At 32.3% G+C, this 57,299-nt stretch overlaps 1 non-coding gene across 1 annotated transcript; it reads right to left on the reverse strand.

The window, feature by feature from the left end:
• Window positions 1-43,519: 43,519 nt before the first annotated feature.
• On the reverse strand, window positions 43,520-43,591 carry Trnam-cau. Its single transcript has one exon. It is a non-coding gene; the product is annotated as a tRNA-Met (tRNA).
• Between the last annotated feature and the right edge of the window lie 13,708 nt (window positions 43,592-57,299).

Raw genomic sequence — 57,299 nt, forward strand, 5'->3', positions numbered from 1 at the left:
AAGGGTAAAAGAATTCTATGGGTAGATCATCGTCTTCTCTCGACATTCCATGGACGGTTAATCGTCTCGAGTGTAACGCCATTAGCTTCTACTTTTATTCAATTAACATCAGATATATCTAAATGAGAATACTTGAGAATGAAATTATAACTCTAGCTGTGTATCAACAACGTTCTTCGAATTTGACATTTTTCTTTGCTACTGAATAATTACGACTATATCTATACAAACAATTTGACAAAATGGACAAAAATCTATCAGTTCTGTCAAACTTTCAGAAAAATCAGTTTATCGATAATGTGACCATTGAAATGTCTCGTTATGACTCGTATATATACTTTATCGGTATCATAAATAAAGACGCAAGAAATAATACAAAAAGCATCGGTGAGACACTCGTCCTCGTCGTAGTAGTCGTTGTTCCATCGAATAGGTAGATCGGCGAGCGACAATAAGGAAACGAGATGAAGATAATAAGAGAAAGGATGACAACGCGAGGCGTACGATGATTCAAGATGCACAACGCGTCCTGTTAAAGACGACGACTACGACGACGACGACGACGAGCCTCACCCGACGTGGGCGTACCAAGAGCGGAACATACGTACGACTACGTATTTGCAAAACGAAGCCCGAAAGAATCAAAAAGAAAAGGAGAAAAGGAGAAAGAAAGATCGGCCGTAACGGCCGATCGATAAAGAACACGATGTCAGCATTGTTACGTTTCCAAGCAAACGCGTTGACGTCACGGAACGCCGGTACCGTTACTCGCGACACGAATCAAACTGCACTTATGTTCGACTCATGAAAGAGGGAGAGAGGGAGAGCTACGCGAACGAGCAAAAGGTGGGAAGGATTGAATGCTCGACCCCGATTACGAATTCTCTGTGTTCGGTCAATTGACCCTCGTATTCCTTTTTCTCTTACATTTTTCATTCTTATTATATTTTCCAAGATATTTCGATACGATTTTAACTCAGGTAAATTATAGTAAATCTTAGATAACGTTTAGGGAAGCACGAAGGGGGTAGTTTCTATTTGCTACGAATAAATTTTATCAAACTTTGTGACAACTTTAAACAATTTTATTTCTATATAATCATTTTCGAATATCCCAATAATTTATTCTAATATTTTTTGATGTTCTTTCCAATAAAAATTCACGTTGACTACTTCTGTATTATATAAATTATTTTGAAAAAAAAAAGAAGAAAAAAAGAAGAAAAAGGTAAGATTCGTCTGATCGGTGACTCGCATACAAAGTTGCGACAAGGACGCGACGATAGGTCGATAAACGAAGGGTATAATTCAGGATAAGAGCGTGGACATGCAGGGAACGTGACTATCCGAGGCACGTGCAAGGAAGTTGTAATATGGCGGGGGAAGCTCGCTGACGCATAATATTCGGAAATTATACGTGCCTCGAGGGCTCGGTCAGTGAGGCAAGGCTGGTCCAGGCTATTCGCTTGGGACCGGACGTAGCACGCGAAAGAACGTGAGAGAAAGAGAAAGAAAAAGAAAGAAAGAAAGAGAGCGAGAGAAAGAGAGAGAGAGAGACGACTCGAAGTCTTTCAGTGTGGGTGAACAGCAAAAGAGCAACGGTATTTACTCGGCGTATCTCCATCAAATTCCTTGATTATTTTATTTATAGAACGGCCATAAAGTAGCGGAGTTTCTGCGGGACTCGCGACGCTTCTTCGATATCAATAAATTTATGTTAATAGATATCTTTCTTTCTCTTTCTATCTCTCTCGAATCTCGGTGCGATTAAATTTGCGATAATGCGAGAAGCCTGGTCCCCATCTCGCGTGTCTAAATTACTCGATAATGGGTTTTGCTTAATCCGAGCTGGCAGATTAGTTGCGGTGATAAGTTACTTACTTCTCCTCCCTTTCCCTTTTCTTTCACTCTTCTCTCTCTCTCTCTCTCTATCTTTCATTTCTCGCTAAAGTTTGCAATGTTTTTTTTCCAATCGAGAAAAATCTGCGACAATATTCTCGATGAATTTAAGAATAGGCCTGGTCATCTCGAAGAATTTCAGGGGGGTGATGATTTTCGAAAGATACTAAAGCGAGTCACGAGTGACAAGTAGCAAGATTTCGTAGTCGAGTTTATTTATTTGTCTTGGTCTCTTCCTCTCTCTTTCTCGTTCACCCTCTTAGGAGTAGTTCGTGAAAAGGTCTCGGACGAGGTACGAGACTCCTTCGTCTTCGTCTTACCAACGACGTTTAAATTATTCGATAATAGCTCTAAGCTAATCCCCCCCGCGGCAGATTAGTCTGGCTATCCGTTAGTCGTGCACGGCGGATAAGAGTATTAGTCCCTGTCACCGTTCCTCGACAGCATATGTAACGGACAGTCTCTTCTTCTTCTTCTTCTTCTTCTCTCTTTTCCTCTATCTATCTATCTACTTATCTCTTTCTCTATTTTGCCAGAAAGATATTTGCGTCTTGCTCGCGATTCGCAAAAAGCGGCGGTCGCGTGCTTCGTTCAACGTAGGGCCGAAAATTTCACTCTCACTTTTATAAAATATATTTATAACTATCTTACACGCTATTCACATTCGTACTTTTTAACACAATATACTATTATAACAAAAGCGCGAGCTGTCGAAGATATGTAATTATTAAACTACCCTATAGAATTTCAGTATATCATTAAGGTATGACAAATTCAATTATACCCATAAGCTTTATCGAAACGATCTTAGATCGAATAATTGTTATTTGAAATCATTCAAACGCGTAGAAATATATACATTGGTGGTAAAGGTATCGGAGTAAGATACACGTAATAGGTCGGGCGAAAATTACAATAGATAGAGAATATATTTGTAGGAACTCGAACGTGTTCATTTTTCTCTTTTTACGTATTTTAACGAAACAACGAGTACCGATTCGATCTCAGGTTTACATAATCGCATTGAACGAGTCACGGCGACGCGAGTTCGCGTATAACGGCGACATGTATCTCCATAAAGTCTCGGGCTACTAAATAAGTAACAGAGAGAGAGAGAGAGAGGGAATAAAATAGGGAAAAATAGAAATAAAGAGGGTGGCGAGGGTGAGAAGACATAAGTAAGTAAGACCGAGATAAGTCGTATGGCACTTTTCTATACTTTTCTAACGAAATCCGTAAATTGGCCTCGAAATAGTATCGTGTCGCTGACGCGAAAAAGAGATAGAAAGAAAGAGTTGGACTACATCTTGCGTAAATCTCGTGCGCGGGTCAGGGACCAGGATTCCTTCTCCTCGAAGCACAGAAGAAGAACAAGAATGAGACGAAGAAAAAGAAGGAAGGATGTAACGAGACAGGACTAACCCTCCAACGAATCCGAACGAACGTTAACCTCCCTTTTACGAGCTTCTTTCAGTTTTACCAAAGTAAAGTCTAAGAAATTAAGCTGTCCGTTAACTCTATCCGCGAATATAACGACGAAACGAGGAAAGGAAATAAACGTATATAGGATATATACACGTTCGTCGCATTTTGCTTCACGTTCCATGCATATTCTATCGTGATTCTTTGTCTTTTTCTATCTTTCTATCTCTTTCTCTTTGTTTTGCTACAAGAAGACACGTTGTTATATTATATATCACGGCCGTTGTCGTATGTCTCGACGGATAACGCGAACGAAAACTATTAGGTGTTCAGAAAATGAGGAAATTATTAAAAAACAAAAGTGTCATTTATAATCGAAAGAATAATTCGAGCTAATGGACGAGAAATTTGTATTTTTTTGTATATCAATTATAGATTTTATTCTCATAAATATATCTGATAAGATAATTCTATCCATTAAACGGTAACGCGCAATAATATTTCGTTGAATTTCTATACGATCAATCGTTGATGACGAATAAAATTTGTTTAGCCACCCTGTATAGAGAAAAGCGCGCGTGCCGCGATCCTGACATTCTCGAATCGGAGCAAAGCTTTTCTAGCAACACGGTAAATACCGTTCGTTCGAGACTCTAATGTAAGTTTGTTGTCGTCGTCTAACGTAGCTATATAATATGGGGGAGTCTCAACACGTCGGTGATATCGTTCGCGAGATTTATCAAAGCTATTCTCGAGCGTGCCGTGCCGGCTGATCGAATTAGAAAAGATACCTCCTTCTACCTTCCTCGTTCGTGCCGAAATTTCTCGGGAAATTCGTAAATTAGCCTCGAAATAGTACGGTACGGGCACGAGCTAGTGAACTAGCTAGCTAGCTAGCTAGCTAACTCATGAGACTCTTTACGGTCTCTTATGTAAAACTAATATCGTGCTGGTATTCTGGAAAGGTACGCAACTAACGTGTGTTACGAGTGTGTAGAAAGACTTAAACGTAGCCATTCGAAAGACCGTATCAAATTCCAAACAAGTTCAACTGGCTCTTGTTTTTTTCATTTCGTCCAAACGAAAAGTACAAAATCAGGAGAATAAGAAGTATAAAGAGTCGAATAATTTTTAATTTGTCGCGAGATAAATACGCGAAACGATAAGTTTTATTTCGTTTATAGGATATACTCGTTTGTCTTACTAGAAAGAGTTACTCTCTCTCTCTCTCTTTCTTTCTTTTAATCTCTTTGGTTTGTTCGTATTAGTCTCGCTGTTGGCGCAATGATTATCCTTCTCAGTCGCGTTAACACCACCTTCGCGAAAAGCAAAAAGAACCGCACGGACTCGAGAACGGTCTCAGCACGACAGATTTAACGTATCTGCCGAACTAATTGGCCTCGCAGCTTGTTTCTCTCTCTCTCTTTCTCTTTCTCTTTTTCTTTTTTTTTTTTTAAACAACCCCTATGGAATTTCGCGAGAGACTTCGTCTTTCCTTCGAACGATAACGCACGCACACCTCGTAGATCGTTTTTCTCGACACTCGGGCGCGTCTATCTTCTCCCTTTCTGTCTTTCTTTATATTTCTTTTTTTGTTTTTCCCCTTTTTCATTCTCCTTCCACTTCGAAACTCCCACGTCGAGGAACATGAGGCGAACTCTCGAAGTGGTACGAAGCGCGATATGTCGAAGAGGGATGCACGGGGAACACTTGGATGATAGAATTCGACGTGGATTCCAGTGTCGGACGGAAATAGAGCGGCCGCATCGAGAATACTCGCGTGCCTCACGCTCACTGCGATACCAAAGTCCATACCTTCTTCTCTCATCCTCTCGTGATCGTTTTATACACCACTCATTCTCATTTTTTTGTTCATATTCGTTTAGTTTTTCATTGAAATTCTCCAACTCAGAGATAGAATATTTATACTTTGCCTATATGCACGATGTCCAGGTGATCTACATCGTTTCAATTACATTTTATTCAACACTATATACAATGATTCATTTTATTTTACATATTTGTTTCTAATAAACACTTTGTTCTTACTCTTCAAAGAAATTTCCAAGACCAACCACATTATTTCTCTCTGTTTTACCTTAGTAAAACGTGAAATCATTTACATAACTGTCTGTCTTCGATCTTTCGTTCCTCGTCAGTCTCATCGTCGTGATTACGTGTGAAACGACCCTAGATTATTATCTTCTTCAGACCGAGGCTACATTCATTCCGCGTATCGATGTTAAACGGAAGGAATATCATTGTCTTTCATATAAATCATGATTTATTTCGTTCTTTTACAACATGGTATATATATTATCTTTCCTTTAGATCTATTCGAATCAAAATTATTCATTTTTTTCTTCTTCTTTTTCTTCTTCTTCTTTGTTAATTCATTTGAGTATACTCGAATCGGTTCGATATCAAGATCGATGATTACATAATTGACAATAATACTTTTTTACGATAGATATTCCTGTTTGAGATTTTACACTAGAGTACATCGTCTCGCCGATGAATTTTCTCGATAATATTGCATTCCTCTAGCGATCATCTCGTTTTCTTGGAATTGATAATTGAAAAAGCATCGAGATGTACGAAGGATTTATTCGATGCCGATCTTTCCGGTCTATCGATCTTATACGAAGCTATCACTGTCGAAAGAAATCCTACTAATGGACGTAAATGAGATTGAAAATCAGCGTAGAAGCGATTTATGAAAGTCCCGTTGCCCGATAATCCCCCCCCTCCCCACCGTTAACGTTTAAAACTTCAAACGCGAATTGTGTTCTCTCAACATTTGTAACTCGAGTTTAGGCTTGGCCGATTCCGAAATTGTACTGCTCGAGTTTAGATATAGATAATGTGTAATTTGAAAAAGAAAATAGCAAAAGAAAAAAAAGAAGAAAATGCGAAATAATGTTTTACCGGTATACGCGATGCAATAATATATTATGGCTAACCAAACGAAAGTGAAATCACCATTAAACTTGCCTTGAATCGCCTATGCTCAAAGAATAATCGACAAACTTTCTTAACTTTCCTCTAATTCGTTTACCATTCTACGTCGTACAACGTCTCGTCCGTGGCATACTTAAGAATTAGGTATTACATATATATTCTACGTTATACGTGTGAGTTACGAGCAACGTTTCTTCTCATTTCTTTTTTCTCCCCCTACTATCTGCTCGAGATTGGTATTATCCTGTAATAATAAAACAGAATTTTGAGATACGTATGTTAGATACCCCACTAATTATTCAAATAATAGGATGTTCATTATCTATTTCAATTATAATATTAATAATTCGGTTATTGGTACGTAAATTTCAAACTAAAAATAAATTACCATCGTCCTAAAAAATATTCTATTTACGCTAGAGCATAGATTTATTTTTTTGTTTTGTTTTTTTTTCTCTATTTCGTAAAACTACAAAACGCAATAGCTCAGAAAAAACATTTGTAGCCACCAGTAGCTTACCAAAAATTATCCGCTAGTCTAACGTTTCCTATAATTTTTTGCCTACCTGCAATAATTTAACCTGCTGTTACTTTGAGTACGGAATGTTGACAACTGCACGATCCAGTGATCTGGATCAAATCTACCGGTTCAGACGATCACGCGATATTTCCATTCAACTGGTTGGCTCAGGTCATCGACCTGGAGTTAAATAACGCTACGATATTAATTGCTTTCCAATTTCATTGAACTTTATATATTTTCGATTTCTTCCTTTATCTATACTTACCTTTTTTTTTGTTTACGTTCGTTTTATTCATCTTTAATATCTCCCATCTTCTGCTCTCTCTCATACGCGTGAAAAGTCGTTACTTTCGAACGACTACACTTCGACGACGTATCGTATTTTTATTTTTTATTTTTTATTTTTTATTTTTCATTTTTCTTTTTCTTCTTCTTCTGCTTCTGCAAGACGTCACGCGATGCATTACGCGTCGAAACTAATCCGTGTTACCAGACTATCCGGCCGCAAAGATCCATGACGACATTCGCAAATGCAATTTCCTGTTGAAGGTTTTACGATAGGAAGACGATCACTTCGGTATCCCCATAACGTGCCTTAATATTTTTCAAACTAAGCGATATATACTATATATACGAATAACGTAGGTATATGGCAACTTTCTTTCGTTACACGTAATAATAATCTTTTCAAAAAAATCCGCGGGTGTATCTTTGAGAACCGTTAAATCGAATATACCTGTACGAGTTACGAGCTTTTTCTAAAGGACACGATAGTACTTTCTCGTTATTAGATTTGTGCCATCTTCTTTCATAGTCGATTAGTTCCTACCATTAAAGATAAAAGATTCTTATATTTTCCTTAATTTTCATTTTAAACGATCGTTCATAAATGTAAACTTAGGATAAAGAATTTGTACATTCGTTTACGTGATTTATTCATACTCGTTGACAATTGTTTCTTCAATTTTGCAATCAAATCAAAAAGAGACCAACAATCGTACTTCGTAAGTTCATTTTGTATTATATTACTTTGAAATTTGTTAGATTTAATGCTAGAGAAAACAACAAAATATGAAGACAGTTAATAACATTCGACGAAGGTGTTAGTCACGAGAAGTAAATAACGCTCGTTCATAATCATAATTAATATAATTAAGAGTACGATTCGTTATAGCAGTTGACGAAGTAGTGGTTAAGTTGACTAGTAGTGAAAGTAATGTGAATCGGATTTCATCGTGGCAACTCGAGGCGGGTTTTAGTAGCCTTCGGCAATTAACGTGCGACGATTAAACAATGTGCGTTAAAGTTCTCCCAATTATAAGTAATTATAAGAGATTCCATCTTAAGCATCTCCCTGTTATTTCTATCTCTCTCTCTCTTTCTCTTTCTATTTCTTTCTATTTCTTTTTCTTTATTGTCCACAATGGGCTGGAGATTCAAGTTGAACAATCGAGTTTCACGAAACGTCTCTTTTTACCTTCTATCGTCGGATGCTTTCTACGTAGAACTTAAAGTACCTACAAGACGCACCGGGAGGTAATTGTTTTCAAGCCAAACGATTAAACTAAACGAGCCGCCGCACGACTCATTTTCTCGACAATGAGATGAAAGGTGAACGAGTTCATTCCGTAGAACGATCTCTCATCTTCTTTCAAACCTACGAACTCCGAGCTTTGTTCTTAACAATACTTATCCCATCGTTTAGTTTTTAAATGATAGAACGATCATCATTTAGCGAATAGTTGTATTAGAAATAGAAATAGAGAATTAGAAGAGAAAATGATCGAGGTGGTGCTTTTGAAATTTAGATTTTATTAATCGTCCAAATATTCAAGTTAATTATAATTTGATTCGATGAGTAAATTGATTGCAGTCATTTCTAATTTATTTACCTATTTGTAGATATATTCATTTTGTTATTTTTAATTATTTATTTTATATTATCGGTTTACGTGAAAATCAAATGTTTAGTTTCTAATGATAGAACGATCATCATTTAGCGAATAGTTGTATTAGAAAAAAGATCGAGGTGGTGGTTTTGAAATTAGGATTTTATTAATCGTCCAAATATCCAAGTTAATTATAATTAGATTCGATGAGTAAATTGATGCAGTCATTTCTAATTTATTTACCTATTTGTAGATATATTCATTTTGTTATTTTTAATTATTTATTTAATATTATCGGTTTACGTGAAAATCAAATTTTTCAGTTTCAATTTATTTAATGGTCTTCTCGATGATTAAACTAATTCGAGCGAAATAATTGAAATCTGTTTCACTCGAATGGATTACTTTGAACGCGTCGTCGTGAAAGTTTCCGGACACACTTCCGGACTCCTCGCTCTGCTCTATTATGTTACGAATTTTAAAAGCGAACGAGAAAACGTTTTTTACGATTTTTTATGCGAACAAGGTCTCAAGGCGTGAGGACGATTTAAATAAATCGAACGGGAAAACTCTCTCTCTCTCTCTCTTTTCTCTCTTCTATCTATGGAATAAATCAGAAGAGAAAGGGGTGATCACACGGTTCGTAAATCGAATTAATGATAAAATCGATAACTCGATATTCCAATGGTACTAAGAAAATGTTCATTTTTGACTGTCAATAGTTTTATTTTAAAATCGTACTTATAAAAATCAAGAAGTTAAGTTTATTATTTTATGCTATTAAATAAAGCCTCGTGAAGATTAATTTGAAGATTTGAAAAATTTGTGTAAATTCTTCGAACGATATAATATATCTCGTGTTGCCAATAATTTGACTGGAAATATAACTTTCGCTAATTTTCGAGCGTTTCTTTTAAAACGGGATCAAATAGAATCGATTGGCAAGATAGTTTAAAAATGATTCGATAAATCAACGGGGATAATATAAATTCGTCGAATATTCGCGACCGGTCTCGAAAGTTGTTATTTGTAATGGACCGTTAGCGCCGCCTTGGCTTTAAGCGTTTTCTCGAATCCCCATAGACCCCCCCTCGCCCCCATCGATTGAACTTTCTCCATTGTCGGGAGTCTTTCGATTATCATTGTTACGATCGCACGAGTCGATATTAGTAATCGGTTCTCTTGATTTCCCATTCATCAAATTGTCATCGAAAAGCAAATGATTTAATCGACAAGTTGATTCCGTATCAAATTTAGATTAGGTAATTCAATTAGAAAAAAAGAAAAAAAAAAGAAAAAATAGGAAGCAGTTAATTAAATAATATTAACATTAAATCTAACGACAGTTTATTTATAATACGTACACCAATTTATATAGATACAAATTTTTCATAAAAAATTACCTTTTTCTTTAACTATCGAATGTACTGGGGTGGCTCAAGTATAATAAATAAAATGATTTTTACATTTAGATAATGATATCAAAATATTTATTACCAAAGAAAGAAATCAATAGCAAATAGACGAATGGAGATTTTGAATAGAAAATTGAATCGATAGGTGGTATATACATTTACTGTCAATTATAAAAGATTTATTTCATATTAATGGAGAAGGGATAAAAATAAAAATATTCTAGATAATTATCATAAGATCGTATTTCATAAAAAATAAATCGGAATCGTCGACGGATAAAATCGATCCGAGGAACAATTATCTTTAGCATTGACCATTATATACGCTAATGGCAAAATATATCTAAAAGAATGATTTGTTATTATTTAGTTCGATGCAACGCGTATTTAAGTTACGAAGGAGATATAAGTGCGATTTATAAGTATACGAAAGCTTAGAAAAGAGCTTACGGCCGACTGATCTATGATAATTTAGCGATTTTATCAGATACATATGGCATAAGCCGTAACGGTATGGTGTCGAGTACATTGTAATATAATTATATTTATCGTACCGATTGCTAGACGTATAGACGGCCTTACGTAACGGCCTTTAGAAAAATAGAAAAATAGAAAAAGAGAAAGAGAACAATCTTAGTGTAAGCGAAAATGAAGAATGATGAATCGACTAGGAGTTCGATCTATCGATCTACAGATCAATAGATCGCTGAGTTTATCGATCGACGAGCATCATCTGCTGCTTCTAAACAACACTTCCTATTCGAGTCGGTTTATCAAAGGATTGCTTAAGAGAAAATCAACAAGTAACGATCTTATTTGAAGAGATAGATCGATTTTATAGATCGAATTGCAGGAACGAAATGATAAACTGGTTTATATTTTTTTTTCTTTTTTTTATTTTTTTCCACCGGTCGAGTAGGATAATCATAGTCTTAGATTCAAAGAAAATATTGATTAAGTGTAAAGTACGATTAATTTTGTTTCTTTTTCTTCTTTTTTTCTTTTCTTTTCTTTTCTTTCTTTCATTTTTATTTAATCAAGAATAGAATTATTAGTAATAGAGATAATAATTTGTTTGACTTGTCAGGCAAACGTCAGTGAGAGAATTTTAGTTTGCATTAGTTTATTTGAAACTAAGGTCGAATTTATAATATATTATGCGTTTGTACGAGGGAATGGTTAAAAGACTTTCCACGTATACTTTTACTTTCCAAGGTTTTTCAATAAGCGACTATTAAAACCGCTAGCTTTGACCGAGCATTATTCGTCAATGCGAACGTGTACGCATAAATTTATATTATTACATGTTATATCATTTTATATCATAGAAAAAATATATAATATAATATAAAACATATATATGTTGTGTGTACGTATCGATATGGGGATAACTTTAATGGTGGTAGAAGTTTCTTGATTTTGTAACACCTTGTAGATAATTAAAATTGAAAAATACTAATGTAAAAAAAAAATCAAGAAATTTTTAAGATGATTTAATTATTATTCAAATATATATATCAATGCGTGTATTTTCATTTTCATGTGTATGTATACTTTGATGTTCCTACGCAAAACGACGTGAAATAATCGTAAGATTTCTATCGTATTCACGTGAAATGCATTTCAAGTTAACCCCATCGCATCATCGAGTGTTCTTAATACCACAGAGAAGCACACAGGTTGCGAGGTTATATCAGGAAGCGATTATCTACCGAATGTAGTTGCTTGTGTATGTGTGTTCATAGTAGCTTCCTTTCGCACGGCTCGTGAACGATGTTGCAATAGGAGAACCGTCGATGATTTCTATCTACTTTATTAATCTTCAACAAAATATATATATTATACACATTTCTTCTTAATTATATCAAATATTAAATAATATACGCGTGAATTAATTATTATTATTGTAAAATTTGAATACTGCTACGTTTCCTGTGACATTTATTTCTTTTTTTTTTTTTATTTTTTTTTTTTAATTACCTTTCACCCTTTAAATATGATTTCAATTGTGATTTGGATTTACTTTAGTCAAAGAAATTCGATTTGTATAATTAAAAATGTTAATATTTGAATACTGCTACGTTTCCTGTGACATTTATTTCTTTTTTTGTTTTGTTTTTTTAATTTAATTACCTTTCACCCTTTAAATATGATTTCAATTGTGATTTGGATTTACTTTCATCAAAGAAATTCGATTTGTATGATTAAAAAACTTTGTTATTCAATGTTCCTATAGACTTTTGTTCAAATTCGTCAGTCAAAGTTTGTAGTGTTGCATTTAAGAGGAAGGAGACGACGGTGAATGAGTTAATTAGAAACTTCAAGATCTTTGAACGCGTTGGACGGTGAAAACGGTAGTCGTGCCTTTGCGAGTTAACGCGTTCGAGAAGTCTAAGTTCAGATCGTTAACGAGGAAATAATACGAGGTCATTGGGCGTGGCATATCTATCTATTTATCTTTCTTTCTCTTTCTATTTATCTTTCCTTCTTTTGCTATCTCTCTCTCTCTCTCTCTCTTTCTTTTTCTTTCTCTCTTTTATTCAGGAAGAGCAATACCACAGGTAAAAGGAATTTAAATGGCCCCGATGTTCGGCCTCGTATGATGCATGTCGTTTGTGGAATCCACCTGAACATGCCATAAGAACACAAGATAACACAACGTCTACTCCACCCACAAATCCAATGGAAAACGTGAGAAAGACTTTCCATTCCATTCGGTGAATCTCGCTCGAGTGAACACAAACTCTTACATAAGAACCCTTCCTTTAGGACAACGATTATGCATTTTAATCGAACGTTCGTATCAACGATGCTATGTCATAACAAGAATTAAATATAATACTAAGAAATTATATTATTAGAAATTAATGATTAGATCATTAATTATTTAGTATTTCATTTAACAAAGAAAAGAAATCGTCAGATTATTCGTGTTATACTTGAATTAATAATTTCATTTTTTTTCTAATCACTTTTTATCATTTATATATATATTACTTTTGTTTATAGTTTTTACTAATTATTTTAAGTAGGTATTCGGTTAATGAAACGAATTCATTAATAAATATATATCAGTACTTTTTTCTTTTTTTTCTTTTTTTGTAATAATCATTCCTTTTTGTCAAAATTAATTTTGTAAAAATAAATAATAACAAATTGGAATTTCTAATATAATTTAATTATTATATTACACTTTATATTCGTGACGAAATCTATAATATAATAATATAAATATAAAAATAAAAAGATAAGATAGGCGGATGCTAGGTTGTATCGTACTTACTTCAATGGTTCGCATACTTAAATTCCAAAGCTGTTTCTTTTATTTATTTTTTTTATTTCCAAGCATCTCTCCTATTACTTTCTATTATTTCTCTGAAGGCATAACGCGAGAGGTAAGGCAAGGACGAACGTTGATTCTTCACGAGTACTTCGTCGAACGAACTTCTGCTTATAGGAGGAGGAGGAGGGCTCCGGATCACGTCCATATAAGTATTCCTAGACGAGTGAAAGGCAATAATCTTTATATTTCTCGCAAGAACGTAATAGATCCTTCTCTTGTTACACGGGCTCTGGAAGTTACGCGACTCGTCCGGCTTCACCGAACGAAGCTTTCGACGAATCGCATAGCGTGTCTATTCTCTGTTAGGAAAGCATTTATTTCACGATAACCCATTCGAAAATTAGTAGATGATAGTATTTAAGTATGTTAACAGGAAGTTTAAGATCTTCGTAAATACACGCATACCACCTATCTGTCTATCCTGCTGTACCTGAATTCGTTTTTAGAATTATTATTCGAAAATGATAGATGCATTTCATCTAGAAGATTTATTTTTATATATATACGTTTATTTATTTGATTTATTTTATTATACAAAACTAGATACATTTCAAGATGTTTTATTATTTTAACGTAAGTGATAATTAACACTCTTGTCTACTTTGTCTAATAACATTAATTCTCTGAACAATTATCGACAAACATTTTATTAACTACTTCCGTATATATATATCGTAAAATTTATAATTTATTTATTTATTATTTTATTTTATTATTCGTTTATTATTCGAAAATGATAGATGCATCTCATCTAGAAGATTTATTTTTATATATATACGTTTATTTATTTGATTTATTTTATTATACAAAACTAGATACATTTCAAGATCTTTTATTATTTTAACGTAAGTGATAATTAACACTCTTGTCCACTTTGTCTAATAACATTAATTCTCTGAACAATTATCGACAAACATTTTATTAACTACTTCCGTATATATATATCGTAAAATTTATAATTTATTTATTTATTATTTAATTTTATTATTCGTTTATTATTCGAAAATGATAGATGCATCTCATCTAGAAGATTTATTTTTATATATATATACGTTTTTTTATTTGATTTATTTTATTATACAAAACTAGATACATTTCAAGATCTTTTATTATTTTAACGTAAGTGATAATTAACACTCTTGTTCACTTTGTCTAATAACATTAATTCTCTGAACAATTATCGACAAACATTTTATTAACTACTTCCGTATATATATATCGTAAAATTTATAATGGTTTATTTGAAAAATCTTCGGTCATCCTTTATACACAAGTGATACTCATCATAAATTATCTCTAAAATAAAATCAGAGCAAAAGAAAAAAAGAAATACAGAGAGAAAGAGAGAGAGAGCAGTTTACAAAAGTACCGTTCGATAAAGCAAACGAGAAAGAAAAGGAAAAGAAAAGGATGTTAAAGGGGTGGAGAAGGAGGAGGAGGAGGTGGTGGTGGAGGAAAAGGGGTGTGGGGGGTGTGGAGGGTATCGTTTCTCGCGAGGGCGTGACGTCGATAAAACATTATTTACAACACGTGGATTAGTATCCGTACGACGATACACACGTCATTCTACTCGTTTCTATTCGTTGCTTCTACTAGCGCGTATCTACGTGAACGTAGTTTGCGTTATTCCCGCGGTTACCGGCGTAAATTATCCGGCAACTTACCGAGAATATTTCACGGCGTTGACGGTAAACCTTGCGTTAACGTCCGACTTGCTTGTCCGCGTGAATTTACGAGCAGTGTCAACGCGCGTCTTCTACTTGTGGACCGGACCAGACCGGACCGGACCGGACCGGAGAACATCTTTGCTTTTTCGCGGTCCCTCTTTTACACCTCCCTCCCTCTTTCTCTCTCTCTTATTTTCTTGTTTTTTTTTTCTGTCAATTGTCATGTGATATGAACAATATGAATTGTATGAAATATTTGTACATTCGTAAGGGTTCCTAAAAAGGTTTAAGTTAAGAGATGATGTATTTTCTTCCACGTTTATTGTTTTCTATTCCATCGATCCTCGTTAAGGAAAGAGAAGAAGAATAAGAAGAAGAAGAAAAAATAAAAAGTAAATACGTAAAGTGGCTTCTTGGTCCTTGTACTTAGAGAGTTATGAAGACATACACGAGGTTTAACCCATCCATCATAATGATGCCGCTTGGATAATTAATAGCGTGCGACTTATCTCTCTGTAACTACGATCTTTGTGCAGTTGCATTCCGGTCCACAGTACGGTAACGCCCCAGAGTCTTTGAGTTCGCTTCCGAGTTCTTTGAAAGAGAGGGAGAGAAAGAGAAATATTTAGAAAAAAATCACAGAGAAGCTGCTTTACTACAGACAAGTAGGTAAAGTATTTTTGGTTGGTCGTTAAACCAACGAAGCTTTCTACGAACGAACGAACCAACGAACTTTAAAATTACCAATTATGTGTTCAAATAAATTATTACGAATAATTCATTCGTACGATTGTTCATTCTTATCACAAATTTTCAAATTGTACGATATTTCGTATGACTACATCTTGGAAAATAATGTTTATTTTAATAATTAAATAAAGATCTTGTTTTTTTTTTTATTTAAAAAAAGAAAGATAAACTCTCGAGGAGGGGAGAAAAAATGTGATAAACATTGTAATTAATAGTAGGATAGAAAGTATGTGAAATATATACATAGATAAGGAAATAATACCTATTGTTAACATAATAATCGATCGTGATGGTATAATTTAAATAAGTAGATGTATATAGAACGTTTCTAACGATGGATCGTCATGAACGTCGTCGTTATTACGTTTAGCAAACATAAGTACTTACTTGCATTAGTTAGTTAGAATTAATAAACAATGCGGAATTCCTCAGGTATTTCGATGCTGCTTCCTAGTTGCGTGGGTGCTTCGTAACGCGTATTCACGTGCTAATAATACGTTAATACTAGGATATATGTGTATCGTATAGTTACTTAAAAGGTGTTACTACGGAAGTCGTGTTACTTCGTTTCTAGGATTATCGTAATAAAACCGAACAACTAAAAGTCACGTAAAGTCTACCTAAACCTATCACGTAAGAGAAAAATATTACATTATTATAAAAAAAAGAAAAAAAGATATTAAAAAATATCGAGCGTGTAATGTAAAATACACGCTTCAATGTAATTTTTAATATAAATCGAAAAACGCGATTAAAAGAAATTTCACTTGTAATAAAATGAAGAATTAAATAACGAACGCATTAGACAAGGTTTTTTTTTTCTCGATAGGTTCATTTATCTTTCGTTGGATAGCATCGAAGATTTTTTTTATCGTAAAGGATTTGCTTTCTTTTTCGTAAAAAGAAAAAAAGGTAAAAAGAAAAAAAAGGTAAAGAAAAGAGATCGGGCTTTCCTTTCAGCAAGCAAGCAAGCAAGTGTCGATAGAAGTGACAAGTACGTACTTCCTCTTCCGGAGCATCGACGTTATGCTCAGAAGGACGGAACCGTTGGCCCAATTTCTCTCTCTCGCATTGATGCAAATCGTGCGAAAATAATTTCTCGCGGTGAGAGTCATTTTCTAGATCCTATACCGGATCTTCAATGGTGGAATACGATCGCGACAACGTTGTTCAAGATTCATCTCGTAACTCGAACAAACTATAGCATCTGTTTATAAAGTAAAGAAAAATATTATTCAAGCATAAAAATTGAAAACGATAAGATAAGATAGGAAAATTGGGTCTTCCGTTAGAAAATATCGTAAACTTCGAAAATAAATGTTCTCTGTCTATCATTATGTGCATAATAATGGCTCATAAATTATCAACAAAAGTGCTAAGTTATTTTCATAAATAAGTTTCGTTTCAAAACTTTGTGTCAAGTAAATTAGATTTCTCCTTCCTATTTTTGTTTTTTATTTAAATCAATTTCTATATTAGAAAGTTTTCAATCACCAGAGCAATAACGTAATCTAAATCCAATCAATTATATTCTAAATTCCAAACAACGTCTAGTATATCAATCGATTTATAGGACCACCTCGTATATTAATAATGATATTGTATAAAAAGTAGAAGTAGAAAAAATTCATGGTTGGGATAGACGAATAATCAAAAATAAAATAGAAAAATTTCACAGTATAGATAGATAGATAGATAGATAGATATATTAAAAAGCGTATTATAGAGAGAGATTGCAAAGTCAACAAGAAGAATATTATTCCTAAGCTTAATCGTTTTGAGCGATGAAAGGTTTCCGTTCGTGCTTATTGCAGGCTGCGAGTATTATTCGTAAGATCCTTTTCATATTAACAAAAAAAAAAAACAAAAACAACAAAAACAAAAAATAATGGCGAATAGACGACTCCGTAAAATATTAGTTAAAGAAACAGAACTAACCTAGGAATATAAGATAAAACGATAAAGGATATGATAGACCTTATTCGTAAGATCCTTTTCATATTAATAAAAAACAAAACAAAAACAACAAAAACAAAAAACATAATGGCGAATAGGACTCCGTAAAATATTAGTTAAAGAAACAGAACTAACCTAGGAATATAAGATAAAACGATAAAGGATATGATAGACCTTATTCGTAAGATCCTTTTCATATTAATTAAAAAAAACAAAAACAACAAAACAAAAAACAACAAAATAATGGCGAATAGGAGACTCCGTAAAATATTAGTTAAAGAAACAGAACTAACCTAGGAATATATAAGATAAAACGATAAAGGATATGATAGACCGTTATAAAACGTCATAACATTGATTCGCGCGTACATAGATAGATAGATGGATAGATATGTAGATAGATACTCTTAGGTAACGTCAGGGAACACGATCCATTAAGAAACAACTCGCGTTGTTCATTCCTAAACGTGTAGACTACCGGAAGATTATACTACCTGGCCATCTGGTCGGAAAATAGGAGGACTCTTGCCAGCACGCCCACATTCTCGCAAGAATTAAAGTCAGTACGATCGTCATAACTTGAGCCTAAGTCTTCCTTCTCTCCTCTCTAACACTCTCTCGCACTCATACTACTCTGGTATCACGAAATACTCGAGTCTCAATGTTGCGGGCACGCTTTGGAATGGATTCGATCGTTCTTCTCTCTCTCTCTCTCTCTCTCTCTCTATCTTTCCTTGAGCATGCAAAGAGGATAGTCGTTCATAAAGGAACATTACGTTAGATTATACGGGTGCCAAGAAGAGAATCGCGTTACTCAGCATAATCGTAAAGCAAGTCTCGGACTTGCGACTTACCGCTAGAAAATCGAACTTTATTTTATTCCACGTGATTTTATTTTATTTTATTTTATTTTATTTTATTTCGATGGGAGGAGGAGGCTGCTGCTGCGTAGCATTGCTGCTGCGTAGCATTGCTGCTTTAAAGTTCCTCTTTAACACCCACGCGAAATATTATACATAGGTAGATACTACGTGCACGAGTATATACCGTGTAAAAGCGATTTTCGAGGTGAGGGTGAAGATACTAGACCGGTGAACTCGAGTTACGAAGGACGTGAGATCTTATCCGTGTTATACGCGACTGGAAGAGAACGAATACGAACGATTTCAAGACCCCTTTTTTTTTTTTACGATCGCTCAATTCGCAATCCTTTCCCTCTCTCTCTCTCTCTCTCTCTTTCTTCATTTTTTTCTTTCGTTTACTCGGTATCTGTGTATGTCTGTGTGTGTGTTCGATTGAACAGTGTACGCTTAAAATCTCTTGAACGCTCGTTTTACTTCGGTCCGATGCGTATCGCGAAACTGGTCGTTCAGAATGAGAAAAAGAGAGAGAGAGAGAGAGAGAGATTGAACGAGACTCTGAGTGAGAGTAAAAGAGAGATAAAGAGAGACTCGACAGGATGGAATCGACAGACGCGTTTCTGCTTTGCTGCCGTTCCTGCTACTCCTGTCTCCTTGCTGCTCCTACACGGCAATGATCGTTATTTTACAGAAGTACACGAAGGGAATCCTACATCTACCTCCTCATCCTCATCCCCATCCCCCTTCTTCTTCTTCTTCTTCTTCCTCTTTATTTTTTTCTTGTCTTCGTCTATACGCGTGATACGCTTAACGAGTCGTTGGAGGCAGCAGATAAGCTCGTACATTGCCAATGGTATCCATTTTTTTTTTCTATCCTAACGATTTACTTTGAAAATTCTATGACCAATATTAAATAGATTATTCATTTTTCTATTTATCTTTTTATATATTCTTTTGTTATTAATGTTTAATACTTATTATGCTCGGTTTCTTTCGGTCTACTTTGGTTCGGTTTGTAACATTTTCAATATTTCAAGATTGTTTGTAAAATTGTTTTTTTTTTTTCAAAATCAATACGTTTTAATTGTTTAGTATAGTTAGGGAAATTGAAATAAATATTTCTTTTTTTCTTTTTTTTTTCCTTTTATGATTAGAATACACTTTACGTTAATTTTGTATATGCGAATTGCAAATTTGTCTGAAGATATATTAGAGATATTTTATTTGCCTAGATTATTTTTATATGTTTTATATACGTTTAGTTGATTGACTCCTATCGTGTAAAAAAAAGAGAAAAAAAAAAAAAGCAAATTGTAATATTTTATTACATTATATTAAATTTATTTATTATTTATTATAATTATATTAAATACGAATATTGTTTGATATTACTCTTAGATAGTACGTTGACAACTTAATCGTTTAAATGAATTAACAACTCTCTCGTTAATTATTCACTGTTGCTAAGAAAAAAAACTGTTTGCATAGATATTCTTAAGAATTTTTCTTCACGTTTTATCTATTAACTTTTGAAACGTCTTATATATTTCCGGCATTTAACGAGCAGTCAACAAAAACCTATAGTTTTATGTCTCCGGACGTTAACGTGTTAATTACAAACTAGTTCTATGGTTTAGTTTCAAATCTAAATCCCGAAGAGAAACGAATACTATTCCCATTTCTCTATTCCTATAGTGTTAATAACTAGTCGTATTTGTCTACTTCATCCATTTGTTCTTTTACTTTTTCTTTTATTTTCTTGTTTCTTTTTGTCCGAGGTTAATCACCGCGTAATGATGACAAATGATTGAATTAGTTGGCGCGAACGTTTTCGTTCGTTGTTAAATTAGTTTCTCGATGGAAATTGAGAAGTCAATTTTAAATGTTTAGATAAATCATATTCCTTCGTGTAATATTTGTATTAAGAAATTCGATATAATAGAAAATATCTCATTCGTTTTTATATAACGGTACGATAAAAATAATTATTAAACAACATAATCAACGCGATTTCTTACAATATACGTCATTATAGTTTAAATAAAATAGAATAAAGAAATGAAAGAGGATTCTAAGTGAAAAACATTTTATTTCTTTTTCTTGTTTCCCTTTTTTTGTAATCGCAATCACGTTTTCAGATGAAAAATGAATCGAAGGATATCTGTTAGATGGAAATGTCTAATACACGGATGATAGATGCCGTTAGGTCGGTAACTAGACGACTAAGAGTATTAGATCAATTAATTTTTCTAAACTTTTTCTTATTCTTATACTTCTTCTTATACTTCTTCTTCTTCTTCTGTATTTTATTGCAGCTTTCAAGCGTGAGATTTACGTATCTCTCTTATCAATCTATTACTACCTTCATTTAAAACCCCATACGTTTATTCTTATTTGTTCGAATTAGCATAATTCTTTCTTTTATTTGTTTTCAATATTTTAATAATCGATCAACAGAACACCTGGCTGATATACTCGTTTATTTAATCGCAATTTTGTTAGGATTCCTCAATTCTTAGACAAATCTTTTTGATTTATTTTCTTTTTGTTTCAATTATTCTTTGTAAATGACGAATGTCGAATGATTACATTTTTACGAGTAAGATACAATAGGAAAACGACAATGAACACGAGAAAGGAACTATTGAAGTCGGCCTTCGGCGTCCTTAAGATACATCGTTCTTACCGTTACTCGAACTCACCTCGCATTTTATTATCTCCCCCTTTAACGAGTAGTTACGTGAATCACGCCTCGATAACGATTCGAATTCTGGAATTTCTTCTTCTTCTTCTTCTTCTTTGTATTATTATATGCTTCTCTTGGTAAGAACGTAATAAACAAGAGAGAACAAAGTTTCAAGATAAATATTTATAACGAGATATGAAATTAAATATTGTTCAGGATTCGCGTGATTCTTACGAATTCATCATTTTTAGCTCTTTGTTTTATTTTTACAAATTATTTAAACTCGTATTAATGGACTTGGACTTATAATAATAATAATTAATAACTACTGTACCACTATTATAGAACTGTTATACTTTTATTTATGTATTATTTACTATTTTCTTTTACATTTATTTATTTACTGTGCGTTACTACTAATAATAATTACATAATTTTAATTTTTGTTTTGTTTTATCTATACATTATATTGTACTTTACTGTAATTAATGGTCTTTAGGGAGCCTAGGCTCTAGGGTCAATAAAATATTATTAAATAAATAAATAAATAAATAAATAAATAAATAAAATAATATGAAGAATACGGGATAAAGGAAAATAGGAAATGAAAATAGAGAAAATAGTAAATAGAAAATAGAAAGGAAGGTGTGGTGGTAGTGGTGATGGTGGTGACGAGTGTTGTTGTTGTTTTTTTGAAGGTAGTTTTCTAAAAAAAAAAAATATCTATGTCATCCTTTTGTAAAATCAAATCAAATAAACGAACGAACGAACGAACACACTCGTGGAAAGACGACGAGTGTCTGCTGGTGGTGGTTTTCAGAGACAAAAGAGAAGCCCAGACACAAAGAACGTAATGCGAGAAGAGAATGAAATAGAGAAAATGAAGCTAAAGTATAATCAACCATTGCTGTACCATTTTACATTCGCAAGAATAAACGTCAAATCGTTTAATCACCGTTGGCTATTGTGATTCCTCTTAAAAACATTTTTAAACAAACTAGAGACACTTTCAATTTCGCATTGGTCCTTCTTCTTGACTATTCTTGTCTATTTAAGTACGTAACATTCTTCTTTCTCTTATCCAAAAGGATTTCTTTTTGTAATCGTTGAGAAACATTAAAACTACGAGTCGCGTTTTAATGGGTAAAACGTTGACTGGCCAGTGATTCATCTCGATGATTCGTCAGACTTATGAATCGTTTTATAGGTATTACATATACATACGCGTAGTTATTATAATTCTTATATTTCATAATCTCGGGAGATTGAAATTACGTAAATGAATTACTATTTCAAATATTCACGCAAGTTGGATATCATTTTATTTTTATTAACTTTCTCTTTATTTTTATTTCTTCTTTGTTTCAGATAATACGCGTCGATTATTATTATGCTATTTTATTTTATTTTTAATAACGCGCAATAATGTTTCTCATATATACAGGGTGTCCTACATAACTCTAACAATTTTTTTTTTTAATGTTTTTTAATAAAACTTAGTATTTTTGACTAAACAGTAGATAAAAATTGTAATATAATTTAATGTGAAAAATAATTGATATCAGGTTAACGTGTATACTTGTATACTTTTTATTATATTCATTAAGAAAATATATGAATGAATATATATATTAAATATAATATTTCTCGTTTATGAGATCATGTATTGATAATTTTAATCTACCGTACTAACGTCACTGAATTATCTATCGTATTAAAAAGGTGTGACATTTTCACGTTAAAAATTTCGTACTGTTTGCATAGAACGTTGACTTCATTTTGATAAAGTTGATTGTAATTATCTAATAGTGGATAATAGAGATAAGAAAAATCGTAGCTTTTAATCTCGAATGAGATCATCATAGCTCGATGACTATTATATTCTAAAAACGTAGGAATTATTCGATAAATATTTTATCGATACGCGTAAATCGAATCGAAGTGTACGTGTTCATCGAACATCGAATAAATTTATTTGATTTCACGAGAAACACTTTAAAAAATATAACTTAAACCGATAATTTAATTTTCGTTCCGCTTGGAATACACTGTCAAAGAAAGAAATACGACTGGTTAGTGTTTTCAACATAATTATGATATGAATTATGATACTTATTAAATAATATGATAATTATAATAATATGATATTATTATTTATTATTAAATAATATAATAATATGATATTATTAAATAATAGTATAATAGGATATATGCATGAGTAAATATGTATTTATGTATTGTCTATTTAAATTTCCCCCATGCATATAAAGAAACACTTTGAGTTAGTTATCGTGATCGTATTTCTAAATAAAATATCAATTCGATCTTATTCGATCGAGAGGATCGAATGCAATTTTACGATCGATTAAATACAAATCGTTCAATCGAATTTTATCCATTATCCACGTATATATCATTTCTAATAATATAATAACGATACTTATATAAATTTCTAATTAATATTATAAATATCATTGAGTATCTATAGAAAAATGTAAAAATAAAAGAAAAAAACAAATCATCTAACATATACAGGTAAAACTTTGAAATTATACATTTCATTGTTTAGTTCTTCGTTGTACGAGAGAAATTATGGGAAATTTAAATAATTATCATAAAAAGAAGAAGAAAAGAAAAAAATAAAAAAGACAATGTATTTCAATCTTACCATTAAAGAAGAAACAATTATTATTCGTATAACAATGAATACGTTGCTTAACAATAACTTAAGAATATATCATACATATGTGTGCATATAGAAATATGTTCGTGTATTTGTTTGTCTCTGTGCATATATGGTTCCTCGTAACGAGTATAGGCATTGGCCTTGACACGTTCAGCCTTCGAGAATGGTCGACATGAAACGGTTAAACGATCGACTAGTCGTTACTAGTAAACCGCTAGAAAAGCTGTCAGAGACACGTACACGCACACACATACACATATGTAGAAACGAACGCACGTGTACGCACGTACGTATGCACGCAAGCAAACAAGCACGCATTCTCGTTCGATTAGCACATTCCACGCGTGTCGCCGTAGACATATGCGTAGGTGTGTGCGTGTATATATGTGTAGAGATGCATGTGCAATAATACAAGTACATAAAAGATAAGCTCGTATTGTAACCGTTACAATGTTACTCTTTGAATTGTCAAGTAAATAATCGAACCTTCGTGTGTCACCATACTTTTCTATATGTTCAAAGTAACATTATTTTTTATTGACTCATAGAAAATGTTTCCTATACATTGTTTCTATTTCTATTTTTTTATTTTGTTAATTTCTCTTTCGTGTGGATTTTCGTTGCTGCATTACATTCGTTGCATATGTTTCTCGTAAATTTTTTCTCGCGTTAACATTTGTTATATACATTTTTTTTATAGAAATTTTATTTAATTATTATAATAAACTATATACATACATATATATATATATATATTAGTAATTGTTAAATCGTTGCATATGTAAATTTTTCCCGCATTAACATTTGTTATATACATTTTTGTATAGAAATTTCATTTAATTATTATAATAAACATTAATATTTTTCTATATACATATATATATATATTAATAATTGTTAAAGTAGAACAAATCTTATTGTTAGATAAAAATCTAATTTGTATTTCTTAACTAATAATTGGTATATCCTTTAAGAATTCACATTTGATCTGCATATTATAATAATATAAAACTATAGACATATAAATGCATGGACATAATTTAAAGCTATTTTCATATAATCATTAACTTATTATCTTATATAATATATATATATATATATATATATATAGAAATGTATTATTATACAGGCAGAAATTGGAAATGATAAAAGTCTTCTCGAATAAGATGTCGTCGTCTACTCTAAGATTGCATACTTACGATCATATATATTAATCTCCGATCGTTTGAAGAAACCGCGATGCGGACACTCGTTACCGTTAATTGATGCAATCGGTGCATCGTCTTAAATAAGCCGACACGGCCACCACCGTGTGGTAGCTGCAGTTTCTATGCGAATTACTCGTCAAGATCTATGATATATGGAGTGACGTGTTAGAAATACCAGACAGTGAATATTTCTCTCTCTCTCTCTCTCTCTCTCTCTCTCTCTCTCATGTAACACGTCTTCATCTTCTCTATTTTTATCTCATCTTAAACGTTTTATCCCCGCGTTATTACAAAATTCAAATGAATTTTCAAACGTTGAAAATGAAAACGAATTAGTTTAGGAAAAAAATAGGAAAAGAAAAGAAAAAAAGAAAATGGAGAAAACGTCGAAAGTAAGTAATTTCGATATTAAAAGTCGACGATCCATCGACTTTCAATTTTCTCGAATCGAGTTCAACGCAAAAGTCAGGAATATGCATATGCATATATATATATACCTATTTGTTTATATATATATATGTATATATGTGTATTAATGCATACATATCACGCATATTATTCGTTCAAACTCTCTCGCGAAAGATTGCCGGCATATTTCGCAATAAACTAGTCGTAAATTATTCTATCGGTTTTCTAACTTAAAGTCTTCCATGTTCTATCTCGTAGAAAATAACACGACTCGCTTATCCCACCGACGAGAAATTAGTACGCTCGTGTGTAAGACACGCGTGTTGGGTGAGGGAGAAGAAGAAGGGGGGGAGAGAGAGGGTTGGGAAGGGGGTTTAGGAAGGGAGAAGTATGCGAATGCTGCTACATCATGTTAATTGGTCTCCCCAGAAAACGTGAGATATATTAATGCGCTTTGAATTGTTCCTTCTTGCTGTTCTAGTAGAAATAGAAGAAAATAAAGAGAGAAAGAATGATCTAATATCTAAAGTATTAAATTAGAATCATATTTGTGGAAGAACAAAAATGATCATAGTATTAATTTTCAATTAAGTGAGAAGAGTAGAAAGAATATTTTATATTTTGATATAATTTATAGTTTATATAGATCGTACGAGTTATATTTGAATAATTCACGTGTCGTCGGTATTACAGGTAAACGAATTATTAATTATAAAGAATAATGATCACGGGACGGGATCATTCTGTGCAATGTTTACAACGTATTCATCAATTTTCTCGTGTAAAATAATAAATATATATATATATATATTATTAATTTATTATTTTATTATTATTTATATAATATATATTTATTAAAAATATATATATATATCATTTTTTTTTCTTTATATATTATTTCACAAATATATCCACGTGGAAGAAGAAACGTCAAAAAAAAAAAAAAGAAAAAGAACTCGTTTTATATTTAAAAAAGAAGAAAATAAAAATAGATAAGAGAGAATAGGGGAAAGATGATATTTCGAGAAATAATAATTATTCAGGATTCATTGGTGATCATTGTGTTAAGCTTATGGGAAACACGATCGTACGTTAACTCGTTACACCTTTAGTTAGATAGGTTACGCTTGTTTGTAATGTATGGTTAACGCCAAAAATTAACATTAAGGGTGGTAAGAAGACGGTATATTTTGTTGGGTATGCTGGAATACACGAAAGGGGGAAATGATATACGTTCGTTAGGAAAATCTTACTAATATATGCACGCAGTATGGGTAAACGTGTGCTGTCTACTTGCGTTTTAACCGCATACGTTATACGGGCAATGCATTTCTCCTTGCATCGGAATCGCATACCTCGAATCCTCCTCTATTCGTCTCTTCATTTGTGTGTATGAATGCTGCTCGGTGGTATTTTATCCACACAATCCACGTGGTTATACACTTATCATCTATTTTTCATCTATTTCATATTTTCTTTCTATTTCTTTTTTCTCCTCCTATTTATTAATCTTTTTCTCGTTTCTCGTATGCAGATCGTAACAACGACAACAACAATAATAAAAAAAAGAACAAGTAATTATAAATTAATTCCGTGTTAATTGTATTAGTATATACACGAGCAAATGGAAAATTGCAGCAGATAATGTATGCAATTCGTATTATAACTCGTTGGAAACGTGGATAAAAACCGATTAAAAGGTTATTAGAGGAAAATGTAAATCGTGAAAGACGGTTCTATCGATCCGTGTTCCTATTGATCGTAACACCGATTAAATTACGTCGCGAACGTATGAGAAAAAAAATAAAAAATAAAGAAAGAATAATTAAAAAAGCAAAAAAAAAATATGTAATAATAAGAAAGACATTTCGATCGGGTAATATTAGTTGAACGCGTAACTAATCTAAATATAAACATGTAAATATGGTTAGTTAACAGAAAGAGTTTCGTAAGAAGCAGAGATAACCGATCGGCACCTGCGATTCACATTCAAATGAATTTCCAGCACACAATTATGCGCTCTGCACTCTCTCTCTCTCTCTCTCTCTCTCTCTTGTCGAATGAATCGATCCGTAAAACGATAATCTCTGTTTCTCTTTATCTTAAATCTATATCTTTATCTCAATCTCTCAATAATATCTTTTTCCATTAAACTCAGAAGCCAGATCGCGTTTGCCACGTTCACAATTAGAGAGTAGAAACGCTTACGTCAGCATGCCTATCCACATTGACGTTTCCTAAATGACACGTGGACGTCTTAATAATTATTATTATTATTTTAATGAAATTGTCGAACGATCTTCTTATAAATAATTTTTTTTATTTTTCATTTTTTCTATGTAGTAGTCGTGCAAATATGCCTGATAATAATTATATTTAATTAATATTTATTTTATTATATTAATTATATTTTAATTATATTTTAATTATATTTAATTAATAATTATTATTATTTTAATAAAATTGTCGAACGATCTTCTTATAAATAATTTTTTTCATTTTCATTTTTTCTATGTAGTAGTCGTGCAAATATTGCCTGATAATAATTATATTTAATTAATATTTATTTTATTATATATTAATTATATTTTAATTATATTTAATTAATAATTATTATTATTTTAATGAAATTGTCGAACGATCTTCTTATAAATAATTTTTTTCATTTTTTCTATGTAGTAGTCGTGCAAATATTGCCTGATAATAATTATATTTAATTAATATTTATTTTATTATATATTAATTATATTTTAATTATATTTAATTAATATTTATTATTATTTTAACGAAATTGTCGAACGATCTTCTTATAAATAATTTTTTTTATTTTTCATTTTTTCTATGTAGTAGTCGTGCAAATATTGCCTGATCAAATTCATTTTCTTATGTTTTATTTTTTGTAATATAATTATATAATTTTTGCATTTAATATTATTATCACCTATACGAAAAGTGAGGGAACAGTTAGTTAGATTATTTTTCTTATCGATTGTTAATTTATTTTGTAGATATTTTAAAAGATGAATTTTTTTTGTATGCATACAGGTTGACGATATTATTTGTAATTCTAGGAATTTGAATTTAACCTAGATAATTGGCGAAACCAATTTCGTATTGGCGTTATTTATATAAAGAGAGTGGGGAAAAAAAAAGGAAAAAAAAAGAGGAATATTTATTTTTAACGATACGATCATAGATCTTTTTTTCTCATTTTTGTTGTTCCCATTGAATTTTCACCTGTTTCGCGAACGTAATAATGCAATATCACGGTTATACTTTGATTTAACGAGCCGTACGTCGATTTATTCGTTGCGCTCGAACGATTCAACAAAGAAAAATCACCGAACGATCACCGTACGTCGTTATTTTATTTTATTTTTTTATTTTTTTCTTCGTAACACACGAATCATTCGCATAAACTTGTCGTATAATTGGATCCGTCGTAAATAAAATGAAACATAAGAGTTTGCTACGTTTAATTTTAAATATTTGCAATTTTATTTTTCAAACTCGGAAAAATCGTAACGCAACAAATTGTGAACAAAAGTATCGTCGTAAAAAAAAAGAAAAAAATGTAAGGTAAAATAATAAAAAAAAAAAAAAGAAGCCAACGCGAATCGTCAGAGAAACACCTACGCCTCCCACGACGAACATTCAACTTACTCAATCATGGAAACACTTTGTCAATAAATTTATTCCCGCTGTATTAGCTTTAGAGTTGTACTCTCGCAAGAGCGCGAACGAATGAATGTATACATACGTAAGTTTACGTGGGCGTAACACTTTCACTCTAGAATCAGAAATGTCAAGGAATCCTCTCTCGTAATTGATCGAACGTTCTACGTAGATAGTTGAATCGTCCCTGCCAAGAATTTCCATTGTTCTATTTTTTTCCAAGGAAAAAAGAAAAAAACACTTACGTGAGATCTTTCAGCAATCAATCAATCGATCGATGAATATTTCCTTCAAACGATGAATTATCGCAATTCTTTTTCCTTTATTTTTCGATTATGTAACACTTTCGTGGAATTTTTCACGAAGGAAAATCAAACACACGTCGTGTTTGTCTTTTCGAATTAATCAGAAATTTAAATTTAAAATAAAAAAAAAGAAAAGAAAAGGAAATAGGAATTATTTAAGAAAACAGATACGTCGGTTGAATCGTATTTTTTTTCCCACGTAACGAATTCGCATGGATCATGGGAAAACGCCATACGAATTCAAACCACCTTTGTGTCCACGTATACCTGCATGGAAAAAGAAAGGAAAACGAGAGAGAGAGTCGTTGTTTTATGTTTGTTCTCCCCCCCTTGCATTTTCCATTTTCAAACGGATCATTGCATTTCCCTCTAATTCTTTCGTTTTTCTTTTTCTTCAAACGCGAGTTCTTTTTCGTTTTGAATTTATCTCGACGAGGAACAAAATTTTGTTCGAAAAAACTTTTCGTATCAATTTTTGTAAAGTATTATCGAATAAAAAATAAGAAAATTCAGGAAACCGTAGTTTTATATTTCACGGTGTCTTATTGTCGAACTTTCATTCTATCGTAATAATAAAAATTGATTTATGTTCTTCTCATTAAGTCATAAAAAGTAACCACCACTCGTCTGAAACAACTCACAGAAGATTTGTTTAAATATGAAATAAATTCTCGAAAGGTTTCTCTCATTTCTAACCATTTCTAACCATTTCTAATATCGTTCTATCACGGATTCTATTTAAAGATCGATTAAAAAGAAACCGAAGGACTACGGTGGTACTACCATAATAACGATTACCATATTCAAATCGGTACTCGTTGTTCTCGATCGTTGCAACAACGAAAAAAAAACTTATCGATTTTACGATATTGTTTGAGGAATAACTAAACGGTCTCTTTCTTTCTCTTGTTAAAAGTGAAACTAAATTTATTACAATACGATTGGTGGTGGTTACACATCTATGCGTAAATCTACAAGAAATATTTAAAAAAAAAAAAAGAAAAAGATAAAGAATAAAATAATAATCTTGTATGTATGCACGATGAGAGAAAAATTGATAGAAAATGATACAATAATTCGACATTGTGTTTCCATCGAATAAAATTATATTATTATATATATTACATTTTATATATTACATACTTTTATTTATATATATATTATACATATATTTTATATTAAATTTATATATAAATTTTTATATATTTATATTACATTTAATATATATTATATTAAATTTATATTATTATATATTATAATATATATATAAAATTATATTTTAAAAAGTATATATATCAAATATATTTTATATATATACTTTTATTTATAATATATATTATATAGATTATATATATTACATACACAGATTGTTATCCCCCATTTAAATTAATTCATTTAAATATCTTTAAAAAATAGTTGATGATAGGAAAACAACAAAAATATACGTTGGAGAAAAAATTTGATGGGAAAGGAATATTTTCCTTTCTTTTTAATATGACACGTAATAATTTCGTTCTCGCAAAAGCGGGGGAGGGGGTAAGAGGGAGGGGGGAGGAGGCTGCAATATTAAGAGATGATTATGAGTCACGTAGAATTGAATCTTCGAATGTAACGTACATGTACATATATATACCTAATTTAAGGTCGAATTTACTTATTAACAATTCCGATGAGTGTAAACCATCAAAAGTTGTTTTTTAACGCTCGTGTTAAAAGGGAGTGGCTCGAGGTCGGGTACGTGATAGGTGCGCGTGAATGCACGCGCGCGCGCAAACTTAAATGCCAAAATGCATGCGCGATCTCGTAATTATCCCCACCCAAAAGATAAGGTTCCTTAATGATCGACTCATTACTAAATGCCACTCGGCTTCGTAGTATACGAGACGCGAGGTGTCAGGTTATTTAATGGTAACAGCAACACCACCACTACCACCATAACCACAACCATAACCATCACCATCACAAATAGCAGTAACAGCAGCAGTAAGGTTCTTGCGTTCACGATTAAATCGTATACTCATCTACATACATGTTATCCAACTAACACCAACTCGCAACAGGTGGGCAAACGTTCTCTTACTTTGCCTACCTCAATGTGTTCCGATCTTACGAAATACTTTTACGTTCGTCTTACGTCATTCTCTCTCTCTCTCTCTCACACACACACACTTTCTGTTCTTTTTTCTCTTTTTCTATTTTCTTATTTTCAATAAAGAGATTTATTCATTCGATCTCTGGCGAGTAATATGGGTAAGATGATCGTAGTAATATTTGAAAACTAATTTATTGAGAATAGCATTAATAAAAGTAGCTGTCAGGGAGGTAATAAATAAATCATCGATTAATTATAGTTATCATATCGATTGGTAAACATACACGTTTGTCGTTTAACTTCTTCACATTTAATTAATACGTTTGTATCTTTCTTTTATTTTATTTTATTTTATTTTATTTTTTCAAGTATTCTCGCGTGATAATAAAATGTTCGTTTATACGAGTGAGTATAAAAGGATCGATCATATAACAGAATCGAAACGTCGTTTATATCGATAAGCACAAATTCATTTTGGAAAAGTTGTAGTCGTCTCGGTTTGATCTCGAATCTTCCTCCCACCCTCCCTCCCTCCTTCCCACCCAACTTCACTTCATCCTTCCTTTCAGAACAACGAGATAAAGTCTTACAAAATAACCCCTGCAACGTTTCACTGGCCAAGTTAACGATGCATCGTAGTGCAATCTGTCGGACTCGCTATTTCTATCGCGAATTCACTCCAGGACAGCTTCTGAAGATAACTATACTGGAAAGTAAAGATGTGTACGCATGTATTCTATATATGTATATATGTATATATAATACATACGTGTTATATTTACTGTTTTCTTTATATATACTAACATAGTACTACTGTAGAACCTATGACTTGCACGCTTATTTGCTAGCTTGCTAGCTTGCTTGCTTGCTTGCTTGCTTGCTTGTTTGCTTGTTTGCTTGCTTGCTTTTATGCCGATAGTGGCAAGAGCACTACTGACTTTTGATTTATTAAACCACATTCTACCTTAGAGCTTTTTCCAGATCCTATTTATTATTCCTTGTACGACGAGCATCCATCTTATCCCCCTGGTCCCATTGCAAGCTTCTTTATTAATCCTTCTACACGAATATTTTTTGATAAATCGGCCAAGTATCGAAGTTAAGAAACTTATATTCCTTTCTCTTATTTACATAGAAGTTTCAAAAATATTTTCGTTTCGATGACCAGGAGAATTAACGTTGATCACATTTTAAGAAATTTATTTAATTCGTTTGGTATCTTTTCATTGGTCTGAGAATAAATAAGAAAAATCAAGTATTCATTTTTAATTGATTATGATTTAGGTGTCTTTTTTGTTCCTTTTTTTTTCTTTGTTTTTAAAGGATCAATTCTTTCTTCCATCAATCCCGATAGATCTTGTTGCACGAAAATGAAATGACTGCGAAAGACTTTGGCGAAACTCGCGTGCTAAACTCTCGACTGTCTTACCTTTTAAAGGATAGGTATCCTTAGAATGATTATCTCGCAAATTGAACGGCACGTAGGAATAATTACCGTAGAAACGATTCGACCCTTGGTACTCTGACGTCGAATTGAAGAATCTCGTAATCCTTCCCACAGTTAAAAAGGGAACACGAATTCTCAAGCGTGTGATTTTGTCGAAATAAGATCATTTCTTTGATAATATATCCTAGACTCGATTGATTATCATTTAATTATTATATATTGCATTTATATAAAAAATAAACACACACATATAAGATCAAGTAAATAAATTTAAATAATAACAATAATAATAATAATAATAATAATAATAATAATAATAATAATAATAATACCACTATTATAGAACTGTTATACTTTTATTTATGTATTATTTACTATTTTCTTTTTACATTTATTTATTTACTGTGCGTTACTACTAATAATAATTACATAATTTTAATTTTTGTTTTGTTTTATCTATACATTATATTGTACTTTACTGTAATTAATGGCCTTTAGGGAGCCTAGGCTCTAGAGTCAATAAAATATTATTAAATAAATAAAATAAATAAATAATAATAATAATAATAATAATAACGATAAATAAAAATCTAAAGTTGATATCAAATTATAATAATATATAATCGTAGATTAAATTTAAACGGAATAAACAATAAGGCATCGTATATTAAATCACTTAGTTGGTAAGATTTATTTAATAGATATACCTAATCGATTATTCGAGTAATACGATCCAGAATTCGAGAATATAACGACTCTATTCTTAGCTTTACGTCTTGTAAATTTATTCCATTTGCTAATTGTAAGATCGCCATCGGCTTTTCTTCTTTATATATATATATATACATTAATGCATATACATAAAACAAGAAGAACACGAGGTGGTCTCCTATCTCTGGTATAACGATAAATCTTTTTAACTAGAGAAATAGAGAAGAGATGAGTATTAAAGAGAGATAGATAGTGAGAGAGAGAGAGAAATAGAAACCGTAATCGATACCTTGCGACACAGTGCGCAAGTATCGAACGATGCGATAGGAAAACTAGTCGTACATTGTAATAGTAACAGTAGTAGTTATCCTAATTATGTAAATTCAATTCTTAGATTAATAGATTACTTCAAGGATATATTTTCTTAAGTTTAGATGTCAAGTTTTTTTATACGACAAGATATTTTCATCTTTAACTATCGAAGATTAAGTTATATTTCAAAAAATGTAACTAACTTAACTTCCGAAATTAATTGCAACTTGAATAATCATTCGGAATGATCGTATTAGAAAATTATTCGTAATTAACACTAGGATGTATCTTAAATTTAGATTAGATCACAATGTTAGAGATCTAGTTCGATGGTTTTCGGTGTATTTTGTCAGATAAGAGAAAGTTAGAGATATCTTCGTCCTTTTAAAAAAAAAAAAGAAAAAAAGAATTAAGGATAAAATTTCAAGAGAACAAAAAGAAATATAATATAATATAAATATAATCCAGCAACGAATCAATTTTAATAATAATAATAATAATAATAATAATAACGAGTATATATAAAACGACGAGAAGGAACGAAAATATCTGAATTTCTCAAGTTAGTTTAGTTTAAGCGATACGAATTACGACAAATTCAAATATCAGCTTGATGCATAACGTCATTCCATCATTTGGTAGGTAGGTAGAAAGGAAAGCTAAAGTTTGCTGAGTGTTGAATGCATCTGAGAAGGGGAAGAGGGGATGGGGGTGGTGGTGGTGGTGGTGGTAAGGGGGGGAGATGGGGATCATAGGGCTGCATTTCATTGGTAAGTTGATGTCACACCTAACCGCGATCACGTTTAATCTCTTGGTCCATGTTTATCCTCGTGGTGGTGGTGTTTGTAGTGGTGGGGGGAGGAGGAGGGTAAAATCTCTGCTATCGATAGGTGAGCGTGGTAGTCCAGGTGCGCGAAGAAAAATGACTTACCAGGCTTTGGTACACCGACGCCAAGAAAAGAGACTCACTTCTCGTGTTTGATAAAGAAAGATGGAAATAACGAAGGAAAGAGATGAAAATACTATAAGACAGCAGTTTCTCTTTCTCTTTCTCTTTCTCTTATTGAAATCAGTTGGCACAAACCAAGGCGGATGCTGCAGGGACGCGAGATTCTTGGCAACCGAACGGTTGTCTCTCTAAGTTGGTACCACCATAAGGATCGCGGTCGTCGGATGTTTATATTCGTGATAGTGCCTCTCTCTGTCCCCAAATAACCAGCGGACCTATGGCAACCGATTCTCGCGGACTACGTTTCTTCTTCTTCTTCTTCTTCTTCTTCTTCTTCTTGCAACGATGCATCGGCCGACTCCAAATAGCGACTCTCTCTCTCTCTCTCTCTCTTTCTATCTTTCTTTCTTACTCACTCACTCACTCACTCACTCACTCACTCACTCACTCACTCACTCACTCACTAATTCAGTCACTCTTTCTCTCGTTGAGGGGAAAGAAATATCGTCACGATCCACGATAATTTGTGTCCTATCCGGTTTGGTACAAATTAACCCTAATAGCGTCAGATGTCGAAAATTGTCGGGCCCAAGAACTCATCTCACTTTGCTAGTCTCGAACTTAGGATTAATAAAAATCTCGGATTATTATTATTATTATTATTATTATTGTTCTTTTATTGTTCGGATTATAAAACACGAAAATAACAAGAACAACAACAGCAATAACAAAAATGATAAAAATAATAAAGAAATAGATTTAAGAGTGGGCACGAAAAAATAAGTGTTATTTCAAACGAATTCATTAACTCACGTCTGCATTATTTGACTTGTTCAAATCTCGTACGATATACTATACTCGGAAGGAAACATTCAAGAAATAGATAAAGAGAGAGAGAGAGAGGACACTAGTTAAAGCAAAGTTTCTATCCTCAAAGGAAAATAGAATAAGAAAATAAGAATAAGAAGAAGAAGAAGAAGAAGAAACAACTCGCGTTGAGGAATCTTGGCGCCACCGATCTCACTTACTCACTCACTCACACATACTAACTCACTCACTCACTTACTATGCTTGATTTTTCCTCATCTACGTACTTGTCGGCCCGTTATGCAATGTCGCGGAGGACGATCGTTATTTCGGGCAGCCCTTTACTTCGAGCTTCTACCAAGAGACACTTATAACTCGCTAAAAAGAAAAAAGAGAGAGAGAGAGAGAGACAGAGAGAGAGAGAGAGAGAGAGAGAGACTTAGCCCATGTATCTTCTCTATCTCTCTCTCTCTTACTCTCTTATTTCTCTGTTAGTAGAGACCAACCAACGTGTTCGATTGCATAATGTCTTCTTTGAGAACTACGATTATTCCAACAGATAACGCACGCGTTAATTAATTCGATAGCACGACTGGTGCCTTTTACTAACTTCTCTTCCATCATTCCATTAAAAAGAGAAATTTTGCTCCCAAAGATACCAACCTTTTCTTCCTAATCCTCCCTACCTTTTTGTTTTTTTTCCCTATCTGATTCGGTACTAGAATTATTCCAAAAATTTATCCTATAATTGAATTGAATTTAGTTGTGTATTATTTTGTGTATACGTGTGTATCTCTCATTTGCATTATTTTTATATCTTTTTCTTTCTTCTCGTATTATTGGTCTAATGTGAAATTATTATTTTTGTTTGATTAAATAATTGTTAATTATATTTTTTTTTTTTTACATTGATGATTAGATGCTAATTTCTAATTATAAATGAAATAATTCATTTTTACACGTATCAACACATTTTTTGTTTCTTAGATATACTTCATTTTTCCAAATTGCACAAATAATACAATTATACATATTATTATTATTAATATTTTAATAACGTGAGAATATATTATATATTACAAAAATATATTTGATTTATAAACACTTGAATAAAATTCTAATATCCATTAAAAAATATAAATAAAATCAAATAGTTTGTTAATTAAGAAAGAATTAAACATAAAAACGAATATAAAGAAAGGTAAAAGAGTTAAAAACAAAACAAAAAACTCATCCAATGATTTCATTTATCTCTCTCTCTCTCTCTAATATTATTTGAAATCGAGCTAGTAAATCGAGGATGACCCGAGGAAGAAATATATTCCCAGGTTAGGTCGTGAGTCCTTCGTAGAAGTTCTAATCACCGAAATGATGACACGGTGAAAAGAGAGATAACACTAGGAAAGGAAGAATTAAATGTGTGTGTGTGTGTTGCAAAAAAAAAAAATTTTTAATAAAATAAAATAAAAGGTGCGTTCGCATTCCGCTTTCTTCTTATTCGCATCGACAATAACTAAGTCGTCGTCTTCTTCTTCTTCATCTTCTTCTCAGTCAGATAGAAAAGAAAATAAATAAATAAAGAAAGAAATAAAGAAAGAAATAAAGAAAGAAAGACGAACGAAACGTCGTCAGTCGTCTTCACGATCTTGTCTTCTAACGGTCATAATGCTTGACCGTTAAGACGAGCGTATTAAACGCAAGTTTTTCATCGCATCAAACACCAACTACTACTACTACTATTACTATTTCAACTATTACTACTACGTTGAACAAACGCGTTTCTCTTATTCCCGGTTATCCTCTAATAGCAGCAGCAATAGCAATAGCAATAGCAAGGTATAGTCCTTTCGTAAATACACACCGTCTTTATGATTTATTATCACCGACGACGACGGAGTACTTCTCTTCTCTCGATAACTTCTTTAGCTTATGTTAGAAACGTTAGATGTTATAGAAAGACACGCATTAGAGTGAGTGAGAGAGAGATACTTTCGTACCTTGCTGAATTCGACGTTGCGTATCGGTTCTTTCTCAGGAAAGATAAAGAAAGAAAATAAATAAGAAGAAGAATAAGAATAAGAAGAAGAAGAAACGAACGTGAACAAATTCGGAACCCGAGTGCGAGACTCGTGGACCAGTTCCAAAGTAAAGCCAGGCGGCATTCATCACGTTTGGATTATTCGCCTGGGATTTCGCATCTCGCCTCGTCTTCTGCGCTAAATTTATATGCTGGCCATCGTTATACGTAACGTCCAGTTTCTCTAACTCCCCCCCCCTCCTGTATCCCTTTCTTTCCCCCTTACCACTAACACCACCAGCACCACTACTACTATCACCACAAATCATCATCCAGTTGTATATATCTCTCTCTCTCTTTCTTTTTACACCCCTATTACTCTTCCTATCCCAATTCGTATGAATCTATCAATCCATTTGGTTTCTTGTATCCATTCGTAATACGTAAAACAACATAATCGGTGAGTTGAATCGGTAGGAATCAACAAAACGGGTTTTTAAAGTGAATCATATACGTTAACTATTTATTTATTTATTTATTTATTTGGATATATCTTATTTATCCGTAAAAATTGTCTTCCAAGCCGCACAAGTCAGTCCTATATCATCTCTTATTGGTCAAACCAGTGGTGGGCATCATCAGGCACGCGCAAAGTAAACTTATACCAGTAACGGTCGCTTTAACCGTTTCATCGAACCGTTCTTCCGCGTATGAAATGGATTCCTAGGGATCTAGAAGAGAAAATAGATGATCAGAAATCATGGTCGAGTCAACGAGTAAGTAGTAACCTTGCAACAGGAAGCCAGAGGCTGTCCGGTATCACGGTGTAAGTACGTCTTCGGTTGCCGATCAACCGCAAATCTCTTTCTCTAAACCGAGTTTATTTTTCATCTAACACAACACACACTTTATATAGATATTATATCCTTTGTGGATATTATATTAGTTGAGACTAGAGTTGAGATATATTAACAGGACACAAATAATAATAAAATTCTTTATAAGTTTCCTTTTTCCTCCCCATTCCCCCCCTCTTTCCCCTTTACCCCTTCCCACCTTCCCTGACCACGTGGTAATTTGATGAGGCTTGATTTATACGCGTGTGTGTATTTGTGTGTGTGTGTATGTTTATAGAGAAAGATGGAGAGAAGAAAAGTGACGATGATTCATGGAAGAGAAGCAGAGAAATAATTATTATTTATTATAGAATTTCATTATTCTTTATCTTTCTATATTCTATTTCTCTTCTTTTTTCTTTTTAATTAATAACTCTGATTGATATATTTATTTATTTTATATTTATTTGTTTCAGGATTTAAAGAGAGATAGGTATAATTTTTGTAATATATTTTTTATATATTTTTTATATTAAGAAAATGTTAAAGCTAGAGATTAAAGTTTACTGTCGACGAAGTATGTTAATTTTGAGTGTGTGTGAGTATATATATATATATATATGTTTATAGAGAAAGATAGAGAGAAGAAAAGTGACGATGATTTATGGAAGAGAAGCAGAGAAATAATTATTATTTTCTGTAGAATTTCATTATTCTTTATCTTTCTATATTCTATTTTTTTCTTATTTTTTTTTAATTAATAACTCTGTGATATATTTATTATTTGAATATTTATTTATTTAATATTTATTTGTTTCAGGATTTAAAAAGAGATAGATATAATTTTTGTAATATATTTTTTATATATTTTTCATATATTTTTTATATATGTTTTATATATTTATATATTTTTTATATAATTATATATTAAGAAAATGTTAAAGCTAGAGATTAAAGTTTACTGTCGACGAAGTATGTTGATTTTGACTCGATGCCAGATTATATTTTTCTTTATTTTTTTTTTTATCGTAAACCATGCATATTTGTTATCGAAATGCATCTTATGCAAGTCTATCGTATTAATCCTGGAGAAAACCGAAATGCCATGAAAGAGGCTTGGACGTTGATAAGTATGCATGTACGTGTATACATAAATGCATATGTATAATATGTAGTTACATTCTTCAAAGGGGAATAAATTCGAGAAGGGAGGGTAGGAGGGGGATAGGCAGGGAGGGAAAAAACATCGCGAAAAAATGAAATACTTGCGTAACTCAAACGCGGATGAACTCTCCTGTTCATGGGGGGGGGAATATTTATGTAATATTTATCCAACACATTTTATCCATGTGGATAAAATTTCCATGAATATCGATCTCTAAGAAACGACACCACGATGTGTTCGAGTAAATCGATTGCACGGATTATAAATTTGGAAAATGGAATTGCATCGGTGGAGAAGTGCATCTTAAGCTTGTTGTTTAAATAATAAAATGCAATTATTTAAATGTTTAGATTATTTTATTCGTTTAAACGTTACTCGCGAATCTATAATCCTTTGAATTTATTATATACTTAAGATTTTATATATCTGTTGCAGTCTGTCAACGCGAATGTAACTTTAAGAAAAATGATTTAAAAAAATCAAAGCATAAATTGTAATCTTAACTATTAAATTCACAGGGTATACTATTTCAAATTTAATCCGGATAGAAAGGAAGATAGTTTAAAGACAAAGAAACAAATAAATAAAACAAAACAAAACAAATAAATTACGAATAATCCTGTAGTTTTTCTTATCGATTTCTCTAACATGTCAGGTGTAAATCCCACGTTTAACCTAAATTCGTACGTTCATGATATATTCGTCTACCTTTAAAAGTATTTGATTTTTTTGTTCTTTTTTTTTTTTCTTCGTCTTTGATTCTACGATCGATAGGAAAGGGGATGGCTAAAAAATGTTCGGTTTATATCGCTAGAAGACGTGAGTAATCTCTTCCGTATTTTAACGCTTCGGCGCATTAAAGCGGCCTTTTAAATCATCGTCAACATATGTACACACGTATACCTACTATATATTTAAATATATACATATATTTATTATGCATTCATATATCAATATATATTTTTGTATCATAGTTATATACAGTAATTGAATCTAACTATAAATTTCTTTCATTCTTTATTTATTTTTAAATACCCGAACACATCTCGATGCACTTTTCTGTAAAAAAACAATTCCAAGATTTTGTCCCTACTATTTAATTTTATTTTTTTTTTCTTATATGCGCAACGCTACTATCAATAAATTCAAATCCAAGATCAATTTACTTTGTTTAACGCGTAAAAATATTTTACCAATTGTTCGTACCTTTTTATATGCAATTGCATCTGATGCACTTCGGTAAAAAATTCGCAATATGTAGTTAGGATAATTCAATATTGTTTCTTTTCTTTTTTTTCTTTTTTTATGTACTCAAGAAACATTGAAAATTTAAGAGTAGGATTACACAATAATAAAAATAAATATTTGAAATATATTATACGTATACGTGTATATATATAAATGATAATAAATGTTAGGAAAGTGCATTTAACGTTTATATTCAGACACGTTGCTACGTAGACTGCTACTCGTTGCGGTGAACGATGAGAAGATAAGACACGGATACTTCAAAGAATTACACGATACCACCTTAGCTTGCCGATATTCTCAAATTTCAACGAGCAAGAGACAGTTATCCACAGATGAGCGTTCGTCAAACGATTTGATACCGTACGAAATTCCATCCGACATTCTTTTGCCGATTAAAATTACACCGGTAAAAACCTTATTCATTTTAATTAAACCTTCCTTTAAATAAACATTTTCTTTTCCGATGGTTTAACAACATCATCAGTGGTGTTACACACGTGGCAAGAAACCGTTCTGTTTTGTTGATAGAAAACACACACTTTCTTGTTCATATTTTTATTTCCTTTTTTTGTTATTTTCATATTAAAGAAGAAACCTTTGGTAGCTAAAATTCGACCGGAAGATTTACCAATTATCCAGGAAACATTGAAAAAGAAACACAGAAATGATGGTATCGATGAGATAATAGAAAAGTGGAACTGGAACGTTCGCAAGCCTAAAGAATAGAAACTTGAACTTTTTTAAGATTCACTCGAGTAGAAATTAGTCTCAAAATGATATTACGAAAATAAAAAGAAACGAACGAATTAAATAGAAGTTTATATGAAAAAAGTGAACTCGCGTTACAAGACAAACGAAAGAAAATCAGAATAAAAATGCGTGCGAGGTTCTTAACGGTAACACAACGAGCCATGTTACGCACGCTACGACCAGAACGGATCCGGTCTTTCTGACTGACGAAAACTTTCGTTCGAACTGACGAACGACCAGCACGATAACTACGTGTCCGTATTAAGTAATGTTAACCTCAGGGTCGTATCTTTTCAATCGTTATCTTTCATAAGAGTATCTTTTTTTTCCAAAAAGAAAAAAAAAAGAAATAAATTCATGTGTCACAAATCAAAAGTCTGATTACTTTACTAAAACGTGTTACATTTAATCTACTTTATGATAACAATATTATCAAATTAAATAGATATATATATATATATATATATAACTTATAATTTTTCAGTTCATCCAATGAAATAGAATATAATAAAAATACTATAAAATCAAAAAAACAAAGAAAATAATTCATTAACCATAAACGCACAATTCTCGTATAGATTCCAAATTAGTAGTAGTATAAAAAGCTTTAAGATAAATAATGTTCTTTAAATCACATTTATTATAGGAAATAAAATAAATAAGAACACTTTTTACGATACAGAAAAGAAGTAGGAAATCGTTTAACGTCAATTTATAACGAGAAAGATATTCGATAAGGAATTTATGTCTCTCTCTCTCTCTCTCTCTCTTTTCGTATGTACGTGTGTGCATCCACATATACCAACTTATATAAGAATTTAATGTATTTATGTAAGAGTATAGAGCTATTACATTTTGTTCACCAATCTTCGAACCCTTTTCCGACGTATATTAAAGCGGCGCTCCTCTTGGTAGTATAGGATACCATAACACCCACCCATGCGAATTTATGCTCGTGAACTCGGTTGAACTTCCGAACCCGTTGTCTCGTCTCCTTCTTCAAGGACAATGACGAAGGGAATGGCATCCATCGCAGCATGCGTGTCGGTCTTCTTCGTCGTTGTTCACGAGTACGAGTACGTGTATCTTTCCCCATACCCCGCCCCCCCCCACCCCGTTTACGGGACTTTAGGGTGGTCCGTCTGTCCGTCTGTCCGCCCGTTCTTCGTTTCTTGTATTGCAAATTACACTTCCTCGACTTAAAAAACTCCCCCCCTCCCGCTCTCCCCTTTCCCCTTGCCCTCCCCCTTCCCCCCTCTGCCCCGTTTGGTCGTTCTCGAAATGAGGAGATGACTCCGAACGAATGGAATGACGGGGTTTTGTTGCTGAGGTTTTTATTTTTTCTTTTTTCTTTTTTTTTACGAACGAGAAAGAAAGGAACGATAAAAGAAAAAGAGAAAGAAAGTAAATAAATAAATACATAAATCGTAATGCGTCTTTACGATCGTTAAAAATTAAACTACGGGGTATTATAACTGCATTCGGGTTGCATGGTTGGTTTGAAGGAAAAGAAAAAAAAAAACGATTTCTAGCAGAGCGTGGTTTCGATCCACGGACCTCTGGGTTATGGGCCCAGCACGCTTCCACTGCGCCACTCTGCTGTTCTTGTAGGGACAAGGATTTAATACGAAATTTCACTCGGTATACTTATATTATCATTTATTTTATTTAATATTTGAATGATTGGATCAGACTATTTATATTTTCATTGGAAATGATTAATATTAAAACGTTATATGTAATATACAAAGTATATTATACCATTATAGATAAACGTGATATCTAATAATATAATAAATTATTATTAAATAAAATAAATCTTCTTTTTTTGTAACTAATTAATTTGTTAATTGAGAAAAAAATAAAAATCAAACGATGTAGTATACCATATAATAATGCATGCATATTTAATTATTCGATTAAATAATTCATTATCTGATTCCTAGATATTTGTGTAAAAAACTGAAATTTTATTAACATTATATGTTATTTAAAAAAAAAAACAGATATACTTGCAAAAGAATATGACAGAAAGTGCGATAGAAAACGATGCCTTCGGACAAAAGCAAATAAGGATCTCGTGCAGGATCCAGGTGCGCTCCTTTTTAAGATCCGCGATCTTAAAGCAGTCTCCTGCCCTTATCCCTTGTCCCCACTCTTCCTCTTCCTCTTCTTCCTCTTCTTCTTCTCATTCTTATTCCTTTTTTATTCTTTCTTTCTTTTTCTTTTACAAGAAGAACCTTTCTCGAGCACACGAGGCCTCCCGCACACTCGTCGGGATGCACTTCGTGGCACGTGCTCGCTTATTCGTGGTCGTCCAGCGCGTTACGCGACCTCTCCGAGGGCTTACGACCTATTATAGCATCCAAGTATATATATACACGCATACATACACACGTACACAACACACATATATACGTTTGAAGAAAGGTAGTCGAGTTTTCGCAAAGTTGTGTGCTCGCTTGATTATAGTATGCATATATATTTATGTGTGTATACGTGTGTGCATACTATACACACACACGCACATATTATACACATATACATATATATATATACATATACATATGTTTGAAGAAAGGTGGTCGAGTTTTCGCGAACTCGTGTGCTAGCTTGACTACACTTTTAAGAGGCGGCTTTTAACAAAGCGAAACTTGCATTCGGTTTAGTTCTCGCTTCGGTGACCAACCCCCCACCTCCTCCTTCCCCCTTCCCTCTCTCTTTCTCTATTTCTCTCTCTCTCTCTCTCTCTCTTTTTCAATCTTTTCCCTCTGTACCTTTCTTATTCGTCTTTTGCTTCCTCCTGACGTCTGACTAAGCGTTCTATTTCAAAGCACCCTCTGAAGCTGAGTAATCCTTATACTTACTCGCGAGAGAATAGTCACGTGTGATATATACTAAAGAGGAGGAGGAGGAGGAGGAGGAGGTGGTGGTGGTGGTGGTGATGGTGGTGTTTAGGAGGATATCCCGGAAATTGAAATTGAAATGACCAAGATGGTGCTATCATTTGATACAAAACCACACACGTAATCTTCTGTCTTATGTTAGATAGGGACATATGTAAATATACATCTTAAAGTTATAATTATTGTAATACACCGTCAATTCTTCTTCTTCTTTTTTGTGGTAACAGAAAATGTTATCTTTTATATTCTTTTGTTCTTTTTCTTTTTCTTTTGTAGTTTAACTTTAACGAAAACCGAAGAATCAAACTGTTTTTTCTTCCTTTTTTATTTATAATTAATTAATTCATTTAATTGCACTTATAATCAATTTAATTAAACGCTTCAAGTTACAATAGATCTAATTATTCAAATGATTACTTACGTTAATAATAGCATCCTATATTTATTTTTATTATCCATAAACTTGACACACCAAGTATTATATATTTGTTATATATATATATATAAAAGAATAAATAAAAATTTGAATAAACGATACATTTTCTTGGCACATTTTCGAGAAGAAAGGTGTCGTCGTATGATGTTTACTCTCAAAGTTATCGGATAATAATTTAAAAAAATGATAAAAAAAAAAAAAAGGTTAGGAGCCATCCTCTTTCAGTAGACTAGACGACGATAATCTCTATGCAAGCATAGAGCATTAAATCAAAGTGCATACTCGTGTATGGGTGGCAAGTAGAAAGACCGTAGTTGGCTAGCTGCATTCGATGGTGCACTTAACAAGTCGCCCACGTGGCCCGCATCGATCGGGCGACACCGATCCGCAAGAGAAGGTTGTCTCTCGTGTTGTGTGCATGCATGCATGCATGCATGCATACTTGTAAACGTGAACCCAAGTGCATTAGAAAAGAAGAACGGTATGCGAACGTCTCTACCGCATATATGCGTCCAATCTTCTTCTCTTCTTATTTTTATTTTTATTTTTATTTTTTTCTCATCCTTTCTTTTTCTTCTCGCACCTTTAATGTCGATCGATGTTCTCGGATGACGAAAAGAAAAAAAAAGAAAAAGAACCCTCCTCTTTCTAGCGATACCTAATCGAGTAACGACACGATGTATGTACACGCGTGTAGTACGCTTTACGATCTTGTTTTTGAAACGTTAACAAATAAAATAGAGAAAGTTATTTTACAACGTTACTACTTTTTCTTCTTATTATTATTCTTATTCTTATTCTTTATATTAAATTGTGAAATGGTATAGATATTTATTTTGTATTTTTATTATGTCATATAGCATAATATTTGATGTTTGATTTATTTTTTTTTAAATATAATAAACACTATTATAATTATATATTGATTAGGTACAATATCATTTCGTATTATTATTTAATCGTAACAATTGATTTTAGATTCTTTTGTACAGCTTCCTTTTTTATTTTAAATCGATATTTTATTTATGAAATTATTATATTAATTAAATACACTATTCGCGTATTATTAATTATACAAATTGATTTTTGATCATTTCATGAAAATATAACGTTAAAACGTAGAAATTATTTTCAAACGTTATTCATTATTTATTTTCTCTTCTGTTAATCATCTGATATCAAATTTATCTCTACGATCTCGGATAAAAATAATAGAAAATTGAAAAATATCAATTCTTTTTCAAGATTTTTCTTTATTTATTTATTTTTATTAATTTATATTAAATCGTGAAACGGTATAGATATTTATTTTGTATTTTTATTATGTCATATAGCATAATATTTGATGTGTGACTTCTTTTTTTCTAGATATAATAAACACTATTATAATTATATATTGATTAATAATATATAATAATATCATTAATATCATTTCGTATTATTATTTAATCGTAACAATTGATTTTAGATTCTTTTGTACAGCTTCCTTTTTTAATATTAAATCGACATTTTATTTATGAAATTATTATATTAATTAAATACACTATTCGCGTATTATTAATTATACAAATTGATTTTTAATCATTTCGTGAAAATATAACGTTAAACGTAGAAATTATTTTCAAACGTTATTCATTATTTATTTTCTCTTCTCGCGATCATCTGATATCAAATTTATCTCTACGATTTCGGATAAAAATAATAGAAAATTGAAAAATATCAATTCTTTTTCAAGATTTTTCTTTATTTATTTATTTATTTATTTATTTATTTTCTTTCTTTCTTATACTCGACATCTCATACCGGAGACATCTCGGCACGATATTATACGTAGGAATATCTTAACACTATAATCATTTCGGTAAAGCGAGTCTCTCGCTGATAGCTAGTTATCGTTCGGAGATAACTCCAAGGCACGTTGCATTTTTCTTTTTCTATTTCTTTTTTTCCTTTTCAAAAGGTTTCGGTTTCTTTGCAAAGTTTAAATTTTCTCACGTCGTCCGCCTCCTAAGAGAGATTCTAACCTCGGAAGGTGGTGATGGTGGTGATGGTGGTGGTGATGGGTGATGGGTGATGACCCATCCCGTCCCCTCCCCTTCCTACTCCCTCCCCCTGTCCCCTGACCCTCCCCCTGTCCCCTGACCCTCCCCCCACGTTGTTGTCATCCTTGTCCTCGACTCGTCGAGTTAGTTGTCCCTCGTTGTCGTTGTTACGTCACGAACGAACGTATACAGCAATGCTTTTACCTAAAGGAAAGGATTAACTTTCGTCTTGCGGGAGGCACGATTATGCAAAACATCAGGGAACCTAACGAGATGCAGGAATGTGTTTATAGAATCGCTTTCGTAGACAATGCGACGAGAATCAGGAATCGGTGAGGCTTAACTGGATAAAGAAACACGTCTACGATGTGGTAATGGTGGTTGTGGTGGTGGTGGTGTTTCGTATGTGTATGTGTTGTCACGTGTACCGTATATAAATATATACAGTTATATGCAAGTATATAGGGTGTCACTTTCATTTGAATTTTTTCCTATGTCATAAGGAATATTATTAATGTTATTTTATATACTTTATTGAATAATATTATTTATAATTTTGTTTGTAATTTCTTTGCTATTTTGCATTGTTAATATATTAATTATGTATAAAATTATATAATTAATATAGATATACAATTTGTTATTTGATCGACATAATTTTTGATCGACGTATACTTATATTTAAGTTTACTTTTATTTAAAACAAATAAAAACGGAGAAAACATGAAATAAAAATTAAAAACAGAAAGAAATAAAAGATACATCTCTCGGTGTCCTTTATTTTGAAAGTTCTTCCAAGGAAGATTCTGAGACGGGCGTATCGCGTTCCTTCGGGAAGGACGAGGAGGAGCCTGTTGAAACAAAGGCTCCAGATGGTCGTGGAACCAACCATCTTCCTGGTTGTAATTTAAAGCGAGAGAGAAACCCACAAACACAACAGAACACAACACAACACGCTTTCTACTTGCTTGCTTACTCGCTCACACGTTGGCCCTCTTTCGTGGATAATTTCGGCCCTCCCGAGGCCATACCATCAACACATATACATTTATACATACATACATACACACATACATAGACCATAGAAATTCATACATACATACATACATACCAATAAGGTTATATACAATACATGGTTTACAAAACTATACACATACCTGTAATGATTTGAAACAAAGATTATAACCCAAATAAGGGAAGTTTGGGGTGGAGGAAGGGTGGGAAATGGGGAGGGGAGGGGAAGGACATCGGGATTATAACAAGTGCAATCTTTTTTTCAAGCTATAATAAACATGTTACTATACGTGTATATACACACCTATACACCTATACTTCTTCTTCTTCTTCTTTTTCTTCTTTCGGATTCATTTGAACGAGAATTCAACCTTTTTCGATTTATACTTCACGACTTTGTGGCTCCTTCCAAAATAAGGGACACGTAAAACGAATGTTGGTGGCAAGAAGAAGGGCTGTTGTTGATACTGCTGATGTTTCTGGTGGTGCTACTGTGACTGCTACTGTGACTGCTACTTGACTGCTACTGTTACTGCTGATGCTGATGCATCGAAGTATATTTTCATTCTGACTCTTGCTTTTTCTTCTTTCTTTCTCTCTCTTTCTCTTTCTCTCTGTATCCGTCTCTTTCTTTTTCTCCCTTTTTCAAAGACCCCCTTCCCATTTTTCGAAAGAGAAAGAAGTTATATATACGAGGCTGCTTTCTACTTTAATGGATATTCTCAGAAATCGGTTGCTTATTTTTTACGAAAAGGAGAATAAAATAAAAAAGAAAGAAAGGAAGCGAAGGAAGGTTAATAAACTCACAAAATTCGTCTAGAATTGTATCTTCGTTTCTTGAGATATTTTATACAGTTTTTTTTTTTGTTTTGTTTAATTTTACATTTATTTTTTTTTCTTGCAAAAATATTTATTCAAACGTGTAGGTTTTAGGATCTTGTTTTGGTTAATCCTTTGTCCCAAAGCAATGATAATATGAAGGAATACGAAATCAGAGGTTCCTACGTGCAAAAGAATAAGAATAAGAACAAAAATTAAAAAAAAAGTAGAAGGAATAAAAGAAGAAGAAGAAGAAGAAGCAGCAGACGAAAAAAACGTTCTCGTTTTGCGAAGAAAGATTCAAAGGCGCAGCCCGTTGATGATCCGCGGGGCAACCTAACAAAGGGCTGAAGGGCTTGTGCGCGAGCGTTGGATTATCCGTCCCCTTTCGAAAGATAATGATCTCTAGGGGGCTTGGAAGGATCTTGTGAATATATATTAATGTTCTTTCTTTTTTCGTTCGCTTTCGTAATGGTGGGTTTCGGTTCGCGAGTTGGGAGGGCGAGAAATAGACAGATATAAAAAATCAAAAAGAATATATATGCGTATGTGTGTGTACGTTCGTATATGTGTCTCTCTTATCTTTGTGTTAGAAAGAGAAAGAAATAGATGAAAAGAACAAAAAGACAACAAAAAATATAACAAAAGTTTTAGATATTCGTCGGAACACGGGAAGCCCTGGCAACGTTTAAGTTGCCAGGTCCAGCTTCTGTGATGCTGCTGCTGCTGTTTCTGCTGCAGTTGATCATCATCATCATGATCATGATGATGATGATACTTCTGTTGCTGCTGGTGATGGTGCTTGTGACTAGCCATGGGGAAAAAAAGAACATTTTTAATTGCTTTGTGGCGAGAGAAATTACAGACGGTAGATTGAGAACGAAGATTCCTCTTCTAAGAGAAAGAAAATCATTCGACCAGCTGGCCCCCTCTGCCACCCCCCACCCACCCTGTTTTAGGGAAAAATTTAACCGAAATTCTAGAACCGCGTTCTGCCTTTTTTTTTTTTTTAGATACCAAAGTTTACTTACTTTCGATTAGGTTGTATTATTCAATTATCGATCGAAATGTGTTTTTTATGGGGGTATTAGATTTATAAAAGAATTTATTCTTATGTATTGACGATATGATTTTTTTTGTATGTGATTAACAAATGTTAGATTAAATTGAAGTTTAAAATTGTATCGTTAATCGTTCGATACGATAACGTTGAAAATTTATACTTTTGTATTATGCATACGATATCGTTTCTTTATATTGGATACGAAAAATGTGGATTAAGATTTAATCTTACATTCTTATATTTTATTAAAGGATAAATATGCAATATACGTATCGTTTGTTAACGCATGGGGAGTCTATAGAAAACATGATCCAAAAAAGATGATTTTCTTGTTCTCTTTTCTAAAAATGTCTCTTTCTGTCGTTAACACGTGTGTCAGTCGTTAAAAGCGTGTGTCAGTGACAGTGCACAGTACAGGATTCGGTATAGAAAATATTTATACTATTTAGTTGCTCGAACAACACGAAGGGAATATGGTTTGGCTTATCTTTATGGTGCTGGTAGAAAGGATGGGAAGAAGAGAGGTAGAGAGGAAGAGGGGGAGGGTGGGAGGGAGGATGAAATTTAACGAGAGTTAGATTCGAAGAAAGAAAGAAAGAAAAATTTGTTATACTCTTGGAAAGATTGAAATGAAAGATTCTTTACAATGGGGTTGGGTATCGATAGAAGAGCATCACCATGAGGATTCACACCACCACCAACGATAGTAATCGATAACCCCCGGAGGAGATCTAGCAAACGTTCTCTCGACCTTGGTTCTTATTCGTTCTCCTCCAGACGGCATTTAATCTAAAAGCAAAGCGCGGCTCGTCTGCTCTATTATTAGTGGGAACAGAGAAAGAGAGTGAAAGAAAGAAGAGAGAGAGAGAGAGATAGAAAGAGAGAGAGAGAGAGAGAGAGAGAGATAAGTATCGTTTTATCTTGCTACCGGTTTCTTATGCGGCACAGTTCGAAGACTTTCCGGCAAGTTACTTTGCTAGGAAGAGACTACTTATAGTTAGATAGTCTAGATCGCTGAAGGATAGAGGAGGAGGAGGAGGAGGAGGAGGAGGGTTAATTTAGAGGTTTGATGGAATTTGTTGAAAGAGTAGGCATGATCGATATAGAAAAAAAAAATGAAAACGAACCTACGACGGGGTTCGAATAAATTTCATTAAGACCTAACGGTAAATGGGAGTGGGGGGGAGTGGGAGATAGATAATTAACATTAAAATCACCTAGCATTGTGTTCGTAAAGAACACAATTCCCTTAAAACGTATAAAATGTATTATTTAATTAACAAAAATTATTCAATTAAAACTAAAATCTCATTCTAAAATATACGTGGTGTTTTTTTTTTTTTAAAGTGATCATCATCTGACTTGCTCACGGTAGGAATAAAGGTATACGCGAAGAGGAATAAAAAGTGTCGGTAGGTTTAGTGTTAATGCGAAAAGAAAAAGAAAAAAAGTATAAAAGAAAAAAAAAATCAGCTACCGAATAGGGAAGGTCGCAATAGAAGAAACGTCATAGTTCTCTTTTAAAGGAATCTATCCCCCACCCCAACCCCACCCCAATCCACCCCACCCTATCCCATCCCCATTCCCATTCCATCGTTTCTTCTTCTTTGGCTAGGAATAAGATGAAATAAACAGAGAAAACGTTGCTTGTTCGGCCTCGACCCGAGCAAAGTCGACATCCGTCGAGGTTGTCGAGCTACCCACCCCCCCCCCTCCGTTCCCCTCGAACCGTATGGTCTCTCCCTACTACCCAAGTTCTATTCGTAATGTTCGTAGAAGTTTGGTGGGGGATTCGAGCGTGCTCGGTTGCGTTCGAGAACGACGGACAAATCCGAGCATCCACGGAGCCAACCGAACGGGTTAAAGTAGAAACGGAGGAACGAGGAACGAAACAGCTCCCCTCAGTTCCATCACGGCGAGCCGGGACGATAAGTCGTCGTTGCATTTTCGTCTCTGACTTTTTTTTTATCCGATTATCTTCGATCACACACACACACACATCCTTCTTCCGTTTCTTTTTTTGTTAATCTGTAATTTCTCTCTGTATAAGATATCATCTTATTCGCGATTTAATATCGAAATTATATTATCATCCGCGTTTTTTCTTCTATCGTAGTTGGTGTCTTTAATCTATCAGTAATAATATCATTCTTTCTTCTTGTTATTCATACATACATATATATATATTTTGTAATTATATTTTTATCTTTCTTGTTCAGTCGTCGTGAAATTTTCTCTTTAAATTTTCTCTTAAAAGTAGACAAATTTTAAAATATATATATATATGTGTGTGTTTGTATAAATTATTTATATATATTATTATTAGTATTATTATTGATCGAGTGTTCCGTTAAAATAGCTCGTGTGAATATAAAATAGGAAAAAAAAACACTATGACAATCGGCGAGATCCGGGAAAGTGATTAACAGAAGAACACGTCGTCGTTGTCGTCGTTGTTACAGAGAAAAAAACCACGATCAAGAAGAAGAAGAAGTAATAGAAAAATAGAAATAGGAAAAGAAAGAAGATACTCTGAAAGGGAACGACAGACGTCTCGAATTCTTTTCGAATTTCATCGCTGCTGACTTCTGGATTACGCGTCAAATTACGTGCCGAAGGGGGAAGAAGTTTTACATCACAAGGTAAACACAAAACCCCAATTGTCTTTTTCCTACCCTTTCGGTAATGCATACACGTAAATAATTCATTCGTTTTTACAAACAAGAAAGAAACAAATATTTAATGGAGAGATTGTGTATGAGAGAGAGAGAGAGAGAGAAGAAAAACGAATTTAAAATCATCCATACTTAAGCTGACGTGTATATTATACTGACATATTGAAATTTAAATCGTTCATAAGTTGTGGGTAGATTAGAAGATAGACGAGATCGTGTAATTTATATTAACACTAAATATACGGACTGAACCAATTTAACTCATTAACAATTTTATGATTACTATATTTATAACAACTTTATTTTTACAATTTTATATTACTATATATATATATATATATAAAACTTAAATATTATTTTTTAAAAATATCTGTTGATTTTTAATCGCCTAATGAAATATACGTAAATATTACTCAACCCTCCATTCAAACAATGTTTCTAAAAAATAATGAACGAAACACCCCTAATTCTAGTGTTAATTATATAGAAACTGTTTCTATTATTTTTATTACCATCATCAGTAATTCTTATATTAATAAAATCGTTAAAAATAACATTTAAAAACTATATACGTTCGTAGATGATATTTTTGGTAATACGATAGTCGAGATGAAAATGTTGAAACTTGCTGAAAATAGTATAGTGGCATAGTCAGTTTAGGTAATCGAAGGATATGGGGTGTGGGGAGGAGAGAATAGAAGAAAAACATCGAAAACATCGTTCAACGTATAAAACTGTCGGAGAATATTAGGAAACGTGTGTCTGTGTGTGTGTGTGTGTATGTATATCTTGTCTTAAAATTTTGTCTATTATATATCATGGATGATACGATTTTAGGATTAGATTGTTTCTACGTTCTATTAGGTTGAAATCGTTGTAATGGTAGAAATCTTTGGACAGAATGAAAAAGAGTGATGCTTAATATCTTCCTCTCGAGAGTGTATAGAAATGTAAATATAGATACGTGTGTGTGTGTGTGTTCTTTTTTTTTCTGGCTTTCTCTCTGTGCTGTTTCTGTTTCTGTTTCCTTTTTGGGGTGAAAGCAATCTCCCCAATAGACCGAAATTTCGAGTGGGTGTCGACGTAGTCAACGATGATGATCACAGACCCACGATGACCATTCAACCCATCTCAAAATTCTTATTTGCATTTTGTTTTTGATTATCCTTGGTCATCTCCTCTTCTCGCTGTCAGAGTGTACGTTTCTTTTATATTAAATTACATCTTATCGTTTTAATATATGTTCGTGTATTATAATTCAATGATATTATTGATCGTGTTACATTTTCTTTTTTTTTAAATATTATTTAACCTGTTTGCAATTTTCGTTTATTATAATATCGTTTGTATTTACATATTTTATCAAATTTTTGACTAACTGTGTATTTTAATAATGGTTTTATAATACTCGTTTGTTATTACATTCATTTTGTAATAAAGCGTGAAAATAATATCCGTTGAAATGTTTTAGATTACGTTTTATTTCATTTAATTCAATAAACGTACACAGTAATACAATAAAAGAGGAAAAGAAACGATCGTGTGTATTAATATCTTCATTATCTATATTTCAAGTGCAAAATTTATTAACGATTATCGATACTTTCGTTTCTAGTGACCTAGTTTTTTTTCTTTTTAATTAATCTTTTCTTTAACATACTTTTTCTTATTGAAATAATTTTGTATAAAAGATCGTTGACGCAAACACGTAGGTCACGTGTACATTTGTTATGAAATAAACACCAATGTTAATATACTTACGTAAACAACTTGCATATATCAAATACATATTTTGCATGCATGCATGCATGCATTTGTGCATCATTTCAAAAAGAAGAAGAAAAAAATGTGACGTAGCAAAGGTCATCGTAATAATTGGTCAATAATAATATCATTGTGAGATCATTTCTAAAGATGAGCAGAGTTTTAGTGCTACTTATTTACTCACGTATCTTTAGGATATAAATCATTGATCTCTTTGTCAAGAAAGATAGTAAGATCTTTAAATGTATTTAACGATCGTGAGGAAGGTTTACCTCTAGGGACAGGTCAACGACTTCTCGTCTTCTCTCCATTCTTGCTTCATCTCTCTCTCTCTCACTCTCTCTCTCTCTCTCTCTCTCTTTTTCCGTCTCTTTTTCTCTCCTTAAGTCATCGTAAGCTGTAGTGACGATCTTTGACTCTCGTCTCTTACGTGGTAGTAGTCGATTCTATGTCTAAATTTTTTTTTTAAATAAACATGCACATCATTTTGACTTACAGTACATTTTTTGTATTTTCTATTTTTTTTCTATTTTTTCCCTTCATTATTACTATTTACTTCTTTTTCATTACATTTTTTTTCATACTCTCTTGACCAGCTCAAATTTTCTTTCAATACTTTATTTTAATTTTTTTGTTTTTTTTAATTAATCGTATTAAAATATTTCATGTCACATAAATTAAATTATTATTTAAAAAAATATTACGACAGTTAAATAAAATGATAAATTGATAATGTAATATTTATTCTATACACAATGCATATATATTTTTATAATCACTTTAAATCTATACCAATGGAAAAAATTAAAATGATTCGCACGAATAGAAGATACGTTCATTTAATTGTCTTTACAAAATTCCTAGAAATTTAATCAAAATTAAATCGTTTATTCTATTACAAGTAATCATAGCGATGGTGCAATCCCTTACCTGCTGTTAAAGTAAGATCGAGAACAATTACGTATAAATTTACTTTCCATTTTATTTTATTGTTAAGAAGAAGAAGAAGAAGAAAAAGAAAAAGAAACCTAATCTTATTTTATCTAAAACTAGTAAAAAAAGGATTATAAAGAAGAGTAGGTAAGCTAACATACAGAGTTGAGCCATGATTCAGAAGATGTTTCGTAGGATACCCCCTTGTAGTCATCGTCTGACTAATCCACAAATAAAACGAAAGGAGAAGTATAGTCGCAATGGATTGAAATGAGAGAGAGAGAGATAAAACTAGTGGTTCTCGTCGGCTCCAATTAAGATCTCTGTCGAGGCCGTAGGTGCAAAAAGAAAGAAAAAAAGAAACAAATAGGAATGAAAAAAAAAGAAAAGAAAAGAAGCAGAACAACGATGTCGAAGGAACGCGAGAGATCGATCGAAATCGCGTAATCGGATCTTTCAAATAAAAACATTTAATCGCGTAACGAATGTATTCGAATGGACATAAGCTGATAGCACACACTCACACACATATAATAGATTATTATTATTCTTTTTTATTTTTATTTTTATTTTTATTTTTATTGTTCGTCGATCGATCGATCGATTATATTTTATCCAACTTGGAATTTGTATACTATCGAATGAAATTATTTACAGAGATTAAATATATGTGTGTATGTATGTGTGTGTATAGTTTTTTTTATTTTTTTATTCTTTTTATATAGCATTTAATTCTTCTTAAATATTTTTTATTTTACTCGCATTCGCGTGTCACGATTTTATTGCTATTTCAATTTGTGTATTAATTTAATCGAAATTATTAGTCAAGTTAAAAACTTGTCAATCTTAAAAATGATATAATATTATTTATCGTTTTGTTACTTTTTAGATATTATCAAAAAAAAATTAATTATATCATTCATAATTTATTTAGAAGATATAAATTATTTTTACGAACTTCCACATTGTATGACACACTGTCAATAATATATATAATTAATAATAAAAGATAATTATATCGAATCGTGTAAAAAATATTAAAAATAATAATAATCGTTCGTCTGATTAAATAATGAATCATCTTATCTACCGAACGTTCATTATATATTATAATACTCAATTTTAAATTGACGGTAATCTATCCGAACGGAAGTTGGAACTCCTTTGCATAGAACAGAAACGTTAACGAGGAAGTACCGTTGGAATTAAAAGAAAAAGTTTATTTCGAGCGGAAAAGATGAAAATAAAATTTACCTTGAATACCTTTCGTTAAATTAACGAATTAAGAACTTATAGTTACGATTTCACAGATGAACAATCTTTCATATATTCACAAATTTTTTACGAACACTCTTGTGACACCATGGACTCATTTTCAAATATATTTTAAAAAGTAATACATAAATAAATATATTTATATATATTTAATTAATAATACATAATACATAATACATTTATAATATATTTAACAATCAAATAAAATGGAAAGTAAATTTATACGTAATAAAACAATACATTTTATTATATATTATTTTAGTAATACATAAAAATAAATATATATATATATTTAATTATTAATAAATAATACATTTACAATATACTTAAAAATCAAATAAAATGGAAAGTAAATGTATACGAGTAATAAAACAATACATTT

Source organism: Polistes fuscatus, unplaced genomic scaffold, assembly GCF_010416935.1.
Source record: "Polistes fuscatus isolate 324 unplaced genomic scaffold, CU_Pfus_HIC Scaffold20, whole genome shotgun sequence".
Taxonomy (NCBI): domain Eukaryota; kingdom Metazoa; phylum Arthropoda; class Insecta; order Hymenoptera; family Vespidae; genus Polistes; species Polistes fuscatus.